At 38.5% G+C, this 72,089-nt stretch overlaps 2 protein-coding genes and 1 long non-coding RNA gene across 3 annotated transcripts; all 3 read left to right on the top strand.

The window, feature by feature from the left end:
* Positions 1-12,926: 12,926 nt before the first annotated feature.
* On the top strand, positions 12,927-19,040 carry LOC143884098 (F-box protein At2g32560-like). Its single transcript, XM_077387526.1, has 5 exons — positions 12,927-14,564; positions 14,777-14,856; positions 15,656-15,834; positions 16,076-16,150; positions 18,502-19,040. The coding sequence occupies exons 1-5, from the start codon at positions 13,899-13,901 to the stop codon at positions 18,687-18,689; spliced, it is 1,188 nt and encodes a 395-aa protein (XP_077243641.1). The 5' UTR covers positions 12,927-13,898; the 3' UTR covers positions 18,690-19,040.
* Positions 19,041-27,252: 8,212 nt separating this feature from the next.
* LOC143882717 (uncharacterized) lies at positions 27,253-28,173 on the top strand. Its single transcript, XR_013252303.1, has 3 exons — positions 27,253-27,327; positions 27,774-27,815; positions 27,929-28,173. It is a non-coding gene; the product is annotated as an uncharacterized LOC143882717 (long non-coding RNA).
* A 2,736-nt stretch (positions 28,174-30,909) lies between these two features.
* Positions 30,910-69,765, top strand: LOC143884035 (rhomboid-like protein 20). Its single transcript, XM_077387415.1, has 8 exons — positions 30,910-31,079; positions 31,199-31,299; positions 40,858-40,998; positions 64,980-65,046; positions 66,335-66,486; positions 66,580-66,681; positions 68,792-68,917; positions 69,205-69,765. Exons 1-8 carry the CDS (start codon positions 31,055-31,057, stop codon positions 69,376-69,378), a joined length of 888 nt encoding a protein of 295 aa, XP_077243530.1. The 5' UTR covers positions 30,910-31,054; the 3' UTR covers positions 69,379-69,765.
* Positions 69,766-72,089: the final 2,324 nt, after the last annotated feature.

The following is a 72,089-nucleotide window of genomic DNA, read 5'->3' as shown; positions in this document are numbered from 1 at the left end:
AAGGAGGGGGGGATTCTGATTTTCGTCTAAAAATTCCAGAGGCGAGGAGAGAGAGGGAGAGATCCGGCCCACCTCCGGCCATCTCCCTCATCTCTCCGGCCAGCTTCTCCGGCCATTCGAGCCACCATCTCCACCCTAACATCGCCACCTCCATCTCAAATCTGCAACATCCTCACCCTCAAACCCACTCCCACTACCTTCACCTTCACCACAAATCTCATTGAGAAATCAGAGGAGAAAAACCCCATTTGCAGAGGATTTTTCTCATGAAAATTAGAGAGAGGGAGGAAGAGAGATTAGGGGGTTTTCTTCTCCGACCTCGCTCCCCGGAGCTCCGGCCAACAGAGAAATCTCAGATCTCAGATCTGAGAAGAGAGAAAGAAAAACAGAGAAAAAAATGAAAGAAAGAGGAGGGAGGAGGATTTTCTGAAAAGCAGAGAGAGAGCGAGAGCAGAAGATGATTTGGTTTTTTTTCTTTTTTTCTCCCACCGATCGTTTTTCTTTGACCTTTTGCCAGAAATTCTACCTCTGATCCGAAGAAGTGAGAGGGAAAAGAGGATTTGCAAAGAGGCTTTGAGAGAGAGAGAGAGAGAGAGAGAGAGAGGGAGAGATTGAGAGAATAAGAAAGGGGATCTCACGTCCATCTTCTCCGGCGGATTTTCCGATCGGATCGTAGTCGCCAGCAAGCCCCATGGACTCCGGTGAGCTTACCTCATTTTTCCGATCACCAACACTAGCCATCGCCTCTACCGCTGTCTGGATCCAATTTTCCTCCACAAAATCCCTTTACTCTATCATCTTCCTCAGCCACCACTTCCTTTATCTTGGACTCCAAAAACCTACAGCTACAGCCCCTCAAATCAAACCCTATCTTCTCCTTCTCCGGTGATCATCACCATGTAATCCTTGGATTTCGGCCACCACTACCATCTCCCATCATCGGATCTATCCATTACTAGGTTTCATAACCCATTTCTGTTCATCTTCTCCGGCGGATTTGGCCGGATTCCGATCGTCAGATCTATGGATCCAATAATCGAAATCCTTATCTTCTCTGGTCCGATTCTGCAGCTAGAGAGAGATCTCAGATCATAGATCTTGGATCTGAGAGCAAGGATAAGGAGTAGAGGGCTTAGTAAGATGGAGAGAGCATCGGAAAGAAAGGAGAGCTCGCAGATTCAGCATCCTAGGATTTTTTTTTTTAAAAGGATGAAAGATAGAGGAAATGAGGAGTTATCAATCAAGCTCAGGTAATTTTTTTTTTATCCATTTTCAATGTTGATCTTTGCTACAATTTTTCTGAGATTGAATGGTGTTATTGTCTGAATTGGTTTCAATGAGGTTTATAAGTAGTATTGTGATAGTCGATTGTCTTCAGTCATGGCTGTGATTGTGCTTAGATATTCTGAGATTGCATAATGATTAATACTTGCAAATTTGTTTGCTTTAATTCTCTCAAAATATGACATTTGCTTCGTGGGTTTGAATGCTATTTTGATCTGTGAATGTAAGATGAAAATATAAGTTTCTGGAGTGAATGGAGGTGAAGTGATGTATGCCTAATTGATGTAGGAAATCAGATCATACAGGTATCGTCTGATTTCACAGGAGACCCATGTCGAGGGTTCAGCTGAATTGTTTTATGGGGTAATAGTATTGATTTGCTTTATTAGCTACAGGGGTTGAAATTTGTTACTACAGTGAGTCACATACCTGTCACTATGAAATTGGTTTTACATCTTTCTTTGTACATGTTCAGAATCACAGATAAGGATAGTAATGTTGATCATTTTGGTTTCACACTTGTCATTAAGTTTTTCTGAAATGCTATTATTCATGCAAAGTCGTCTGTTCTCAATATTTGTATGAGTTTGATTGATTAATTACATTAGACTGGTTTGTGGTATTGGAGCAAATGATAGTTGTACATGTACTATTTTGGGCTAAAGAATTGATAGTCATATAACCATGATTGAGTGAGACTTTCACTGTATGGTTTCCCACCCTTATGTTTGGTTCGGATCATTTTTGTATGCGTTATGGATCTCAGTTTCTTGTCCCCTCTGTTAGTTGGGGACCCTTTCGATCTGTTAGTAGTCTAACACTCTTGTTTGCATCCTTTGTGTGCATAGGAGGCATGCATTGCCTCATTTACAGAGTCCTTGATTAGGGGTGAGCCTAGTCTCATTTAGAGAGTTCCCATTTTAAAAGATTAGCTCAATCTCACACCCCCTTGTTTATCTTCCCTTTGATCTGAAAGACATGCTATGTCTTATTTGTTTTCCTTTATAGAGTGTTAGAGAGTTTTTGACTCTTTTTGTCCTTTTAAGGATTTTATTAGGGAGTCTTTGACTCGTTCGTCCCTCTTATAGTGTTATTAGAGAGTCTTTGACTCTTTTTGTCCTTTTAGCAGTTATATTAGGGAGTCTTCGGCTCATTTTTTAGTGTTGTTAGTAAGGAGTTTCTCCTTAGTCTTGTTGTCATTTCTTCTTCTTTGATTAGAGACTAACTCAGTCTTATTAGAGCTTTGCTTGTTTGAGATCTTAGATTCATTTTCTCTGTTCTTGGGACACTTCTTTGCGTGTTGTGGTTCGTCTCTTTGAGACGCTTGTTGTTTGTTCGGGGTTTCCCCTTTTGATTTAGGGCTTTGCCCTAGTTTGTGGTTATGCTTGCGTGTCCCCTTGAAGGGTGAAAACATTTAAAAATCCCAAAACATTAAATATTTTAAAACTCAAAAACATTCGAAAAACCTTTAAAAAGCCTAAGGTGTTGAGTGTCTTAGAAGTAGTAATTAGAAGAGTTCGATTCGAACTACGTTGGCTTGATCCTCTCACACGAGGTACGTAGTGCAGCTTGGGATTTATATCCTAAGTCCAGCCAAACTTTTATAAATAGCATTTTAAATCTTTTTGAATAAGCAAACCTTTAAAACCTCATTTTCAAAAGATCTTCCTCTAGAGTTAGGAGTTTCTCCTAGATAAAAAGTTTTAGAGTTAGGTTTTTCTTTTGATAGGTCGTTTGTTTGATTGTTTGTTGTGTGCTTGTTTTAGAGTTAGGGGTCTGTCCTAGAGTTATAGGACCGCCTCCGTCCAGTCAGTCGGCGATCCACATCGCCGAGTGATGACTAGAGTAGGATACGCTAGTCTACCCTTGGTTTTCCTTAGAAAATACAGCCTAGTTACACATAGGTTGTAGGAATCACCTGCATTAGCTTAGGGCTAATCTGCATTTAGTTAGGGCATATAGGGTGTCCTAAAATCCACCATTCACTGGAATTTAAATAATCGTACAAGAAATTTTAATAACTAGTCCGGTCTTTTAGATCGAGTCTAGGATAGAGGTCTAGGTGTCTTAGGCATCCTAGCTTAGAATAGGCGCGAAGAACTACGTTGCCTTGATTCTCGTGGAGGCGGGGATACGTAGGCTTCTTTGGATGAATACCAGACCATCGGAGGACTCGGGCTAATATTTTAGAGTCTTAGGATTTATTGTGTTGTTATTATATGTTTTGATGTATTTTCTTACTTTTTCGTACTGATCCTATACCTTTAGCTATAGCTTGCATGTGTTTGCACATCAGAACTTAGACACACATTAGGCATGTCACTCATAACCTAGCTATGCTTAGGTGACACATCTCATTTTATTTTATGTGTGCTTATTATCTTTATCCTCAGGAAATGCATGCTTAGGTAGACGACTCCTAAGGATTGTTCCCATTTCACATGATTTTTACCCAAACTTCTTTGGAGTTAGTAATAAATGGCATAAGAGACCAAGTGCTTGCACTCGGACGAATTGGGGGTGCTCTCAGACCTTCTCCATTCGTAACCAGGCACGAACCCATATATATTTCTGGTTATCCATTGCACAGAGGATTTGATTTTAGGGTTCCATGGCATATCCATGGATGGCGACCCTGAGTTTATTTCAGGTATGTCTGGGTTTCGAGCCTTGGCTCCTGATCAAGACATACCTCTTTCTTTTTATATCGCCACTCGTGCTATGCTATGAGGGTGGCATCCGTTTTGAGAGTTCCTTGGTAGAGCTCTCCATTCACGTTGTGGAGATCTAGGGGGTGTTAGGGACTCGTTCCCTTACGTCGTCTCAGGACCGGGGTCCACACCATTATATTGAGAAAATACTTTAAAAGTATAAGTATTTTGACTGTAAACATGTTTGTTCTCCTTTTGATCCAAGTATTAGATTGTATGTTAGTGATGGTGATAGTGTAAATAAAAAAGAGTATGCTAGTATCATTGGTAGTTTAAGATATGCTACAAATTGCACTAGACCAGATATTGCATATGTTGCTGGTTTGCTATGTAGATATTCTAGTTGTCCTAGTATAGAACATTGGAATGCTATATCACGTGTAATGAGATATCTTAAATGTATTGTTACTAATGGGATTCATTTTCAAAGATTTCCTACTGTCTTGGAAGGATTCAACAATGCGGATTGGAATACTTTGTCAGAAGATTCCAAAGCTATCACAGGTTATGTATTTACTATTGGTGGTGGTGCGGTCTCTTGGAGGTCCAAGAAACAAACTATAATCGCTCAATCTACTATGGAATCCGAACTAATTGCTCTAACCTCTGCTTGTGAAGAAGCTAGTTGGTTAAAGAATCTTTTATCTGACATACATGTTTGTGATAGACCTGTGTTTGCAGTTTTGATTCATTGTGACAGCATGGCAGCCATTTGAAGAGTACAGAACAAGTACTATAATGGAAAGTCGCGACAGATACGAAGAAAGCACAGTACTGTAAGAAAGTTGATATCCAATGGCGCATTTACCGTTGATTTTGTGAGATCAGGTGATAACTTAGCAGATCCCTTAACTAAAGCCTTATCAAGGAGAAAATCTGCACTACATCGAGGGGGATGGAACTTAAGCCCATTAATGAGTAATGGGTACCCAATCTAGGGATAGGAGATCCCAAGAACTAGATTTTCAATGGGAAAAATGAGTCATAGTGTAATTGGTGGACAATCATGCTAAATATGAGTTTATCTCGAAGTCCATCCATATGGTATAACCCAGCATGATATCTTGAACCTTTGTGAGGTTGAGTATTTTACTCTTAAGGAGATCTATAACTCATATGATTTGGGATGTCTAGGCTACAGGAGCATCTTTGATAGACTCACCTACGTGTTTGCTAAGAAGTGGGCCGGTTCCAAAGAGAATGTGGGCTTAATTCTCTTTTGCTTACATGGACAATGGGATTGGCACAGGTCCGTAATGTGCAAGCTTAGAAGAACCAATAGAACACTTTAGCTTCATGCGTGTGGTGTTTTTCTTTCTGTCCCCAAGGGTTGTAGTTCAAGACATAGTCACTTCAATTCCTGGCAGTTAGAATACACTTACACTAAGTAAAGGTTCAAGACATAGTCACTTTTATTATGCGTGTTGCTTCGCTGGTTGCCCAACACAAGTTATATTTTATGTTTAAACGTTTTCTATTAAAATAAGTGGGGGATTGTTGGTATTTTAATACAAAAATGGTCCTTGTTGGTATTTTACGAAGTTGTTTTGTTTACAAAAAGAAGCCACTTTGGTTTTGGAAAATGAGTTCGCTCACTTCCTTCACAAAATTTGCATAGATCTATAGCTCTTGGTTAAGTCTGAGATAAAGATACTAGCTAGGGTTTCTAATAAAATGGATCTAAGATCTAAAGAAGACAACTAAACTGGCATAAGAAGAGAGAAAATGTAGCTGGAGTTTTGGCCGGAATCCGATCACGACTCGTCGGAGAAGGAGGAAATGATCGGAGAAATAGGATTTTGAGTTAGGGTTTGAGATCAGAAAACTAATAAATCTAAGAGTTTCAAAGGTTATTGCTACAAAATTAAAAGGCTAAAGAACAAGTAAAGGATGAAGATATTTTGGCTAGAGTTAATGGTTGGAATTGCTGCCGGAGAAGATAATATTTGGTCGAAAACAGAGAACCAGGGTTAGGGTTTCAAAATTTTGGGAAATTCTCTTTTCTCTCTCAGCTCTCTCTGGAATTAAGAAAAGAAAAACCTAGATTCAAATGAAAAATGAGGATTAAGTTGGTATTTATAGGAATTTTGAGAATTGATATTGGCACTCCACTTTGATAAAGCGCGCGGTTGCACAGAAAAAAATTGATATGCGCACGGACAATCGTGTCCTATTCCAACCTGGTTCGACCCTCCCCAGGATAATTCACCCCCCTTTCTGGTTTACACTACGGTTCTCTCTCGGCTCGTTCGTTAAGCAAACTTATTCGGATTTCGACAAAATTTTGCGGGAACCTAGATAGGACCCTAAGCTACCATAAGGTGAAATTTGAGACCCTAACTCACTGATTTGATGGGGTTATTTACAAATATGGCAAATAGGAATTCGGTCAAAATGGAGTGTCTACAGATGCCCCTCTTTGACAGAGCGTGCTTGTCGCGCGAATGCCAAAGCTGAACAGACAACACATTTTGGGCCGACCCGAAAACAAAGCGAAACAAATTTTTGGGCTTTTGTTTTAAAATGGTATTCATAAGGGTAAAATAACAAAACAACTCTGTAAGAAGACTTACAAAATCCACAAACATTTAGAGATGGCCTCTCACCGACTCTGAACTCGGTAATCATGACATCTAAATAAGATAGCTTCTCTTTAACCCCTTAACTAGGACTTTTATTGAAAACAAATATGCACAAAACACTACTCCCCCTTTTTTTTTACTGGTAAATCAGACTTTTAGTAAAACACGAAACGAATCACTCAAAGGATAAAATCGTACTACAAACACACACTTGTATCGATGAATAAGGATTTTTGCTGACAATCAGACCAAATATCACTTGGTCCATTGCCAAAAATGATATCATTAAAAAGGATAAGCAAGTCTTAACGATCAGACCAAATATCGCTTGGTCAGTCATCAAAACTACCTCAAAATAAAAGGGCGATAACTATACAGACCATTGCTGAAAATCCATCTGTTTAGCCATCCAGATAATCCTAACTCCTCTCTTTCAAGGTAGCGGGTCATCTAAGATTGATATGGTCCTGTGCAAAGGGTTCCATATAAATCCGCGCAGATATACCTGACTCCTAACTCATTAGGTAACGGTACATTGCGGAGTAACAATTAAACAGGCCAAAATTTGGCATTTCACTGCTAAGTGTCACACACGAAGAAAAAAAGACCAAACTCCAAATATAATGAGCTCAATTTCACTGGTAGCTTCCTACTTCTAAAAACTCTTCATGATTAAAGAAAAGCCCAGACCCCAAACATGCGGAGCTGCTTCACTGGAAATTCCTTTAAAAAGAAATCATTTTCAAATGAGTTGAGAAAAGACTGGACTCCAAACTTGCGGAGCTGCCTCACCCGAAATACCTTTCTGAAAACTTTTCGAATGAATGAAGAAATAACCAGACTCCATGCACATGGAGCGACTGAACATTTATTCTTAAAATCTTTTCAAATGATGAGAGAAACTGCCAAACTCCAAACCACAGAGCCATTGGCGATTTCCTTTTGAAACCTTCTCTAATGGTGAGAGAAAATGACCAAACTCCAAATCATGGAGCCATTGGCGAAAATATTTTTTTTTAAACCTTTCAAATGGTGAAAGAAAAGACCAATCTCCAAATCACGGAGCCATTGGTGAAAATATTGTAAGCCCAATGGTTCCCACCTTGGCAATTCCCATCTTATTTTGATGATTCCAATACACAAGTGATTTAAGATCACTAATGTGTTTGATTGTCTAAGTTGTAGATCATAATTGTGCTAAGTTAAGATTGCTTGGATTGAGGCCAAGAAGCTCTCATTGGACCACATTCGGAAGGCCAAAAACATCGGAGATCCAAGACGAATGAAGACTTGAAGAATCGCAATTGAAGATCAAAGTCTTTTTAGAATGTATATGATCCAATCTTAGTTTAGATTTTAAGAGGCATAAATTAAGTTATTCTCACACACCCTAAATGTTTAAGTGATTGTCCTTGTGGTGTTCCAACACTTTGGAACCCTCATAACAATCCCAACTTTGTGTAAAGTTGGAAGCCCAGAAATAAGAATTGAAATCCTGCTTGACATAAGCTTCTCGGAGCTCCGAGATTTGGTCCAGTAGAATTTTTCCAACTTCTGTTTGTATTCCCGGAACTCCGAGATCAATTCTCTGAACTCTGAGAATTTCTCGGAACTCCGAGAACACTATAATGGGAAAAATTATATCCGTTGGTGTTTTTGCCAGAATTACCACTATGCCACCAAACGGTCATATTTAGATTTTTCTATATATATGGTTATTCCCAACTTCCCAATTATCAATCCTAACAGTCTAAAACTCTATTTGAATATCCCAAGAGTGAATCAAAGTTTGTTTATGCCTCTCATCCTCTAAGATTAGGATTTGGATCATTAGGCTCAAATTTGTACATCTTCTACAAATTGTAAACCCTTGTGAGGGATTTTTTGTTTCCTTCTTTCTTATTCAAGAACATTGTATTCGGGCGAGTGTTCGGAGAAGTGGAGCCCACTCTCCATGGTGAGGATTGCCACCAAGGTTAAAGCAATTGGAATTGTAATCGGCACCGATCTTCACCTAAGTTAAGAAGATCAAATAGTGAAGCCATCAACGGGTTTGGTTGGTGGAGTGGAGTAGGCCTCACGTTTTGAGGACCGAACCACTTTAAATCTCGGGTGCACTCTCTCTTAAACTCTTGCTCTTTATTTGCATTGCACTTAGGATTTAACTTGTGTGCATATTTTTCATTCTTGATCTCTTAATCTTCAAAATTGGGTTAGAAGTTTTCAAAAGATTAAAATTCGTTAGCAACCTAATTTTTACCTCCTCATAAGTTGTCGTACTAGGGACCACCCTTGGAATTTCAAATATTTTTTAAACTTTCCAAATGGTGAAAGAAAAAGACCAAACTCCAAATCACGGAGCCATTGGCGAAAATATTTTTTAAACCTTTCAAATGGTGAAAGAAAAGTCCAATCTCCAAATCACAGAGCCATTGGTGATTTTTTTTTAAACCTTTCAAATGGTGAAAGAAAAGTCCAATCTCCAAATCACGGAGCTATTGGCGAAAATTTTTACAAAATTAAAGGGAAATTCATTGAAATGATTAAAGAAACGACCAACTTTGATCGATTTCACAAGGTGAATAAGTCATCCCATGCCGAGAATGATTGAAAATGCATGATCTTTGCTAAAGATAAAACTCAAGAAACTTGAAGGTATTGACCCTTTTAAAACGATTGAAAAGCATTCTGCTGGGGGTTTGAAGATTGCAGGAGCAAATTCTAGACTCCGCTAGGGATAAGATTTTCTGAAACTTGACTCCAAAAGAATACTGACTCAAAGATTGTGCTCAAGCTTCTCTGGCTTCTATTTGCTGAGAATAGCTATCCCAGTTATCATTATGTTTGATATCTTTTATGACATAAGTCATAAAAAATGCCCCTAGTATGATGTACTTCCATGACAAAAGTCTTAAGAAAGCAAAACCAAGATGAGTAGGAAAATTTTAAATTTATATGAGTTATTTCTTTGGTATAGTGGTAAAACTATCTTCTCGAAGGCTGAATCTGGGAATTTTCTCTATCTTTACTATGTACTTGAGGCTTTTGATGTTTCAAGCAGGTCTGAATAAGAAGTTTCCTGCCCTTCTTTGATTCCTAAACCAGGATCTACTTCGGATTTTACTTTTCACTTTGGAAGGTGTACACCCATTCTTTTCAGTGCCAAACACTTTAGACTTCAAAAAGAGAACAAATATTGACAAGAAACAGACTCCTAAAGACTTTTTCAAATAAGACTTACGATATTCAAGGGACTTGACTCAATTTTGATTCACCTTTAGATCAAATGTGTCATTTTCTATGGTAAAGTTAGCCACCCTTGGAGTAATCTTGAAAACCATGTCAAGAGGTTCTAATTTCTTCCATCAGGATTTCCGTCATGGTTATTACCCCCTTCAGATTGCTCAGTTTTAATGCCCATAGTTTAGAAAGATGTCAAAGTAAGTCTCACTGACACTACTCGAATTTCAAGATCCTGCCCTGTTCGAAAATAATTTCTCCATCTCATCAACTTCTCTCTTTGCAAGAAGTGACAACTAATGCCTTCCATGTTTCTGGTCTAATAGACCACTCATCTCAACTTTCACCTCGAATAATCACAACTCAAAACTTTGAAATTCTTCATGACGGAGAACCTCCTTCTGTATCTTATCAACTCACTCTTTGTGGGAAATCTTTACCCCTGACTGGATTCCTTTCTCAGTTTTTTTTTCAATTTCATAAACCGCTACACTTGCCCTTGCATAAGCCAACACCTTTAGTTATTGACTTAACAAGTACATGTATCTATCTAGGCCGCCCTTTCGAGTTTTCAACCAAGTGGGTCTTCAGACTCTCGTTTTTCTCATTTCTTTCTATTTTTATTTTCATTTGCCTTGAACATTTGCTTGTTTCACCAAAAGGACTTTCTAAGTGGGCTTGGGTTCAAAATGGTTAGATATCCAAAGTTCTAAGGATTTGGACCGAATCTGGTCTAGCCAGATTACCTACGTACCCAAAAATGGAGGACCAGGTCTGCGTAGTTTGCTTTGGGGTTTATCAAAGAATAGTTTAGCTTTTAGCTTCAAATTTTGTATGGGAATAATTGACATTTATTCCAAAGGTTAACCGAACCTAAATAAATCAGGCTGCCTACGTATCCCAAAGAAACGAGAATCAGGTCATAGCGTAGTTCAAATTCATAAAAAAAATGCCCCTGGTTTATAATGTGGTTAAAAAAATGATTTGATTTAAATTTTTGGCCCAAAGGGTTTACAAATGGATTTTCAAACGTAAGGATTTTGGCTATAAAGGTCCAAATGTCCAAGGATGGCCTCCTTGTGTATTTGACATACAAGCTTTTTTTCTTATGGTTCAAAGACTTTGAATATTTTTGTCGAGGAGTCTGGCAGTTTTCTGGCAAGACTTCAACCACGGTGCTCCATTCTCTTCTCGAGATCTTGAATTTATGCTCAAAATTCTTCAACTTTCAGTTGTCTCCAAATAGTGAAGACGATTCTCATATGCGATCTATCTCATTGACTCTATCATCTGGGTCTTTGATATTCCAAAAGAATTGTCATAGGGACACATTCCCTTCTCTTTGTCTTTCTCTCATATTCTCTTTTCTTTCTAGACATTAAAAATGTCCTTATTCTTGAAATATTCTACCTCAGAATCATAATGAAAATACACTGCCCAATTGTTCTTTTAAGGCTCAAATCTATGACTTTATTTTGAGAAAGTCTTCTCTCATTTCTTCATCAACTCCACAGGATGTCTGATGTCCATCTCTCTTGAATTTTGCTCTTTGACCCGATGTCTCAAACAAATGGAGTCTTGCTTTAAACCATACCCTTGGCATTCACCCGGTTTATCCTTATAGGATCAAGCAAGACTACTATGAACTCCTCTAAATAGGTTTATCAATTCTTCGCGCTCCTCGGGAGATAAAGTTTTGCCAATCTATCTTTCCTGAATTTCGGATTTCGATACCACTATCAATAGCTTCGATTTCCTCTTTAAGTGGCTATGCTAAACGCTCTTTCTCTCGTTTGATCATTTTTCAGATCTCAAGAGAAATTTTGTCTGCATTCTCATCCGAGAAGGGTGTCTTTGTTTATTTAAACATTATATCTAAGAGTGAATCATAACAATACAGATAACGTTGTAATCAAGTATTTATTGAATTGGAAACTTCAAATACATTGATGACTTTAGACGCGCCTCAACGGGCTCTACATCAGATTTAACAGAAGGCTGGACATTGACTCGATAAGAAGACTGACAAACACTATATATTTTGAATTATTGATGACACGACTAGACTTACCAACTTTTACACAAGAATTTTTATAAACTCAACAAAAGACAAACTCTGAAAACTGGACACTTCTTCATGAGCAAGAGAGTGGCATTGAAAGTTCCTGGGCGATACACCCTCTTCCATGATAAAGGTATCTACTGAGTTCAATCCCGAAGTAGGAATCTCAGAAAGGGTAACCCTACAAGGCCAGGGTTAAGTGGGACAATAAAATGATATGTTGGCAATATAGGGGAAGTAATAAACTGCATTGATCAAATGTGTTTGAAAGTGGTTAGTCTTTTGGAAGGGTAATCATTTGTTGAACTCAGACTTTTGAATTTGAAGTACACACACTAGATTAATAGTCATGGGATAAAAAAATTATGAACAAACTGAGATAAAAGCCATCTTGAGCATATCCATTGATATTTTGAGTTGGAATGTCAAAAGGAGACTGTCTATGAAGGTAAAAAAAAAAAAAAAGATAGACAGTGATAATATGACCTACACCCACAGGGTCTCAAAGAATCCTTAATCCACTCATTTGGGTCTTCTTTAGATATGACCGCTCTCTTTTTTTGGTATGAAAGATTAGGAATGATAAACACCCATAATCGAAATAGGCTTTGATCTCAGCAATGGGAGTATTGCTAGGGTGCCCTTCCTTTTAGCATTCCTCCCTACGAGATAAAATAACCATTTTGCACCACTTCGTTCGAATAATAAGGACAAAAGTTACAAAACCAGTTATTTTCCCAAGTAATTAACCGCTATGTAAATTGAGAACTTATATGCTACCCCACCATGAAAACGTAAAGGATGGAGAGAGAGAACCATCTCTCCTTTGTTTTTTAATCCAAGAAAAAGCCCCGTGTTTTACTTTTCGGAACAAGGCAGCAGGTTTTGTCACCATCCACCATTTACATCTTCACGGTCGGGCACCGTATAATTTCTCATGTAAATTAATCACTTTGCATTTATGGTTACTGTGCGTTTCTTTTCAACAGCTCTCGTTGACTGTTGAGGTCATCCTTAATTTTTATTCTTTTCTTTACCTTTTTTTATTTTATCTGGTTGGGCGATTTTTCAGCGATCTGTTGTAGGAAGTTGGGTGGGAGTTAGGAAATGGCAGGTGGGTGTTTATTTATGGTTGGATTTGGACACCCAATTCCCCTCTCTATACCGTTCAAAATCTCCTAAAAGCCTCTCTTCTTTTTTTTTCTTATTTCTTGTTGGGCTTTTGATTTTTAAGAGGGAGAGAGATAGAAAGAGGGCAGTGGGAGGAGGATTTGAAGATTTGGATGAACTGAAGGGGGACCCACTTCACGTTTATCATTGTCTTCATCATCCTCTAAGTTTCCCACATCCCTCTTTCGATATCTTCATTTTTTTAATTGGATTTGTTTTATATAGGATTTGAGCACTTGGATGTTTGTTGCACCTAATTAAACCCGAATCCCATCTACGCACATCTGATTTTCTATTATCTTTCCAAGTTTTTTTTTTTTTTTGTTCTTCTATCTTTTCAGATTGCATATGTCAGAAGCCCACTACATATCTGGAATCTCCCACCCCTTTCTTCATTTGTTCACGTGATAAAGAAAAACCATTTTTTAAGTCTCTTAAATGGGATCTGTCATGTCTGTCTGTACTATACAGTATTGGCAAACAGGGATTCATTGTATCTGGTTGCCAAAGCCATGAGGTAAATTTTGTGTTGTTCTCGGTTTTTTATTTGTTTAATCTAACAGTTATCAGTCAAAAGCCAGAGTCTTTTTTGGGTTTCTACAGATTCCCATCTTTTGATAAGACTGGAGACAAGGCCCACAGGTAAGCTTGGTGGGCTTTGTCTCAGAAGCAACCTCACTTATTCGTAACATGTATTAGGTATTGTTTGGATCCACTATTTTTTGAGGGGATTTTGCTTTTTCTCAGCCTGTTGTTTTCACCATTGCTTTTTAGCAATTGGGTCTCTCATTTCTTCTCACAGCTTTATGTGAAAAGCAAATCAACCCATCTGAGAATCTCCCTTATCTGATGCTGTTATTCCTGATATCTTGTCTCTCCTTCTTCCTCCTCTCCAAGTCCCTTTCTCTACAACCTCTCCCATTATGGGTGAATGAGATGAGATTGTTGTCAGTTGGGTTCTGGCAAGAATTTGTGTGTTTGCTTGTGGAATTGTTTAGATATTTTAGGCTTACAAATAGTTGCTTTGGAAGTTCATCTGCCATGTCTGTGAAGAGTAAGAGTCTTCCAAAAGTAGAGAATGTGGAGGAGGCAGAGGTGTCATCTATATTAGATTTGCCTGAATTGGCTTTAGAATGCATTTTAGGGAGGCTTTCGCCAGCCGGGTTGTGTAACATGGGAGGAGTGTGTAGCTCTTTGAGGGATCGATGTAGGAGTAATCATATGTGGGAGAGGCATATGAAAGAGAAATGGGGTAGGGTGATAGGCAATGCTGCTTATAGAGAACGGCAATTGTATATTGTGTCGAGAAAGGATTTGGGTGTCTTTGATGATGGGAAGTCAAAAGGCTTGCTTGGCTCTCTGTCTTGTATGTGGCCCTTTTCATGGCTCAGATCTAAGGTCGATGGCAGTAGCAAGAAGCCCAATTGTTCTTTGCCTGTTGATTCAATCATGTCTTGGTACTTGTCTCTCGAGAGTGGCAAGTTCTGGATCCCTGCTCAGGTCTATAACCGCGAGGTATTGATGATACCGAATTTCTTCTGATTTTCTCTTCTTTTTTCCTTAAATTCGCCGAGTCAAGTACTATGTTGTTGTAATCTATTTTTTTTTAAATGTTCTTCCTTGATTTATCAGTTTCCATTAATTACTTTTTTAATGTTTAGATCTAATTTAAGTTACAGGTTAGCAAGTTGGGTTTATGCTTTTCTGAGTGAAATGCTTTTCTGCAGAATGGGCATGTTGGGTTTATGCTTTCATGTTATGATGCCGAGCTTAGTTACGATTGGCGTAAAGACACCTTTCTAGCAAGGTTCGTGGAAAATATCCTTCAAACATGAATACCAGTGGATTTTCATGGTTAATCTCAGTTACTCTTGTTTAATATATTTTTCCATTGACATGACTCTCCCATATCTTGTGATTTTTCAAAGCTATTTATTCATTAAATTACTATTTATTCATTTTAAGTAGAAGACAGAAATGCATAAGGATGCCTCTTGATGGCACAATATTTTCACAATTTTGCAATATCTGAACATTAGCTATAAAAAGGTCTTTATATTAAAAAGTTAATTGTTTTGCTTGTAATATAATATGACTAATTATTTCATTTAATTCTTCACCTTACAATGAAAAACCTTTCTGATATAAAATCACTCTGGCTCCCGCTTCCCCCTCTTCTCTCCTTCTCTAAGAAACAAGGACTTATAAAGAACTCTTGGCCAGATCTCTCCCATGAACAGGATTGTGGCATGGAGAGCCCTATTGGCAGCAAGATCTGCAGCAAGAAGATCTCTCTCAGAGACCACTCTGGTTATTTTCTCCCAAAAAAATCAATGTTTATTATTTTTTCTGTTAGCTTTGTCAAAAATTGGAGAACTGACTGTCTATTTGCAACTTTTTTGAAAACAGACTTAGTCGGATAACTCTATTGTTCTTGGAATTGAGAACTGATTGTCTCCTTGTAACTCTTTCATAAACAGGCTTCGTAGGATAACTCTTTTGGTTCTTGGTTTGTCACCTACTGGTAGAAATATCAGTGCCTTGGTGGTGTACTGATCAAATTGCGGGCCCTTGTTCACCTTTGGATATTTTTTTTTTGCTTATAGGTATCCACCTCATGGGCGCCGGACAGTAGTGATAGAGGAAGGGGTGCAATGGGAAAGACTAAGAGCACCACCTGTTGATACTCCTGCACACGACCTTCATATTTCAGATTGTTTAAGTGATTTACACCCTGGCGATCATATTGAGATCCAGTGGAGAAGAAACAAAGAATTTCCTTATGGTATGTACTTCAAGCATATCCTTCTTATGCTCCTGAAGTTACGGTATTGATCCTCGTTGTAATGCAGTAGCTAAAATGGGTTTCATTTTTTTCGAATTATTAGGCTTTGTTTATTCTGCTTCATGTCATTTACATTTATGTCATTGTTTGTTTTAACCTAGAATGCACATACAAAAGTTTGTGATACCTTTGAGTAGTCTTCATCTAGATTCCCGACTTGATAATATGGTATGTATTGCAGGCTGGTGGTATGGGGTTGTGGGTCACTTGGAATCTTGTGACAGGAATGAGCATCACTGCCGTTGTCATAATAGTGGTTAGAAAGATCTAATCATACCTTTTAGCTTTTCTTATCCATTTAATTTTAGCTTTTCTTAACCATTTAATTTCATCTAGACTAGTAACTTTTTAATTGTACTATCACATTGTTCAAGTTATATATAATTTTCATGTGGCTAAAATTTAAATGTTTGGTGAAGTGATTGAAATCATGTGGTTAAAATTTTTATTGTTTACGCCCAGAAATACACCAAAACAGGATACTTGCTCCCTGCACATGATTGTTGATACAATAAACAATTGAAAGTTTTACTTGCTCCTGGAAACTCATCTTCAGTTTGTTCACTGTTCCAAGAATCGCAAAACGGAATACCCAGAGGGTCCTTTGTTTGAACTTCATTTCCACTTCAAATGCATTAAAAAGAACAGGGCCTTTTTATTGGATATTTAGTTTATTGGACTGATATTTGCATGACCATCTTTTGATAATGGGATTAGCTTGATTTACACTTGTCTAAATTGGGTGTTGAGAGCTTTTTTTTTTTTTTAAGAAATGGTAGCAAAATTTGTTCACAAAACTGATTACAGAACTTTTGGGAGTGGTCCTCCTCGGCCCGCTCCCCTTTCTAATGAAATCATTCTGCCATTTCAAAAAAAAAACACTGATTACAGAAAGGAATGGGACAAGTTGTCCCCTTCCATTGAATACAGTTCTCCTTTCTACCCCTGTCAAAGGGTAAGACACAGCTATTCGAGAGCCATCCACTCATCAAATCTGCCTCCCACCGCCCCCAACACCCCACGCCACCCCCACCCTCATCAGACATCGTAACAGATGCTGAGGGCTGTTTTAAACAGCTGTCAAAAGTTATTACAATTCCCAAATCACCTTGTTTGACACTTCCCTAATTGGCTGCTGAGTGCTTTGTTTAGCCAGCTGTAAAAATCTATTACAATTCCCAAAAAACTCTCAGCAGCCAGATATTAATCCCCTTATTATATTGTTCTTAAAAAACTGCTCAGTGAACCATGTAACTCCAGGAAACCTCTGGTCTTGGTTTTGGCAATATTAGCCATATAACATCCTATTAACGTCAAAATCTGGTGAATGAATGTTTCTTGCGTACACTCAGCCATTATTAGGTGGAAATTCCTCAATTAAGGTTCCTCTGAGCCAGTGAAGTGTAATATTATATTTGAGGTAGCTTAATAATTCAATTAGCACACCATCTTTAAGTATTCATTTTAACAGAGCTAGAGTTTTTCTTACTGTAATTCACTTGGCAAGTGATATTTCATTGCATCTTATAGCATAACATGAAAAAATGACAATTACAGTTAGGGGTGTAAACGAGCCGAGCCGAGCCGAGCTTGGCCAGGCTCGGCTCGGCTCATTAAGCTCAAAAGCTCGGCTCGGGCTCGAATCAGGCTCGGCTCGGTTAGGCTCGGCCAGGCTCGCGAGCCTTACCGAGCTTTTTTTCACACCCCTCATCTTCCCTGGACAGCCCTATATAGTGTAATTTCACTACTTTTTTTACACTATGGGGGTGGTCCAAGTAACAAATGGGGTTCCTAAAATGAAGTGACATATTTTGCCTCCCCCTTTTACTCCCTAGACAACCCTTTTAGTGTATATATTAATATATAATATATATATTTAAATATATTAAATTCTAACGAGCCGAGCCGAGCCTAAATCGGGCTCGGCTCGTTAAGCTTAACGAGCCTGGAGAGCCGGCTCGGCTCGGCTCGTTAAGGATTCGAGCCGAGCTCGAGCTGAGCTTTTTTCGAGCCGAGCTCGAGCGAGCTTCCGAGCCCGAGCCAAAATTGACACCCTTAATTACAGTGGAACTGTTCACATTTATAAAAGCAACTTACAAGGAGTATATCTAACCAAACACGAGGACCTTTGCATGAGTACAGATACAACTGTGAGTGTCAGAATCCGACAGGGTACTGTTCTCGGTGTCGGATTCAGCTGACCTCAAGAAAAAAGGATTTGTAGATTCAGATATTATGGTTCTAATAAGTAGCATATTGAGAATTTTATTCTGTTAATTGAGTATAATGTTTTATTTCCATATAAAAAACATACTATTAAACTATAGATAACACTCAAAACATGTGATACTTGTAAATTTGTTGTAATAAAAAAAACATGAAAGAGATCTATAATTTTCTCCGTGAATCCTAAAGTACTGAAATCCTACACATGTCCAACACGGGCACGTAGCCCATTCAAAAGAATCCATGTAACATAGATGAGGACACACCTAGAACTCTATTTAGAATGTTTTCTTCTTTCTATCAAAATGTTTCATGCATTTTCTTTTGTGACTTATTATAGAATTCAGCTTTTCACATAATTATATATAACCACACTTGCAGATACTGTGATTCTGGAGTTCAACCAATACATGCCTGGATCACGGTGGCGGCGAGCAGCTGTAAATAGGAAGAATCATCGGGAAGATGGAAATGAAGCAGATGGTTTCTATGGAGGAATTAGGAAACTACACAGCAAGGAGGAAATCTCAATGTGGAAGCAACTGTGGCCAAAAGAAATCTTGGAATAGGTTATGATGAACTCAAACAATGGAGCTTTCCGCTCACAATTGCTCTGTATATGAGCCCACTTGTCTGAAGTTTCTACTCCACGCCAATGAGCTGTGTATTAGCATTTAATGATAGAATGATTTAGGAGCTTAACACAGCCTTCAATTTTAGCTTGGGTCCACATTTAGAGGTCATGTTTTTTTTACAGCAAGTGAGAATCGCAGCAGCTGTTTCATAGGACCCTGATTCATGCAAAATCCCTTCCTCTAGATTAGAACAAATGAAAATCCGATGTACCATATTTAACAGACTATACTTTTCAATTTTAAATTCCGGATATATCAATCACCCAATTAGGGTTTATTGTGTTTGATTGTGAAGATGTTCATAAATGCAATTAGATCAAACAATAAAGGGTGGTCCAATGCATGAGGCTCCCACCATTGCGGGGTCAGGCGAGGGCTAGATGTACGCAGCCTCACCCCTGCTTTGCAGAGAGGCTGTTTCCGTGACACCCTCCAAATTAGATCAAACAATATACTCTCCAAATTAGTTTGCTGACTCTGTTCCTACAGGAAACTCAAATACCAAAGTTCTCCCGACTATTTTCATAATCAAGCAAATTCCATGAATGTTCAGAGTCGTCAAATGTTTACCATTTTTCTTGCGGGGTTATGTGTCATTGGCAGGACTGACTAGAAAATGGGGTTGTTTCATCTCCATCTCCCAGAAATCAGCCTTTCACCTTTTTTTTCTATGAATGGCTGAGATCAGTCTCCCTAAAAAATATTCTCTTCTAATATAGCAGGATGGGGTTTCACTGTTCAAGTCCACCTGGACAGTCCCCCCATCCCGCTTGAGATCTACGTGGCACCTATAGGCAATAAACGAAACGTAAATATGCTTTGTACTACAAAACCGAAACTCCATAAAATTAGCATAAAATCAGCATAAAATCAGCAATTACAACAAAAATTTAGGACTCTTTTCTTTTTGCTCTGGATTCTTAAAACGTATCCTTTCCAAAAGATTCACTCCTAAATGGAGATTTTCTCCTTCTATAACTTTTCAACCCTTACGTTTCTTCAACTTCCTAAAACGGATGCTAACCGCCAATTGGATGCATATCCAAGCGTTTGAAGAGAATACGACGCTTACTATTCTAATCTTTTCCTAGATTTTCGCCTCAGTCATTGGGATTTTCATGCGGATTCGTAGCTCCTTCCTTCTTTCTGCTCTAAAATCCAGCCCCTTCTCCCTTCCTAAAAAATCATCGAGATTTTCTCTCCATCCAAATAGGTAATCTTTTGTTGTTCTTCTTCTTTTGTGAAATTTTCTTTTCCTTCTGTTTTAAGTTCCTCCCTTTGCTCGACAGTGGAGCTTGGAGATCAAAGCCGGAGAAATTCCTTTTCATGGGTGCTCCTTGCATGTTCAACTTGGGTGTATATCCAAATGCATCCATAGTGAACCTGTGAGATTCTTTTGGCCATGACAGAATAAGAATCAATGGAGTTGTTGGCTTTAGAAGCACGTAGCACAAGCTACTTCGCAAAGATCATAGTTACTGGAAGAAGAGAGGTAGGCCATAATTTCTCTTCCCAAAGTTTTCCATAGAAATCCTTGTGAAGGGGTTATACACCCTAAAATTTAACTAGGCAACCTGTAGGGAATTAGGTATAATAAAAACTTTTGTTGTTTTGAAAACTTTTTTTTAACAAGACCCCTTTTTAAATCTTTTTACTAATTATTTTAACCCTTGTTACCTTGAGGATGTAAAGAGTAGAGTTAAAGATATTACCAATAAAGAGAACATTTAATGACTATGATTCTTCTTCTTTCAAAACTCTAAGATTTAGGCCATTGGATCAGTGAACCTATTTTCAAGGGTGGGGATCAACGACCCATCAATGATCAACCCTGGATCTTAGTTTTAATCACTCTTTTCCCTTTAATTTGTTTTGATCCATAGATCTTAGAATCTAGGGCTACTGAAGGTTATAACTAAATTCCCAAAATGAGAGAAGAAAATAAGTCTTGTTGTAAAAATAATTTACACGGAAAATATCACTTAAAAACGTGGAAAGTCAAAAAAAAAAATAATAAGATAAAAAGTTATGGGAAGAAACCCACGTTTTTCCTTGTATGGGAAAACATGCATATGGTGTGGGCCCAACCTCAATAAATTATATATATATAGTATGATGATAGTTAATTTAAAGATGCCTTTGTAGGATTACTAATTATAAGTAATTATTTAGGGAAATATATGTGATTTCTTTTAATTAGCAATTAATGATACAGTGTGATGATAGTAAATTTAAAGATGCATTTTTAGATTTACTAATTATAAGTAATCTTAAAAGGAAATTCCTAGATTTTGGATATCTTAGTTTCTTTAATTAAAAATCCAAAAACTCTTAACAATAGTGGGAACTTTATATTAATAGAAGTAGTGGGATTACTTGGAGATTAAGTAAACTTATGGATGATGTAAAGTGAGAAACTTTAGGGATATAATATTATCATTAATAGTAGATTATCCAAAATAACAAATCAAAACAAAAATTTGGGAATATATGTAATCCTCTCTTTTGGTTGTTTTCCTTTTCTTTAAAATTTAAAACCCATAAAAAGTGGCTATCATGCCTTATAAATAAGACCAAGGTGTTGGGTTTTTGGTAACTTACTATAGCTCTCTTATGACTCATCTTAATTTACAAATCATAAAACAAGGAAAATAGAATTAAAAATAAATAAAATATATATATATATATATATAGTGACGTACACCTCTCCCATTCTCGCCCAAAATTTTTAGAGAAAGAGAGAGAGAGGAAGAAAGAAAGAAAGAAAAGAAGAGAAGAAGAAGATTGAAGCTCTTATCAAACCCTAACTCCATCCAAGTAAGTTTTGTGATTTTCTTGGTTCTAATTAATCTTATTCATTCTCTAAGCAAAAACCTAAATAGTTAAGTATTATAAAACAAGGAAAAGAGAAAACAAATAAATATAAATGTGATTTAAATAGAGAAGATATCAAGCGTTCTTGATAAACCCTCTTTGTAGTAGATTTTACGAATGAAATAAGAGTTTCATGATTGTAATATTTTTATTTCACATGACTCAAACATCATAAATACAGAGATCTTAAACCATCATTTTATTCATAAAAACACATATGTACATACATGTATATGTGTGCGTGTAAATGTTCAATGGATGAATAGATGTTGGTTTAATTCTTACATTCTAAAATCTTGTGAATCCATATATATATATGAAATCCAACAGTTGTATGTGTATTAGGTTACAAAATAATGAAACCTTACTATGGTTTTCGACTCCAACTGTCGTGTGGGTATAAGTTGAGAAAAATGAAATTTTGCATGTCTTTTTATCTCAGCGATTCTATGAACATTACTACCTTGCGAAATGATTTATTTTTATTTTTGGTTTTGTGCCCATTTTGGGAGCATGAAACAGTCCAAATATTTATCTTATTGTGTGCCCCACCTGGGAACACAATCTATCCAGATTTTTGGGCCAATAGTATGTGGTTTTTAGAGTACACAGGCCCAAATTTTAGTACTGTTTTTGTACCTTAATCGAGAACACCAAATCTGTCCAGATTTATGTCCTATATATATATATATATATATATATATATATATATATATATATATATATGTGGGTATTTAGGTCCAAATTGGACCAGATTTACACCCTGATGGTCTAAGATTTTTAGGACAAAAAATGGACCAGGTTGTATTTGAAAATGAGAGTATCTTATGTCCCCGAAAACATGGCAAATTTATAATATGTAAGCATGTATTTTCTAGTCCACAATGGACCAGATTTTTGGGTAGTATGTACTTGTATTCTCAAGCCCAAAATAGACCAGATGTATGAGTTATAGGGGTGTGTGTGTGTGTGTGTGTGTGTGTGTGTGTGTGTGTGTGTGTGTGTGTGTTTTGTTGTCCAAATCAGATCAAATTTATGAGCTGAGTGTTTTCCATCATAACTGTATATAAACGCATAAGGTTTTAAACTAATTTTGAGTAGGTCCTATCTTATCAGTGCATGCTCATAAGAGTATAAGACAAATTTTTGGGGACACATTTCTAAACTAGCAGTGTATGCACAAAGAGTTCCCTAAAATGATTTCTGTGACTACTTCGATCGCATCAAGGCTATACATGTAATAGCTCTAAAAAAAATGATTCTTTTTATCTAAACAGATCTTATAAAGAAGTATTTTTGAAAGCCTCGTTTATATATTAGATATATATAGGCAGATCTCAAATCTTATGTACGAAGCCAAATAAATCAATTTTCATATAAGTTAGATCATTTCTTCGATCAATGTCCTTGTACGAGTCAGGTAATTTACAATCCCCTTGTTATTCTCTTAATCTTATATCAAACGTAAATGGTTGGGTATGATTCTTATCTTCAGGATTATTTCCCTCGGACTCTCACTTGGAGGCTGTCTCGATATTTACATCCGAGGTTTTACAAGGCAGGTGACAACTAGACCTTGTGTTGTAATGGTTTCAATATAACTTGTTTCATGCAAAGTAATCTTACGTATACTATTTTCTTTGTGATAACTGTATAGCTCATTATACTTGTTTACTTGAAATGAAATAAATAATAAACTGTTTCTAACATTTATGTGAAAGGATGCAGGAAAAGAAAGCAAAGGTAACATACCTTAAAATCCCTAATTGCATATCCTACATGGGGGAGAGTGAAGGGAAAATTAAGGGTGTGGTGGTAACATCCTGGGACCTAAGGTCCAAAGGCTAACGCGAGAAGCGTGTACAGCCTTTCGTTGGTAAACCATCCAAAGGGATAGTATCCCCGAAACGGCTCGGCATTAAATGCGAGACCGAAATCCGAGTCCATAACGCCACTACCATTGGACAGGAGTAGTGGGTAGTCGTGCGGCAAGGACACCGGCAAAAAGGAGACAGTCAGAAAAGAACTGACAGAAAAGTAAACTGGGGAAAAGCCGGATGTACCTGGGGAAAGTGTTGTCTCATTTTATATATTCGATGCACACATAACATATCATTCATTATTGTCATTCATTCCTATTTATACTGATATAGATGGCGTAGTTTTATTCTCCAGTTATTTATTATTGCTTCTAGATGATTGCTAAGGATCTGAATTATTATTGCATGCCATTTTATATTGTTCATTTTACTCCGCTCGGTCTCTGGAGGTCCCTGCTCTAACGTTGTTTCGTCCACCACAGGGGTTGAGGCGTTAGATGGCGGAGCGTTTGCAAATGAAGAAACCAAGGGATAAGGGATCGTGTGATCGGAGAGTTCGCTTCATGGATTATTGCGCTATGACGTCTTGCTTCATTTTCTATTTTTATTTTGTCAGGACTTTCTTTAGTTTGAACTTTAGTGATTAAAACTTTACTTTTCATTTGGAGTATGAGTATTGAAAAGACCTCTTGTTATGGTAGACTTATTTAATTTGGAATAAGATTTTTGTCGTGGTTGTTGATTATATAAAATAAATAAATAAATTTTCATGATTTTTGCGTTGTTCTTTTGCTCGTAGCGACTTGACTGAATCGGGTCGTTACAGAAGCAATGAGAGATATAGCAAGAGCCACACCACAATGAACACCAAGATGTATAGTGGTTCGGTCTTCTCGAAAGACCTACTCTACTCTTCCAAGTTTGTCGTCCTTGGGCTTCTTCACTATTCTGTACACCGCACCATGGCCGGGTCTGAAGCCTCCTTACAAACAACGAGTCTTTAAACTCTCCAAGGGTTACAACCCTTCTCTTACAATGATAGGAAAATATAAAAGCTCACTTGCCTTTCTTTTAGGCTAATACAAAGATAGAAGATTACAAAGCAACTCTTGTCATATTCAATACACAAACCCCTAATGAATCTCTCTTGAAGAATGAAAATAATGGCACTAGAGAGTAGTAAATATAGATTCTCTTTCAATCAATAGGCAAAGATAGTGTAGGTAGGAGTTAAGGCTTAACAATCGAGGCTAAAAAATGCAAGAGTTATCTTTTAGGGTTTTTAATGGTATATATATATATATATATATATATATGAGTGTCATAAAAGAAACCCTAATTTTTTGTCTTAACGGGTGTCGCGGACGAAGTCCGGACATCTGGCAAATAGTGCCGTTTGAAATTCAAAAGCGCGCCCAGTTCCGTCACGGACATCCGCCGGTTTCCCAGACGTCCCACATTTGCTCGGTTAATTTTTATTTTCAAGACAGTTCTCAGACGAACGTCCACCAATTTCCCAGACGTCCGTAATTCCCTCGGTTATCTGAAACTAATTGTTCAGGTTTCAGACGGAAGTCCACCAATATCCCGGACGTCCGTAATTTCCCTGGAAACTTTAACTTTTATTTCTAAGGGGAATTTTCAACGGACTTTTAACCTACTTTAGGGAGTGTTTTTCCTAGACATATTCAAGGTTAATTAGGGGCTCCTTAAGTGCCAACCATTCAAACCTATCAAGAGAGATTTTACATGAAATAATCTAGTTTGCCTTGAGTGATCTCCACTTCTTCTTTTCTTGAATCTTGATAAATCTTCGGACTTCATTCCATGCCAATCGTATTGTGCCAAGTCTCAGTGGATATCTTACAATGTCCGGGTCGTTTTGCTTGAATGAGATGTGTTATATCTGATAACTTCATAGGCAAGCAACATTAGGTGTAATAGATCAATAAAGGTGGGTTTGATTCCAATCAAAACTTGGTGATCGATAGCCGTCCGGCTTACACACCCTTTTTCTTAATTGTTTCTGACTGAAACCAAAAGAGCCCGACAAACAGTATGTAAATACCAAAAATATCCCATTTAAAATTTTCGTCCCCCCTTCTAAAGGAGGGGCGTTTTTGTCCGTTTGTATTTGACTCCGATTAGGGCTTCCTAAGAAAGCCTATAAATTCATCGCTTTGTGGCTTAAACAAACCCTAAACGTTTTGTTCAGCCCTAAAGACAGAAATCAGAGAAAGAGAAGAAGAAGACTGAGGAGATCGCGATTTCGAAGTCAAAGCCGTGAACCAAGGTAAGATTTATGAACTATGAATGATTTGAAATAATAGAAAACAAGGGAAATAAGAAGAAATAAGTTTTGCGTTTATTATGGGTTTGAAATAAGAATCTTTGGATTGACCTTGAGTTCTTGGACCTAATATTATTTTACGGTTCAAATGAACTCAAAGTTGATTGGTAAGAATCTGAATTCAGAAATTTGAGTTTTTGAGATTCGAATAAGAATCTTTAGCGATTTTTCTTAATCGTACGTTTGAATTCGGAGCGTGAAATCGGGTTCGGTGGATTTCTCTCGTCGATACGAATCCATCGGATCCGACTTCGTGCAATTTGGAGTCCGAACGAAAAAGATATGATGTGTATAAGTTTGTGAAAATCGGGTAAAACTTGGAGAAATCCAGTTTTACCAGGGGGAGTCGACTGGTTCAGGTCATCCAAAACTGTGTTTTATATTGAAACAGTAATAGAGAGGCAGTCGACTGGTCTGGCTCGCCAAAACTGTGTTTTAAGACTGAAACAGTAGTTGAGGGCCAGACGACTGGTGAGACTAGTCGACTGAGAGCACCTTTGACATCCGAACCTCCTGAATTTGGGAATCTGTTTTGAATTTTTGGATTCCGATCCTTTGGCTTTTGGTTAACCTTTTTGGGCCCTTATTTGTTATCTATGTTCTGTTCAGATCAAGATATTGAAACATAATCAGAATTAAGAAAGGAATCGAACATCTTTGAGGTACGTAATAACGTACTACTTTGGGTATTCGTAAACCCACTTCACTTTGAATCACTATTGACTTTGGAAACCTGTATTGATGCCTTTGAATCCCGAATTAGCTTTGAAGCCTAACATGCCAATTGTTTCATCCATTGCTACTTTAGGACTTTTGAAATAACTATTATGAATATATGTTTTGAACTTTGAACCTTTGAAACTACTGTTTTGAACTTTGAACTATTGGAACCATTTGAATACTTTGAACTATTTGAATATGAACCTTGGACACCATTTGAACACTTCTGTGGAGGCTTGGATAATTTTTGAAACCCTGCCATATGGCGGTCATATAATTGGCAAATTCTGAAACCCACCGTGGGGGTAGTATACTTGAACTTCTGGCTCGTCAGTGGGATAAAACGCTGGCCCTATCGACTTATATCTGAACTTTGAGGAACTAGTTCCAACACCGTGGACTGTCGGTGTATAAGCAATAGCATGTCTTCTGTACCATGCCGATGACTATGAAGTGTATATGAATTCTAAAACCTTTGATTTTGATCAAAACTTAGACATTGAATTGTTTTATTGCACCTTTTATTCAGAACCTTGTTTGGCATATACTATATTTACTTTGTGACTACTGTTCAGTTGAGAATTCAGTATTCAGTTTTGACTTTGTTATCTGACCCTATTGAACCCTGTTATATACTTAGATTGTACTTAGAGTAGTGCTTTATTATGTACTGAGCTTTTCAGCTGACTGTGGTTATATAGTATTTTTCAGGTCTTGACCTTCGTGAGGTTAACGAGGAACGGGACGCTTAGCTTTGGATTTGGACTTTGGCTCAAAGATTAGTTTAGTTATTTCAGTTTATTAGGAAGTGAGTACTTTGAATAAGATGTAAAGACTTTACTATTTTAATTTTGCTTTGACTCTGGGGAGAGATGAGATTTGATTTGACTTTGATGGGTCCGCATCAATTGAACTTTGGTATATTTTAGTTATATGAAATGTCAGGTTATTTTTGTTATTGCTTTGTAGCCTAGTACATTTGTGAGATTCATCTTGCAGGTGTACGGCGCTGTCATGTCCTACACCTAAGGTGAGGTTTGGGGCGTGACACAGTACGTATGGAAACATGATTTTCTTGGCTAACTATTTGATAGAATTCTTCATAGAAGTAGTGTTATTTTGAAATAGCTCAAGTGTGATTTTTTTGGAAAGCATTCTTAGTTTATTTGGGAACATATATCATAAACTAGGCTTGCCTTTTTTTTACTTGATTTTAGTAAATCTACCTTTTTCACAAAGGTGTATGTGTGGCAGATGAGAATGGATTCAAGTGAGGTGAAGAGCCCAAACCACGAGGTATAACTCTTGCTCTAATCATTATGTTTCCCTAAGATTTTATATCTTGATTTTCCTGTATTAGTTGATGGATGTGGCTCTTCTAACTGCTAATTTTGGCTTACTTTAATTAGGCTCAAGGACTCTCTTTAGTGCTGCCCCATCACTACCATCAATGTTAAAGGCTACGGACAACCTCTCGCAGGGTGCTGAACTTTCATATTTTGATAAAAATGTCTATATGGATGCATAATTTGTCTTCCCAAAAGAACTTGGAACAAAACATTCAGAAGTTGCTAGATTTCTTAGGTTCCTTTCAAAACTCATTCAGGTCTGATGTTTCAATCCTCATATAAATCTGAATTTATGTTTTTATTGATGGGTTTTTGTTGTCCTGTCTAGTTTATGGGCCATTTTTGAGGGAGTTACAAGAATTACTCGAGTTTCTATGGAAGTTATGAGCTTATTGATTGAAAATTCAAATAGTTGAATGATGACATCTTTGTGTCATTTTATTGGCATTTTTTATTTGAAGCTTCTGTCTCATAAATGTGAATTTTGATGTTCCTAAAAGTATATATAGAGTTCTTTGATTCTTGCATGTAAATATTATGGTCTTCAATAATAGGTGTTTCAAAGGGTATATTCTAATTTTTTTTTTAAAGGAATATTCTATTCAAGGCTTTTGTCTCTGAACATGGGTTTTGTAGTTCAGAAAAGTATATAGAGAGTTCTTTGCTGTGGGAGATGATCCTTGAATGTAATTTTTATGGTCTTTAATAGACCACCTTCCGGGCAAATCGTGGATCTTTGGTTATGTAGGAAAGAAAAGTGCACGCATTTTTATTTTGCCCTTTGTTTTTTTTTCGATGGTATTATTTGGCCCTTTGTTGTAATTCTTAGAAATAAAAAAAGGTATTTTCTTTTCTTTCTATCATTGAACTCTTTCGTAGCTATAGAGACACATTGAAGAATTTGTAGAAGGCACTTCCAACACAATTGAAATAAAAATTCCAAAAAAAAAAAAAAAAACTTATGGCCATACTTATCATAGAAACATTTCACTTGAGGAAAATAATTCAAAACTTATGGGGATAACTTAATTTTCACTCCTACCGTTCAACAAAAAAATAAAAAATAAAAAAATTTGCACCTTGCAACTTTTTTGAATGCATTTTGTTTTACCTTTTAAACCTATTTGTCGCATCTTTCTGTGAATCATTTACTCGCGTTTTCTTTTCCTGCAACATTTTTGCTACATTTTTAATGAATCATTTACTTAACGCAAATTGAGATAGACACTTTAACACGTCAATTCACGTTAAAGGGGGTACGAATTATCCTACACAGGTGCGTATTTATCGTCGCCTAACTTTTGGGTGACGCACTTAGTCACACTTAATTCCTAAGGAGGTGAAACAATCTCCACCTAGAATAGGTAGATGTCATATATTTATATTGAGTTAATTTGCAGCAAAGCTAAGGGGAACAAGTTCACCAAAGATTATAGGATATTACGATTTGATCAGTCATGGTTGACCAAATTAACCAGTGACAGTCTGCGTGGACTAAGTCAATGGAATTATGTGCCACGGTGGCACTTAATGGACATATAGGAGAACATGCATGAATCGGAAACGAAAGAGGTAGACAATTATTGAAGGTTCTATTAGAGCACATTCATCTTCAGAGAGACAATCAGACAAATGGGACCTAGTTATCACGATGGTGCCTGTTTGTGATGATTTAAGGATGTTGCATGGTTGTTGCTAATCGTGGGAAGGTGGATGGTAACTGCTTGGATTATGGAGGACGTGAGAATAAGGTAACCCATCATGGGTAGTTACAAAAAAGTTTCCCTCCAAGAGGAAAGTGGGGTAATGAGGAGCGGTTACCTGAATAAGACTATAGGAGGCGTCTGTCTCCAAGGAAGAGGTCTCATAACCAAATCCAAACATGTATCAGCAATTGATCTTTACTTTTCCACAACTTGTACCTTTTTATTTTTTGTAGTTGTAGATTGTACCCGGATTAATGAAGCAATGAATTCATCTGAGTCTGTCGCTTTAGCTCATTTCATCACTCGCACTGGTGCTTGGTTTGCGCTTATTTTGTTGTGTGGTTCGAGTCTGACTCTCTGTCGACCATGTGTGTCATCCATGCCCCGAGCGCGCAGGCACCCTTGTTTTTTCCTTACTTTTAATGTCGCGTCTTACACCTAAAATGTCCTTTCCATTTGTACAAAGGTAGAGGAACCCAAGGAAGAAGTGTCATTCCCCTATTCTTCTCAATCGTCTGTAATCCAATCCTAGTGGATGAAAAAGTATTGGTCTTCGACCCCCTTGAATTGAATTTGCAATTTCTTGCCTTGAGAGAGGCTAGCACGCCCGCACGTACACAAATACACACACACACACACACACACACATCAATACTTACACACCCATCGCTTCTTGGATTGAAAGAGGTCGGACACTCGTTTTGGCACGCCCGTTGGGACACCGTGAGTTGTGTGAAGTTTAATGGCTCATAATACACGAAAAATAACTACATGGTCCCGTGCTTCTAGAAATGCTAGTGAATCTAACGCTTATAAGAGCACTGTGTTAGGTCAAGCAAGGTTGCTTGAAGCATTACACCCTAGGTATCTACTTTGGAATACCTAGTTTGTTACCTCCAGCCCTTATATATAGAGATACACTAGGGTTATTGACTGGTTTGGATTCTAGCCCATGTAGGCCCACTATTCATTATCTTATTGAGCTTATATTAGAACATAATAGGGTTATACTGTATACCCAACATACTAGATCAAATGATAAAATTACTTCTAATCTAGAAAATCTTTTGCCAGAGGAAAATCTAAATATTGCTCCATCCCGTATAGAATCTTGGACGAACCATGGGCAGAGGAGAGAGAGAAAGAGACGTGGTAAAGGTCGTGTTGACTAAAAAAAAACCGTGTTTAGCATGGCTCGTACTGGTCTATAAGATCAACGGTCTAAGATTACACATCCACTTTTCCTTTTGTGACTCAAACTTTGATTGTACATAGATATTTAATCTTACGGTAGCTGGACCTTTCTTTACCCTTTATAAGATCGAGGATGGAGACCAGAAACGGGGATTTTCTTTCCTAGAACTAAAAAAGACCTCTCTCTCTCTCTCTCAAAACCATTTACTTTCCGCGTATCCTCTCTCTGTCTGTCTCTCTCTCTTGGGAGGAGAAGGAGGTCGTTGTTGCTTCCTTCACCTCGAAGATGAACGGAGGGCCATCCGGTTTTCGTAAGTATTCCTACCTCAAAAGGGGAAACAAAATTCATAAATTTAGATAGTTTTATTTTGCCCTCTCACCCAATTGATTTTGCATTCTTTATTGAAAACTCCATTTTATTTTCCTCTAGACAATGCTCCTGTCACACGGACCATCGTTATTGCGTGTGCCCTTCTCACGATCTTGGTTGGGATTCAAGGCCGTTCTTCAACGCTTGGATTATCTTACCAGGTACCTGTTTTCTTTGGCCCTCTTGCTTTTTCTTGCAAATTCATCCTTTTTTAAGTGGTTATTGTCAATGATCATCGATCGATTCGCATATATTGTCTTTAATTGGGAATGAGATTTAGTTTATTGTTGTGGGTATTGATTGGAACCCAGGTTGGAATTACATGACCATTTTGAACTTCACTTTTAGCTTTTTTGCATGTGAATTTCTGCTACATCTGAGTAATTTAATGTGGATAAGTTTTATGCTTTCTGTTCTTTGATGCATAATACTGAGTGGGTTTGTGTTAAATTGCGTAGGTGTTGATGGGGAATGTAAGTCATGTGCCTTTTTTTCTTTTTACCGTTTAGCTCTTGATTTTTTCTTTTCTCTGTTTTTTTCTTCTCAATTTTGATGATAGTTTCATTTCCTTGCTGTGATCGTGTGGAAATAAAACTTTGTTACTCATTTTTTCTTAAAGTGGTGTAAAAATTTATTAGAAGCAAAAGAAACAATTGCAAACTATGAACGGGTTGAATTAAGTGTTCAGATTAAAGAAGGCCATATTCGGGGTTGAAGCAGTATATTCGGGGTTGAAATAGTATCCCCGAGCAATGTTACCGGGATCGCCCTCCCACCCTCCGACCTGAGATCTCGGGTCGCGACCCCAAACGTGGGTCGTTTCCGACGCGGATCGCTAAAAATGGCGGCCGAGCGACCTGCAAGAAAGAGAGAGATGCATATAGAGAAGGAAAAGGGGAAAGAGAACAAAAAACAACTCTCCTTCCCAGCTTTATTTTAATCATACCTCAATGGAGGTGGAAAAAAAAGAAGAAATTGAGAAGAGGTAAAGAGACTAACCTGAAACAGATTTTGTTCCGACAAAAACGTCCTTTCCTGCTTACTTGCTTTTGCATGGAGAGAGGAGGTTTGTAAATGGCATCAGAGAAGAGGGAAAAGGAAAACCGTGGAAGGCGCACATCCACTTAAAAACCCTAAACAAAAAATCCGACCACAAGCCTACTGATATTGGAACTACAAGTTTTAACCTCTTTTTTAATAGTTGTCAAATGTTATTGCCTTTCCCAAAAACTGATATTGGCACTACATGTTTTAATCTCTTTTTTAAATAGCTGACAAATGTAATTACCTTTCCCAAAAACCGTCAGCAGCCACCAATTGATATGCTTGACCGTCATATTTAAGATAAGGCCTAACAATGCTTAGCATCTCTTGGCATAACATTAAACTAGGGAGAGAGAGAGAGAGTGATATCTTTCAAAAAAAAAAAGAGAGTGAGAGAGAGCACCAGAATGACTCGGATTAGCGCTCCAAACCGACCTGCGACCCCATATAGCGAACCAACTTATCCTACCCTCATCGTACCGTGTACCAGGCTACCATCGTACCCCGTACCCGTTCCCGTACCGTGTACCGGAACGAACTGCGTTCCAGGTAACCTTGTCCCCGAGCATGGTTTGAGCGATTAAGTTTGGCGGTGAAGAAATTTTGGTATTCATAACCATACCCTGTTTATTAAGAGGAGGGGTCCTCTAATCATGGCCTTAGTTTATGTAGATGATATTGTGGTGGATGGACATAATTCCTCTAAAATTTTGTCAGTTGGCTTAGTTGTAAATATCGTTCCGGTACCATTTTGTTTTGGTCACCGAGACGGAATGTTTCTGTCATTCTGGTCATGTCGTCCAGATTTCGTTCTGGTACCATTTCGTTTTGGGTCACCGGGACGAAATATTTCTGTCATTCTGGTCATGTTGCCGAGATTTTGTTCGAAACTTCTTGGTCCGAAAAAAATAGTTAAAAAATATGCAAAAAATTCTAAATTTGTTAGAAAGATATAAGAAACAATTAAATGAACCAAATTTGAGGGGGGGGGGGTATTCCCTTATTTACGTGTAAATCTTAAGTAAAAGGACAATAAAAATAGTAAAGACATTTACTTTAATGACTTTACATGAAAAATAGAAAAAATAGGGAATTCCGGACGGAATGGACTGGAATTCTGACCTGAATGGACCGAAATTCCACCCGGAATGAAATTTATGGCCATTCCATTCCGGATTCCTAACCGGAACCCGAATTTAGGTCCATTCCGGCCGAACGGAACGAAATTTATAACTAGGGTTGATGGCCATTTAAGGAGCTAGGTGAACTCAAGTACTTTCTTGGAATTGAAGTGGCAAGATCCAAGAAGGGTATTTTTATTTCTTAGAGAAAACTTACCCAGGGATGTGGAAAGTTGGGGTCTCCAACCAACAGAGACACCTATTATTATTATTATTTTTTGAATGGTTAACTGAGACACCTATTGATCCAAGACACAAGTTAAGTGACTTAGATGGGAATGTAAGTGTCCGATATTGGCATGTATCAGAGGTTGGTCAGCCGGCTACTGTATTTATATCTCTCTTGCCATGATATTTCATACACGATGAGTGTGGTGAGTCAGTATATCAGTACATGTGTTGAGAGAATCTTTTGCTATTTGAAGTCTTGCCAAGGGAAAGGATTATTAATTACGAACCATGGCTACTTGAAGATTGAAGCATTTTCTGACAATGATTGGGCAGATTCAGTTGATGATACTAGATCTACCAGTGGTTATTGTACCTTTGTAGGTGGCAACCTCATTACATGAAACAACAAGAAGCAGGCAGTGTTTGGTTGCTAGATCGAGCGTAGAGACAGTATACAGAGCTATGGTTCATGGATTGACAAAAAATGCTTTGGTTGACACACCTTTTGAAGGAGTTACATGTGTCTATACTATGCGGCTGTACTGAGACCAAGGTTTTAAATTTCGGTTTTGGTTTCAATCGCCACAAAAACAGAAATGTTTTGATTTCGGTTGGAAATTTTGGTAGAAATCTTGTAAAACCATGGAAATCTATGGACACATGCAAATGATCGAATTTAAAGATGAAACTTCAGAAAATTCTAGAATAAGCACAAATACACACTTAGAAACCATCACATAAGCAAGACAAATCAAATAAGCACAAATCCTCAACGTGGACAGACACTTTATTCGTGAACATGTTCTGTCTACGGATATTTGTCTTCTCTTTGTTCTTACTCATCATCAACTTGTTGATGCCTCAACAAAAGGAGTTGTGAAGTCTCATTTTAACTTTATTCTGTCCAAGTTGGGGATGATTGACATCTGTGCTCAACTTCATGCACAGTGTGGGAAAATATGGTTATTTCTTGTATGGGAATTAAATTATATTTGGGGGATATTTATGTCTTTTCCTAGTCTTGTAGGATTTTATCATTAATACACAGGAATAACCTACAGAATGAAGTATTCCATTCACTCCATTTCCTTTTGATCTCCTTCTTTCTTCTCTTCCTCTACCAGTCTAACAGAGAATGAAGTATTCCATTCACTCCATCTTTTTTTCTCTATTTGTCTCTTATCTCTTCTTTCCCTCTACTACTCTAACCTTCAACAATTCCAACTTGAAGAATAATAATAGAGATGAAAATTGATTTAATCTAATGGGCTGGATTCAATAAGGTGATGTCTCCTCTACCAACCTAAGGAATACTAAGGAGATGGAGGACCATTATTTGGGAGAGGATAAGATTAGTTCCACAACCGAATTGGTTACCAGCACCTAAGAGTGGATAATGCTAAATTTTGATGGATGCTCCCAAGGAAAACCGGTCATGCTGTAATGGGAGGCGTATTTTGAGATTACCAAGGTAATTTATTAGATGCATGCTTTGGGCTCGCCAGTGAATGTGATTCAAATGAATTGGAAGTAGAAGCTCTACTTTGCTGACCACTGTCTGGTAATTTACTGTTAGAAGGTGATTCTACAGATGTGCTCTCATGGGCATAGAGCCTCACTTGGTCCATGGAAGCTAACGAGAATTATAATGGAATTTCTTGATCTATGTGGTAGAATCTACCCATCATTTGAGCACAGACATAGATTGGCAAATGAGATGGCTAACAAGTTGGCAAAGGAAGGGGTGGGCCGTGTAGAATTATTAGCATTTGATCCATTTTTGCTCTAGTGTGATTGCTTTTTTGGGAAAAGGTTGGCCCAAAGATATCTATGCGAGGGAGTTTTTTCTTGTCTTCGACTGGGGGTTCTTTAGCAAATTTTTGGGTTGCTGTAATTTGCAGGGATAACTCGTCACTTTCTTACTTTGTAAATTTTTTGTTGTAAATAAAGCTTTACTGTTGTTAATGCTATAAAAAGAATTCGTGTGAAGTATGACTATTTGCCTCTAGTTCTTTCCATGCGATGGATATTTCTGTTGTGATGGTCATAGTGGGTTCTACTAGCTCTGGGCTATGAAGGGAACGTGGGTCCCATAATTGTAGTGGAAAAATAAAGGGAACTCGGTTCATTGGGAAATTGCGAATTAATTGTGGGTGGAGATACATTTTGGAGAGCCCAAATGTAATGCTTGAGGGATTTCAGCATGATTCTCTTTAGAGAATGTTGGTAGAGGATTGAAAATGATATCTTTTTGTTTTGGCAGGTATTGCAAAGGATAACTTGGAACTCTTGTTCAAGATTCTTTTTTTAATGGTAACCATATTGTAGAGGATTGAAAATGATATCTTTTTGTTTTGTCAGGTATTGCAAATGATAACTTGGAACTCTTGTTCAAGGTTCTTTTTTTTAATGGTAACTATATTTATTAAAAGAGAAAATAAATGAAAACTATAGAAAAAGATGGTCGAGGAAAAATAGCTAAAAATACAGGAAAACAACTAGAGAGGAATATGATCTCCACTAGAAAATGGCACCCCCTTTTTTTTTTTTTTTTTTAAAAAGTAACAATTTTATTGAAAAGGAAGAAACCCTACAACGAGGGGACAAGAGGTCCCCCAGAAGATAAAAACAGGAACAAGGGATAATTGATTACATCCCTTCACCGACATGAGAACCCATGGAGATGAGGGTAGATGGAATGTAACCCCCCCTTTCGCCAGCTCATCTGCACTTGAGTTTGTCGATCTTCTCGAACCAAATCCCAAATTCGATCAAGAGTCGAATGGATTCACCAAGGTCCACTGCATCGGCTTTAAGGCCCAAGCGACAGTGTTTGCCAATAAAGCACGGATACGGGTACGGGGTGTGGCTACGACACGATACGGGTACGTGGATACGTGATTTTTAAAGAAATAGGATACGGGTACGTTGGGGATACATTGAATATAATATATTTTATTATATATTTATAAAAAATAAAAAAATTAAATATTTTATTAAAGAATTCAAACAATTTAATTGGAGAACAATCAAATAACAATAACATCAGCAAAATCTAATATTACTTCAGCAAAATCTAATATTACTTCTAAGTTGTTTGATTGGTACCCGGTACGCACCCGAAAAGTACCCAAGAGCACCGGCACCCGATACGCACCCGACACGGGTACGTGGGCCTCTAGAGAGTACTCGTGCTTCTTAGATGTTTGCCGAATCACCTTCAACAATTAACGGGCCAAGGTTGTTCTTCTCATACCACCGCAAGCCAAATAATAACGCCTTAGCCTCGGCCTCATTTGTATCGCAGATTCCCACTAGACCCGAGAAGGTCATTATGGTACGACCCTTAGCATCCCCAATAATTCCACCAATACCCGCCCTACCCGGATTACCTATTGAACTTGAATTTGAACCATCCCTTCGGTGGAGGGTCCCACCTTTGTGAAATGGTTTGGACATTAACGACAGTATGCCAATGCCGTAATATAGACCCTACAGAATAATGAATACCCCCTTTTCTTCTGACCCACGAGATAATACTAATTTTGATGTCCAATAAGATATGCTGCCATGACCTGGATTTGTTCTGGAATATTCTACTGTTGTGTTCCGTCCACACATGCCATATAGTACGTTTCTAGCCATCGTTAAGCCTCGGAGCATCACTCTAACCTCTAATCCCAATAGGGCTTGAGAAGGGTATTCTCACCCTGCCTTAGTGATCTCTAACCAGTGCACTGATGCCGACGGATCCCGTATTAGGAAGGGACGATCACCAAAGTAAGCTTTATTGTCCCCTTGACAGGAGCAGATCTCTAAGCTATCCTCTTTAGTGTTTCCTCATAGATCTGGATAAATAGTCAATGGGGAGGAGACAAGAATTGGATTTACCTGAAACATACCTTGTAAAGTGGTGTTTGGTTGCATGTATTCTACTTGTAGATTGTAGAAAAAGAAGGAAATCACCTTTTCTGTAAAAACAAAGATCCCTAGTTTGGTAAAAATTGGTTTCGAAAGACTACCAGTTTTGTAAAAAACCAGTTTTTATTGCTTTCTGAAAACCAAAAATCGTAACCATTTTTCACTGGTTTGTAAACATAGAAACTAGTTTTGTAAAAATCCGGCTTTTTCACTTGTTTGTAAAATTAGAAACCAGTTTTGTAAAGAAATCAGTTTTTACTGGTTCCTAAAAACCGGAAACCAGTTTTGAATGCTTTCTAAAATACCAGTTCTAAAAAATTAAAACCCCCCAATATTGAAACCATTGTTCATTGGTCTTTGGAAACCAGAGAAAATTGTAAAATCTGCTTGTAAACCAGAGGAAATCGTAAAATATGTTTGTGAACCACATAAAATCGTAAAATCTGTATACCGAGAGAAAATCACAAAATTTGTAAACCGAGAAAAAATAGAAACCAGAGAAAATCGTAACAAGAAGACAAATCGTAAACTCCATGTTGTAAATCGGAAAAACCAGCCAAGGTATACCAGTCAAACAACTTGTAAATAGGTTAAAAAGCAGTGAAAATAGAGAGAGAATCCCGGGGTTTTACCCGCAAAAATCCCTCGAAACCGAGGTGTGAAGCTTGGCTTTTGGCGGGGTGACTGGCGCCCGACATCCTAGTTAGTCTTTATGGGTTTAATGCTTTTTGACATCAATTCACGTTAGAGGGGTGCAAATTTATCATCGCCCTAAAAGTAATACTTAACAAAAAAGGATAAAATGGGTGTTAGCAGACACCGTAATCAAGTCATACAGAAATGCAGATACAAATATTCTGATAAGAGAGACAAGATAGATGTTGATGAACCAGAAGTTTTCTGAGCCAAATACAAATTGAAAATTGAATAGATACATCAATAAAGGAACTGGCGTGCAGTGTCAACCTCTGTATGAGCTAAGGTATAGCCGTATAAGTGTGTAAACCACCTCATGAGCTGGACTAAAAGTTTGTCGTGTCACGTGTGATAATCTGATGATGAACAAATGCATGAAATTGAGCAGACTGTTTTGAGATGAAGAATTTTCGTGTGGATGTGCCCTGGAGAAGTTATCAGAGCTTCCATCTATCTATAAACTCAAAGAATTTTTTTTGAAAATAAATAAACTCAAAGAATATTGGACTAAGTAACCACAAGATAATTGGGCTGTGATTGCATTAGTCACCATTCAAAACAATAGAGACGAAAATCATCAAAACAAATACGCGGAGGAGGACATAGTCTCCCATTTTTCTATTACAAATGGATGCAAGTATCAGGTTTGAAACAAGTGCCTGAGATTTTAGAGCAACTTTACTTGCCATCAGCTCAAGATTTGGGTTTTCGTTTGGCAACCAAACAAAGCATTGCTTACGTGGCACTCCAAAACCGGATAAAATACATGGTAACTCCTGGGTTTTGAGCTACCAAACATAGCCTTAGTCTTCTTGCTAGAATTATTTCTCGAAAGAATTTTTTGAAATCATTCCTTGGAAATCTGCCAAAATCTTCCTGTCTTGTTGCCCACTAAAATCTTGTTCAAGATTTCAGCTTTTGCAACTAGGAGGTAGAAAAATGCTAGTTCAGCCATGGAATTATTGGGCCTGGAGATGATCATGCTATAATTTGACTTAGGCTTAGGGTTTAGGGTTGGTAACAAGAGCAAGAGCCCTTTCATTTCCAACGGTCTCCAAGATGGTGTTGACTTTCAGGGGAGGGTCCTTGAGTGTTTGCAGTTTTCACATGTTAACATCTCTAAATCTCTCCTAGACAAGCCCTCTACATATAGGGGTGGAAATTACTTGGTCTCCAGAGTGTCGACAATTCCTGATTATGCTATGGAATAATCGGAGCTTGCTAGATTGTGTTTGCTAGCCTTATACTTGGTTTAAGTTTTAGGGTTAGTATTGATCCCAAAGAACTTTGTGTGGGTTGGGATATGTGATGAAAGTGAGGTCTACTAGGTTAGGAAGCTTGGTAATGGACAGCATGTATTAGATGGGGTGCAACAAAATCGAGGGATACTGATGGCGTTGGTTTTGAAGAGGTTGAAATTGAGGCAGTTAAGAGTAGGCTGAAACAAGGGTGGTTGTCTTGGAAGTGGCCAAAATATGGGACTGGGTTATGGCTGAGAATTGGAATGTAAAGGTGGTTTTTTTTTTTTATTGGTAGTGTAAAGGTGGTTTTGTGATGGAGAAAGTGTAGCTCCCAAGTAATGAAAGAAAGGTATTTGAAGGTTGTTTGCACCTAAACTAGGGGCATTCAGTGAGGCTAAAGATGGGGAATTTTCGATGCTGAAGGGGCAGCTAAGGCAAGGCAGTTTGAAGGTTTCTTGGGTGGCTTTTGCAAGGTAAGGGACCGGTTTTGGAGGAATGCTTATTCAGCAAAATATGGGATGATCATTGGCTTAGGAGGTGGCTGAGAAAACAAGGCGGTCGGCTGAGAAAGAAAAAGGGGAAGGTGAGGTGGTTCAAAGGGCTGGAATGAGATGGCAATGGCTTTATAAATAACTTATAGTCAACTCCATGGTTGCTATTTCTGCATCTTCAAACGAAATCCAAGGCATTCTTTATTTCAGCAACTTTTGCCCACATCACCATTTTAGCAACAAGAATTAGAAGAAGGATTTGGGTCTCTCTTACACGTATCAGCAATGCCTTGCCACTTCTCTAAGTTTCTTATTATTTTGACAAGTAACTCCACACGTGGAAACACTTGCCCAAAGTAATTAAAATGCTTATTTTCAAATGCAAATATGGTACTTTCTACTCATGGGTCATATTGACTTGGACGAATTGAGGCCCTTCTTTGATGAGTTAAGATGGATGGTGATGATAATAGCTTAGAACATGTTCCAGATTTTCTGTATGCTGTTTTATTGTTCCTTCTTCTTTATGAACAAAGTATGCATTTCACTTGCTAATAAGAAATTTCGTCTTATACATCGAACAAACTTTTTCTCAATCTACTTATTTGAAATTTCTGAGTGGACATCTTATATGCACTATCAATGGTAGAATTTCATACTTTTATATTGTGATACCGTTGTATTAGAATTCCTGCTTAATCTGTCATTTTACAATGAGCTCATAAAAGGCGTGGGATCATTTTAGCATAAATTATATTGTAGAATTTCATACTTTTATACTGAGATACCGTTGTATTAGAATTCCTGCTTAATCTGTCATTTTACAATGAGCTCATAAAAGGTGTGGGACCATTTTAGCATAAATTATAGTTGGATATATTTCCACACTATATCGAGACATGTCCCATTATATTCTTTCAAAATCTTAATGACTAATATAGTTAAACTTGCTCAATTGATATTTGTTATGGCAGGACCTCTTCAGAAAGCATCAACTTTGGAGGTTGTTTGTTTCTGCATTTGCCTTTTCGTCTACGCCAGAACTGATGTTTGGACTGTATCTACTTTATTACTTCAGGGTATTTGAGAGGCAGATAGGCTCCAATAAATACTCAGTAAGTAACTATGCAACATAAGCTTTTCCCAGAGACCATAGGAAAAATAAAAATTTGGAGCATTTTACATTTATACTAATTATATATTTCATATTCCTGAAATTGCTGTTATGAAACACAATGTAACCAAGAAAAACATCAAGAATAAAATGTAACCAAGAATAATTGATATTTTTCTTGGTTACAAAAGGTATTCCTCAGCTTAGAATGCATTTTCATTTTAGTTTATGTTTCTCGAAGAATAGGAGCAACCAAATGGAAAAGAAAAAGAGCAAAATACTTCATTAACAGGCCTAAGTTCATATCTGATAGAATGCTGCTGTGTTGGCTGTCCCAACCTACGAGGCCCAAGGAAGGCATATATCTCCAAGATCCTTTCAAGAACCACAACCAAATGGACCTGTTTAATACCCGCAAACTCTCTTAAAAGAGTCTTTGTAGATACTGAATACTCTGACTATAAATCCTTTACAAAATGTCTTCCGGCTCGGTTGAATATAGAAACTGGATTCTTTCCACTCTTGAGGCAGGGCCATCATCTAACTCAAGTGATATATTTCTAATTTGGTATCGGGAGCTTGACCATCCCATCAGTTAATTTTTTTTTGAACCTGTTGACAGAGGTACATGGGAATGATTGGCTACTAAATGCATTATGTATTTGATCATGGTCTCTAGTCTCGTCACAAGTTAATTATAAATGTTAAAACCTAATTTGTTGCCTATTTTTTCCTGTTATGAAACACCATAGGCTGTGGATTTCTTGTATGATTTTTAGACAAAATGTCATTTAATCAAGAGAGAAACAGCAAATATTAGTCTAATCAAATTTCCTAGAAGTTTATTAATTTATTTATAAAATTGCCATTTTCTACAGGCGAAATACCATAAAAATGCATTTTTCTAATCAAATTTTCTTAATTCATTATTCTGCCACTTTACTTGGTACTTTAACCAGATTTCTCTGATGCTTTTCTAATTTCTTAGGATGACTGACTTACCTAGAACTGCCCATGAAGTTTGACTTTTAGATTAGAACCCCAACCATAGTTTCTGAATATGGAATTAAAATCAATATGCACCGGAGTTGGTGGTTAATTGGTTATGTGATTGATAATTTGATTATATACAATATATCATTCTATTGTATACTGTAGTAATAAAATTATCAATGTTTTAGTATGTTATGCTAAAGGAATACTATTGATACTAGTGAAATAAAGCAAGAAGGCAAAAGTGTCACCCCAAGGCCCACAGATTTTAATATGTTATTCTAAAGGAATAACTTGTGAAAGAAAGCAAGGAAGCAAAAGTGACACCCCAGTTAAGGCCCACTGATTTCATTATAAGTTTTCATTGTTACAAAAGATAGGATAAATGCCATTGCACCTGTAATTAGAAATAGACTGATAGTTGTACCGTCAATCATTGAGTATGACCAGACTTCCTTTTTTTTAGAATGGTATGACCAGACTTCCTGGTCTGTTCATAAGAAATAATGAGAAGTTTGCACCCATTTTTGGGTTTAATCGGTCATAGATGACCGAAATACCAACTAGCAGTCCACGTGGACTAAGCCAACTAAGTTATATGCCACCTGGCACCTAATGGACGTGTTGGAGAATGTGCATACATTAGACCTGAAAGGGATGGGCAGTTATTGAAGATCTTATCAGGGCACACTCACCTTTAATGAAGACAATCAGTCGAATGGGACCGAATTATCAAGTGACCATTTTGTTTGGGCTGATTCAAGGACTTGGCACTAGGGGTGCAACTCGAGTCGGGTTAGGGTTCGGGTTGAGTTTTCCCAGCCCAGGTTGAGTTCGGTCTGGTTCAGGTTGAAAGCTTGGGCAACCCGACTTGAGTGAAACCCGACAATTTGAATCATTATTATTTTTACTATGAAAAGAAACTCGGGTTGGGTTGAACTTGGGTCCGGTCGGGTTCGGGTTGGGAAAAGAGGTTCCTCGGGTCGGGTTGAACCTTGTCTGGTTGGAACTCGGGTCGTCGGGTCTGGTTCGGGTGTTACTCAGGTTGGCCTCAACCCGACCCAACCCCGACCCGAGTTGCACCCCTATTGCCCTGTTTGGTTGCGGGAGCTTGGGTGTGATGGGAGAAGACAAGAAGTCAAATGGCATTTCCAAAGCCCGGCAGTCAAGGGAGATGTTCGGAACTTCGTCCAAGGGTTGTTTGGTTACAAGGCTCTGGTCAGGCATTTGGGCGGCATATGATCCACTTTGGACGTTTGGTTGCCGGAATTTGTTCGGAACATGTGTAGGAAAAACTCTCGGGAAGATGAGTAGCACGTCTCCGTCATTTCTACATGCTAGGGATCTTGATATTCCAGCAAAAAAACTTCAAATATGTGGATTGCCATTTGGCTTTGGTTGGGCGTCCACGTGGGCAGACAAGCACCCGACAAACCTGGTGGTCAAACATGCCAATGATATGCAAATGGCAACCAAACGGGGTTCGGCATTTCAAAATTCCAGACATATTCCCGGGAATATCCAAATGCCCGCAACCAAACTGACCATATGTGGCACAACTGTTGCTAGTCGTGGGAAGGTGGATGATAATCAGCTGGACTATGGAGGACATGAGAAAAAGGGAGCCGTTTTCTGGTAGTTACCAAAAAGTTTCGCTCCAAGAAGAACGTGGGGTAATGAGGAACAATTACCCGAATAAAGCTATATAAGGAGGTGTCTGTCTCCAAGGAAGAAGTCCCATAACCAAATCCAAACATGTATTAGTATTTTCTCTTTACTTTTCTACCTTTTACTTCCCGTAGTTGTAGCTATACCCGGATTAAGGAAGCAATGAAGTCATCTTCTCAGGTGAGTCTGTCTCTTTGATTCGTTTATCTTTTGCACTGGCGTTTGGTCTCTGTCTTTCTGTCGTGTAGCTCGAGTTGGACGGTCTGTCGACCTTGAGTGTTGCTCACGCCCCGCGCGAGTCGGCACCCCCTCATGTTTAGCATTGCGCTCTGCACCTAAAAAGTCTTGTTCTATCTGTGCAAAGGCAGAGGAGCCAAAGGAAGAAGTGTCTTTCCCCTCTTCTTCTCAATTGCCCTAAATCCAATTCCGGGGGACGGAAATGTTTTGGTCTTCGAAAGCCCCTCGAATTGAGTTTCTGGTTTCTTGTCCCAAGAGAGGGTGGCACGTACACACCCACACGCACACCCACACATGTGCCTCTGACCAAAGACCCCCAGGAGACCAACAGATGGCTGATTTGACGTCATGTTGTGAAAGACTTATTATCTGAGTACAATGCATTGACATATGTTTTCATGTAAGTCATTGAGCATTAGTTTGATCCTTTATGGAAAGAAGTATCATGTCATGCTTGAGAAAACGTATTGATCAGCCCATGTGGAGGCACCTAAATTTTCTCCATGATCAACGCGAAAGGGAGAATGGTAGGGGAGAAGAATGGACCAAAGTTAGCACATGATATTCCCTTCATTTGTCTAGCCTCATGATGATATGTAATGTTAGTTGGTCTAACTGATTTCCTTTTTATTTTTGATAAAAAAGAGTGATTTACCAAATGCAAAATTTGTCGGAGGTGTTTAGAGGGGTTTCCGTACGATAACTTTTCCTACTAGCATTCTTATGTTAAAATAAAGAAAGCTAATGCCTACTGGCATTCATATGGTTCTTAGTGGAATGCCCTTACTTTAGTATCATTGTGACCTCAAAATTTGATCTACTTTCTCTGATGGGTAGAGATGTTAGCATAATGTGCCCTCAGAAGCCGTTCTAGTCTAAACTTTGTACTTTTTCATATAATTTGATATGACATAGTTTTATTGCATTGAATATCTTATTTTATTATGGGTATACATATTTTAATATCACATATATGTGATTACTAGGATTTCTTTGGTAACATTTTTGGAACTCTGTTGAAGATTTGCTGATCCAAGGCAGGAGATATAGACATGTAGTATTCCAATTCCTTGTACACCTAAAAAGGTTCAAAGTTGGGAATGAGACTCAACATCTTATCATGGTAAAACTGTCACATGTTGAGCATCTACATTGTAGGGTGACTTATCTTAGTCACTGGTGTGGAGACCTTTAGCAGGCGCATGTGTGAAATAAGTTCGCACTTCGAACAAGATCTTAGGGTTTTTTTTTTTTTTTTTTTGAATGGCTTGAACAAGGTCTTAGTTAGTTATTTGACATGGGGATATCAAAGTCAGAATTATTCTAATGGCATGATACCTTACATCCTTACACTTGAGGGGCCAATATTTTCTTGTGAGCTCACTCTGTAGCTCACGAGTATTTTGGGTTGGCACACTAGACCCGCGAGATTTATAGATGTTCAATAGGGAATCCACCACCCCAATAGGGGTGAAATTTTAGGTTGCCCCCACCAGTATTTGGAATTGACAAATCTGGTGCTAGTGCCTTTGTAAAATTATTTTATCCAAGGGTTTCAATCTATATACTATATATAATTATTTTCCAAAAGAATTTTTGATAAAGAGCTGCTGGGAAGTACAAAAACCAAATGTGGGCCATAGTGAAATTTATTGGATCTACAGGAGAGATGCATTCAATCTCCTACAATGCTCCAAACATAAATATTGGTTGGTGGAAGTATTAAATTGTAAACATGTTAGAAAGGTTTACATGTAATTTCTTTACTATGGGAACTTATTTAGGAATTATATAGATGGACGCTAATTATACTTGTGGAAGTTTAATATTAGCAACTAATTTTTTTATTCGATGGTAACTAATATTCTTTTAATAGAAATGAAATATTGATGGGCAGGTGTTGCCTAGTTAGAAACTTAGAATTAAGGCTAGTTTTATTTGTATGTTACCCACAACTCTTGTTGAGTTATGCGCTTCTCTCTTCCAAGGGGTATTTATGTCTTTCCAGTTTATTCACTTATATATATATATATGAGGAAACTGTTGGTGCGCTTAAGCGCCCAATCACTTGGGGGCCCACTTTGTTAGGATGATCCAAAGCATTCATTTGAAACGCCCTTACATAGATGGAGGGGGGGGGGGGGGGTGGGTGTGTGTGTTTGTGTGTGTGTGTGTGTGTGTACCAAAAATCAGCTCCATAGAATCATCCTAACCCATCCATTTGTGGAGGTCAAAATGGACAGACATTGTTTATCCACAAATCTGCCCATTTTTGTCCTCCACAAATGGAGGGGTTAAGATGACCCTATGGAGCTGATTTTTGGTACACCCCCTATCTACGATAGGGCCTTGCAAATGAATGGTTTGGATCACCACAGAAAATGTGGGACCCATGTGATTGGGCGTTTAAGCGCACCAACAGTTTCCTCTATATATATATATATATATATATATATATATATATATATATATATATATTTGTGCGTGTGTGGGGTTCTCTCTTGAACTCTCTCATTCACACATTATTTCAGTTCTTCTCTTCTCTTCAATGTAGATTAACATGGTATCAGAGCTTTGATCGCGTTGAAGCTTGAAGAAGATTGAAGATTGTGATCAAGGTACCAAAACCCTAACCCTCAACCAACCTACAAACCCTAACCTTCACTGCTTAACCCTAACCCTATTTTTTTTCTCCTTTTGTTGGGTTTTCAACCCTAACCCTAACTATCCATTCAAACCTTTGCCTCTCTTGTGCCCCCCTCTACATTTTCGCCCCACCTTTCTTCCCCCCCCGTTTTTTTTTCTTCTGTTGGGTTTTTAACCCTAAGCCTCCCAAACCCTTGAAAAACCCTACTTCACCCTCCCTTGGACCTCATAAATATTTTTGCCCGCACCTAAGCCCCCGTAGCCCCCTCTTGTTTGTTCCCAAACCCTAATTAATTTCTTTCTCCAAATCAGTCCAAAATACACCTCTTTCTTAATACTTCTCATGTTCTAAACAACTAATCGTGACTCTTTTTCATTCTGTGGACGGTTCCGGGTGTTTGGGATTTATTTATTGTTGTATCGGTGTTCGTGGTTCGTCCTATCCCGGGACCATATGGTGTTCTATGTAACTACATCTCTAGATGCCGTTGTTGGTGATTACTTTGACAGTGGTGATCTGTAGTTCCGGTTAGTTATTACGAGATTGTGTGCATCGTGATGATTGTTGGTGATCTCCGTGCCTAGGTTGTTGTTTGTTGTGCACGGATTGGTTGATGTTTCTGTGTAGGTTCTTATTGGTGGTTGTGGAATATTGAGCGTTGTTGTCTCTTTGTTCATTACTGTTGGTGGTTGTTTGTTGTGGTCCTATAGCATACTCACAGATTCAGATTATTGCAATTCTCTTCGGGGTTCGATATGGCTGTGTTCCACATCTTCTACTACATCTAGTTCTTTTCCTGTGACTTCTATGACGTCCATCAAGCTTGATGGTTCAAACTATCCTTCCTGGAGCCGTTTTGTTCAGCTATATCTCCGTGGGCAGGGCAAGTTAAGGTTTATTATGTCGAAACCCCCCCCTCCCCCCAAATCCGAAGGATGCCTCTTACGACAAGTGGAGTCAGGAGGATGCCCAGCTCCAGCCCATATTATGTCAGAGCATGGATCCGAAGATTGCTAGGCATATGTTATTCCTGAATACCTCACTCACAATTTGGTAACTTGTAGAGACTTCCTATTCGGGGACTAACAATCTGACTCGGATCTGTGATGTTTACAGTAACTTCTTCAGTGTTAAGCGGGGTGATAGATCTGTGTCTGAGTATTATTCTGATTTTGTTAGCTTACGTGAGCAGATTGGTGTCTATCATCCTCCTTCCACTGACTTCGCTGAGTTAGAAAATCAGAAAAATGAGATACGAGTGGTTCGATTTTTGGATGGACTTTGTCGAGATTTTATGCCTATTTGTCAGTAGATCCTAGGTCTTGGCACTCTACCAGACATTATTGAGGTCTTCTCTCGAGTTCAGCAAGCATTGCGGGTTGATCCTCAAAGTGATATGATTGGTGAGGAGTCGGCTCTTGCCATTCAGTCTGGTTACAATCGCAGCACTCGAGGTCATGGTCGTGGTTGTTGCCGCCGAGGTTCTGGTTAGGGCTTTGAACGTGATTCAGGAGGAGGCCATACCATTGGTGGTCGTGGATCCCGTTATTGTTCCCTTTGTGATATGAGGAGTCATACTATTGATTTCTGTTATGATTTACATCTGGAGTTACGCCCCTCTAGAGCCGCACATCGCGTTTCAAGGACTTCTACAGAGACTGCCATTGCTATATCTACTGACTCTTCATACAGCCTCGTGATATCACGCACTAAGTACGAGTCTCATCGACGTCTACAGGAGAGAGGAAAACAACCAACTTCCACTCTTGCTATGGAAGGTAGTACCCCATCCCGCTCTCTCAATCATTCTAGTTCATGGATCATTGACTCTGGAGCCTCACATCACATGACTGGTAACAATAGCCTCCTTAGTACCTTTAAACCTAACTCTTCTTCTATATTAGTTACTTTAGCTAATGGGGCAAAGTGTCCCATTTCTGGTCAGGGGATACTTCTGTTAGTTCTCATTTATCTCTTTCTTCTGTTTTGTGTGTACTTAGTTTTCCCTGTAATCTTCTTTCGGTTAGTTAACTCACTCGCCGTCTTAATTGTTTAGTGACATTCTTTCCTTGTTCTTTTCAGGATCTGGTGTAACGATATGGATTTGGGAATTTTTAGACATAATTTTTTTCCAAATCCCAAAATCTGAATCGCTACCTCGAAAAGGGAAACAAGCTGACACACTATAAGGGAACAAGATAAAACTCACCATATTAATTCTATGAGGTTGAAAAAAATCCATAACTACAATTCTTGAAAATCGTCTTTCCCAACACTAACTCAAACTCTACGATTCCGCTTCCCAATTCCGTGATGTTGTTCTAGATTTGTTCATCTTCAAAGGCTCCTTCCTCGCTTTCCTTGAAACCTGTAGAGGTATTGGGGTCAGTAAACGCCGAACAAAATCATTTAGTGGCTCGCATAGTAAGAGTCCACCAAAAATACAAGTTGCATTATAACAGTTTTTTTATGATTAGTCATTGCAACAACAATAATATAAAAAGTGAAACTAAATAAGAAACAGGCTAAATAGTTATTCCAATGCTCAACAACCCCAAGACCATACGGCATTCCACAACCCCATTCTTTTTTAGTTTCTTTTTCTTGGGACTTTATACTAGCTGTTGGTTCCTGACCATTAAGGACCCTCCACCCACATATGGGTGTGCTCCTTTCTAGGATTTCCTTTGGGTTACCCTATACGGGTCCACCCGAAATTGCATCACCAGCCCGAGGTCGTATGCTCTCAGTTGGGGTGGCTTTTGGCTCTATGCCCAAGGTTGGCTCTGAGGGGGTCTTCCTTTTTGGGCCTCCCTCCCACAATTACCATGCACGCAATCATGCTTTTTATACGTACTTCTCTCACTTTTTGGTGAGAGTTTTTATCTCATTTGCCCGCATGATTAGTCTTTAACAATATCTATTATTTTCTTCAACCATATTAAAAGAGAGTATGCTAACAATTCTCTAGTCAATAGAAAATATAAAAGCAAAAGATAAATCATATGAAATACAATCATAATTACAACTCTACTCTTGGAAGCCATTAGTATGAAAGTCACTATCACTTGCCTTATAGTTTGAGTGTAGAATGAGACATGAGGCTCTATGTATCAATCAGAAAGGAACCTGTAAGAATTACATGTCAAAGTGTAAATTGATTACTCTAAGTGTACAATTTCTTTGCTAACTTAATTTATTTCTTTTCAATCCTATTCATTCTCCATTTTTATAATTTATCTTAAGTTATTTCTATGTATAAACCTGAGTAATACCCTTTACCCTAAAAACCACCTTCATATTTATATCGTATTTATTATGTATATCTCTTTTATTATAAAGCCCATCAAAACATAGAAATATAATTACTTTCGTATAAGTTCTCAAAAGACTCTAGTTGAAAAATAAAACTTCACTTATGAAAATCTATTTTTACATAAAATAATTGGTGTAGCACATAGTTACATTACTATGAATCTTGTTCCTTTTAAAAACAAATTTAAAACGAATTTCCAGCCCTTTATTGGTGCTGATTTTGATTGAAAACATAGCTAAAACGCATATATATATATATATATATATATATATATATATATATATATATATTTCATGTAGGATTCGTATATTGTTTTATTTTCAAAAAAAATATCTTTCATGTAGGATTTATATATCCTTTTTATAACATGTGCCTAAAAAATATCACAAAACAGTCCCTTATACCCCTGTTTTGTGTGCTGATTTTTGGAAATTATGCCCTCTAAATCGAACATAACCTTTTACTATATCATATCCTTCATACACAACAATATGCCCACACAATATGTGAATTAGGCACCAAAATCTTGGAAAAACGGTCCTTAATACCAGCTGATTTCAATTAAAAACAGTGACAGATCCCTTATAAAATCACACTCATAGGCTAGATTGATAAAAAACCAAGCCCCTTAACACTTTGGGTTATTTCTAGTGGAGTTTTATATAAAGAAAAATATATTATAAATAGATTTAAGGCACAAAACTTCAAAAAGAAAATCAATACAGTGTTCTTGGTTAGAAAGAAGATATTAAAAATCAAGAAACCTGGTTAAAAACCCTACTTTAGCCAAATCAAGATCAAAGGAGAATAATTATACCTAAATCGAATGAAAAATATAAAAACTAAATTTTTAGGGCACTTACTCAGAAGAAAATCAATTCGATGTAAAACCTAGCCTTTCTTTCTTCTTTCTTTCCTTTATTTCTTTCTCTCTCTCTCTCTCTCGGTTTTGGGATGGCGTGCGCAAGGGGAGAAATCCCACAATTTGGGTTTTTTTTCATAAAACCCACCTTTGTGGTGTTTTAGGTTGTTCCTAATTATGACTCCTAATTCTAGTCTATTTCCTATTCTAATCCATCCATAAAAAGTAAGTCCATTTTAATTTAGGTCTCTTTAATTCTTATCTTTTATTTAAGTGGGAAAAGAAAATTTTGTTTTCGGTATATATGGCCTACTTACTATTTATAGTAAAAAATGGGATTTACTATTTATAGTAAAAACGGATTTACTATTTATAGTAAGTTTCGACTTACTATTATAGAAAAACGGACTAACTATTTATAGTAAGTTGTGACTTACTATTTATAGTAAGTGCGAATCTGGTGGTCCGAAAAGCTCAAATCGAAGATCTAAACCATTGATCTTCGATCAGGGGATCGACAACCAAGATTTAGATAAAATCATAAACTTTTCCAACCCTTGGTGGGTCCGGGTGTTTCGTCTGGCATCTGGGAGGAGGATTGGGGTCGTGAAGTGGATGACCTCTACTACCTTGACGGTGATACTGCTCCTACTGCGCTTAGTGTTTCGGTTGATTCTTTCATGTGGCACTGCCGTCTTGGTCACCCTCTAGCTGATTGTATGAAGTATTCTTCAGTTTTGTCTGGTCCAGTTAGTCGCTTTTAGTGTGTCTTGTCAGTATGGGAAACACCATCATGTTTCCTATCAGTCACGTTCACTTAGTCGTGTCTTACGTACTTTTGAGCTGGTTCATTCTGATGTTTGGGGTCCATGTAGGACTCCTTTATTAGGGTATCAGTATTTTATTATCTTTGTGGACGATTATCCACAGATGATGTGGTTATATGTAATAAAAGATCATTCTGAAGTTTTTAATATATTTCTTTCTTTTTATGCCGAGATCTCTAATCAGTATTCATGTTCTATTAAATGTTTGCGCACAAATAATGCACGTGAATATTTCTTTGTTTCTGATGGCTTTCAGGAATTTTTTTTTCTTCACGTGGTATTATTCATTGGTCGTCGTGTTCCCATATCCCTCAGCAAAATGGGGTTGCAGAGATGAAAATTCAATATCTTATGTACACAGCTAGGACCCTTCTCTATCAGATGCGTGTTCTTAAACACTATTGGGTCGAAGCAGTTCTTAAATCTTGTTTTCTGGCAAACCTTCTTCCATCATCTGTTCTCGAGAATTGATCGCCTTTCTCTGTCTTACATCCATCTGGTAACCCATTTTCCTTACTTCCACGAGTGTTTGGGTATTTGTGTTTTCATATTCTTACCCCTGGATTAGATAAATTGGAACCTCGATCCAATAAGTGTATTTTTCTGGGCTATTCTCGCACTCAAAAGGGCTATCGGTGTTATAGTCCTCAGATTCGTCGTTCTTATGTGTCTGCTGATGTTTCTTTTTTCGAGGATAAGCCTTACTATGCTGGATCTATTTCTACCCAGATTCCAGACCCTGACGTCCCATTACCTGTTCCCGTTCCTTTCTTCGTACCGAGTTCCTCCCCTCTCGTTCTACCCAAACCTCTACAAGTTTATTCTCGTCGTCCTAAGCAACTGCAGGTTCAGATGACAGTTCATACCCTCCAGATCCCTCACAGTTCGTTGGACAACCCACCACTCCAGAGGTAAGTGATTCTCCTGTTGATTTCCTGGTTGCATCTCGTACCCGATCTCGTGCCACTCATCATCCTACATCTGATGTTGTTTCTTATGCTTATGTGTCACCTTATAATTCCTTTTTGTCATCCCTATCTTCTGTTTCTATTCCTCTGTTGTCGAGGTTTTGGCTAATCCAGGTTGGAGAGCAGCTATGGATATAGAAATGGGGGCTATGAAGGAGAATCACACATGGCAGTTGGTCCCTCTTCCACCAGGCGCACATGTGGTTGGTTGTAAGCAAAGTTTTAAATTTTGACCGAAATCCGAAATTTCGGTCGGGTTTCGGTTGATAACGAAATCGAAATCGACTATACCGGAAAGTGTAGTTTATTTCGGCCAAAATTTTGAAATTTCGGTCGGAATTTTGTTTATCCCAAGGATTTCACCTAAAAATCTGACTTTTTGATAATTATTTAATATTATCCCGAAATTTCAGCCGAAATTACCGAAATTTCAGAAATTTCGATCGGAATAAAGCTGGAGAGAAAATAGCCATTCGTCAAATTTTGACCGAAATTTCAATTTCGGTGAGGACCGAAACGCATTACGAAACCGAAATTTGAAACCTTGTTTGTAAGTGGGTGTTCACAGTGAAATACCTCACAGATGGGACCGTAGAATGACTCAAGGCTCGATTGGTTGCAAAGGGATGGACACAAACATATTGCATTGTTTACACATACACATTCTTTCCTGTGCTAAAGATTTCTTCCATCAGAGTTTTGATATCCCTTGTCGTCAATAGATCGTGGCCTTTCTATCAGTTGGATGTCAAGAATGCCTTCTTGCATTGTGATCTACAGGAAGAGGTCTATATGGAGCAACCTCCTAGTTTCGTTGCTGGGGGAGATGAAGAATGTTGTTTGCAGGTTACGAAAGGCGATATATGGTTTGAAGCAATCTCCTCGTGCTTGGTTTGGCAGATTTAGTGATGCAGTGACACGTTTTGGGATGAGACAGTGTGATGTAGGTCATTCACTGTTCAGCTCTCATGGCAAAGATGGTAGGATCTTTCTGATTGTGTATGTCGATGAAATCATCATTACAGGGAGTGATAGTGTAGGGATACAAAGACTGAAGGACTTCCTCTAGAAAGAATTATGCACCAAAGATCTTGGCCGTCTGAGATACTTTCTAGGGATAGAGGTAACATATTCTCGTAAAGGACTATCCCTATCACAGAGGAAATACGCACTGGATATATTGGAGGAGACTAGTCTTCTGGGAGCTAAGCCAGCTGAAACTCCCATGGACCCTAATATCAAGCTTTCGCCTGATCAGGGAGAGTTACTAGAGGATTCAGGTAGATACAAATGTTTAGTTGGGAGGGTGATTTACCTCACGGTCACACATCCGGATATCGCTTATTTAGTTGGTGGAGTTAGTCAGTATATGAGTGCACCACGGACATCTCACTGGTTGACTGTTATTCAGATAATGAAATACCTGAATAAAGCCCCTGGTAAAGGACTTCTCTTTAGAAAACATAACCACATAAGGATTGGGGGATATTCAGATGTAGACTGGGCAGGATCTCTTGCAGACAGGAGATTCACAAATGGCTATTGTATTGAAATCCCAATAGGCAACCAAAGAGGGGGGGGGGGGGGTTGAATTGCGTAGTTAAAAATTTCCACACTAAATTTAATAGAAATTTTGAAAGCATTAAAAGTTGAAATCTAACCTTTGTTCAATTGAGCATAACATAAAGGAAGGTTAGATGTTACCACATCCAAAGGAGGCAAGAGAGAGAGTAAGGAGACCACACAAAGATTTAGAGTGGTTCGGTCACAAACGGACCTACTCCACTACCCAAGTACTTGGTCTTTCCTTGGGTTTTTCCTTCATTATGTTGGACCTCCACTAATGCCGAGTCCCAAGCTTTACAAAGTACACCCCCTCGAAGGGAACAAACCCTCTTTGCGAACCCCCTCCAAGAAGATCAATCCTCGTCACACACCGCCTCCAAAGAAATTACTCCTCTTTGCACCGGATTCACCTTTATTGTTGGGCCGAATCGTAGACCCCGATTACAGTGAAAAGGAAGAAGATGGAATCTCACTCAATGCCTCTTGATAGGCAAATGTTACAATGAAAAATGCTCACAATCTCTTCAAAAGATTACACCAATAAAGCCCTATGGATATCTTCTTATTGAATGTCGATACACAAATCAAAGCATTGAAGAGGATAAATTAAAAAACCTTAAAGTTTAAATGTGTAAGCTCGAAAAGATGTAAATCAATCTTGCAAAATGTTATTTAGTTGGTAAAGAATGAGGTATAAATAGCCCAAGAAGTGATATGACTGTTGAGGGGGGCAAAATCGTAATAAACTGGGTTAGAACAGATTGGCCGTTCAGGCCTCAACGGCTAGTTTTCCTCGCAGGTGCGGTCGACTGAGGGGTCTCGGTCGCGCTTGCCCTTTGGGCGCACAATTATTTTTATTTTGAATTCTAAACAGCCGCAGTCGACCGAGGTGCCGCAGTCGCCCGCTTTGACCCTTCTGAACTTTTTATTTAAAAGCCAGAACCTCATTCGCGGTTGCCCAACCCCTCCATGCTAGATGGCCTCTGGAATTTCCAGGAGCTCATCCGCGGTCGACCCGGGTATCGCAGTCGACTGGCTCTCTAATGCTGCGTAGGTGCTGGAATTCCAGCACCTTCCCGCGGTCGACCAGCGCTGTCTTTAAAAACTTGGTTTTAAATTTGATTTTCTTAGGGCTTTGGGCCATGGTCTTTGGGCTTTTGTTCAAAGTTTTCAAACACATTTTAAGGTGTCTGTAGGTGGTTGTCAAAGTTGTCAAGTTTGTTTTGAAAACCATTTGAAGGTGCAAAAACATTTAACAAGAGGACTCCAATAAAATCTATGAAATGAACCTTGATGCTCTTGAATTGTCTTGGCTCCTTGGCACTTTCTTGGACATCTTCAACTTGTGAGTGAACTCTTCAACTTGCTTTGGACCTTGTGACTTTCTCCATTCTTTGAACATCTCAATGATGCATGAGAAGGTCACCAATGCTTGTTCATCTCCAAGCTTCCCTTGACACTTTGCTAGGCATGCTTGTGGGATCTTTGATTTGAGCTCTTGAATTGAACATCTTCCAAGGATGATGTCTCCAATGTATGTACAAGCTCGTTTGGTTCATTGTGCATGTTGATCCGCAAGCCATGTGTTGAGTTGTATTGTGATAGATGTGCTAACTTTGGATTGACCAGTAGATTTCTTGTCTAAAGCACAATACAACAAAAGCAACACATTAGTCCATAAAGGCTAATCCATTTGGGTTTGTTAGCATCAAAACAAGAAGGTAAAGGTGATTAGTTGAACCCATGGGAAACCTTGGGCTAACAATCTCCCCCTTTTTTATGATGGCAAACCAAATTGATTAGGAGGCACGAGATATGAAAATAATAGACCGATAAGCATCAAATAATATAGAAACAATGAAGTATTACTCCCCCTTACTATATGCACAAGTATAATATGACAATAAAAGGCAAGAGATGCATATAACAATAACAACAACAATAATATGATTTTAACAATAACAATAACAATAACATGATTTTAACTGTCTTTTTTAAAATTAACTGTATGATTTTAAATGTCTTTACAATAACAATAACATGATTTTAACTGTCTTTAACAATAACATGATTTTTTAGGCGATTTTGGAGCTCCCTCCCTAGGTCGATGGAAACCTTAGAGAGGGAGCGTTTTCTTCCCTATTTCGTTTCTCTCTCCCGTCTCTCACACTCTCTCTCTTCCCTATTTCGTCTCTCTCTCGTCTCTTCCGTCTCTCCCTCTCCTTTTTCTCCCCCATTTCTCGTTGATCTTTCTCTCTTCGATCGATCTCCTTGTCTCCTTTCCTGACATATCTTTCTCCTCCTATCTTCTTTTCTTTCACTTTTCTGATCTCTTCTTGTTCTCTCTTTCTGCTTTTTCTACTCCCCCTCTTTCTTCCTCTCCGGTCTCTCTTTCTCCTAGATCTATCTTTCATTTTATTTGATCTTTCCCTTTCTCTCCCTTGACGGGCAAGGGAGGTGTTAGTGGCCGGATGATACCCGGTGTTGGGCAGATCTCGCAGGGGATGCAACAATGGTGGCTGGAGGTGCGAAATGGCCGGATTTATTGGGGAAAGGATCGGATCTGCTTTGGGTGGATGGAGAAAGTGGGCTGATGAGTTGTTGGAAGTGGTGGACGTGGCAGGAGTGTGAAAAAGGGTGGCCGGATTCGGGGGAAAAAGGAAGAGGTTGAATGTGGAGGGTAAAGATGGGGTTTGATTGAGGTGCAACGTTGGGGCTAGAAGGGTAGGTTTAGGGTGAACAATGGTGGGCTCTAGGATTAGGTGAAAATAAGGGTAGGATTAAGATTTTAGGTTCTGGTGAGGCTGAAGGGGAATAAGTTAGGGTAAAAAATCGTGGCCTCTAGGGTTAGATTAGGGTTTTTGGCTTGGTGGTTTAATGGGGATCTCCCGGAACGGGCGGTGGCGCAAGGTGGAGGCCGCCGATGATCGGATTCGATGGATTGGCTATCGTGCACTGTTAGAGGCGCACAATAGCTTTAGGCCTTTGAGCGGGATTTTTAAAATTTGAATTAGCCGGCTAGAAAGTGGTGGAGCAGTCTAAGTGACGTGGCATGTCACAACTATGATTTGATGGGGTCCACAAATATCGCACTTTCAAATGAGACCATTTTGCAATGTAAAGGAAAGGAAGGGGGAATGGTGAAGGCATTTTCAGCTGCGGTAGTAGATGAAGAATTCAAAAGGGAAGTGAAATAGGTCTTCGGCAGGGTGGCAGCGCATGGAAGTGTAGAACTCGTTGTAGTGGTTGACCTAGAAGATCATTTTTTGGCTGTTTACTGGTCTAGGAGCATGCTCCTAGCCACCCTTAATTGATTCTATGTAATGCAAGTAGGGACCCCTGGTCCCCAATGTAATCTTCATAGTATCAATGAAATTGTCAATTTTCAGAAAAAACAAAAAAAAAATTAACTGCATGATTTTAACTGTCTTTTTAAAAATTAACTGTCTTTTTTAAAATAGCTTTAACTGTCTTTTTTAAAATAGCTATTTGTCAGTTGAAGTATGACACTTGACCGTATGTACTCATTGACCATATGGACGGTGGATGATCTCCTCTTGGGTTATTGACTTGAAGGCTCCCATGCTATCCCTAACCTTCAACCGAGTCAGATCTGTCAAATGACCAATTACTCCAAAAGCCTAAGCTGTTGGAGATGGCGTCATATAATCTTTTATACTTTAACACTCCCCCTTACGTGTGGCCCCACTTTTTTAGGGCTGGTGCACACGTGGCACATGTGGCCCCTCTTTCGGGTTGGCCAGTACATGTGGATTTTTAATATCAATGAGGTTTAACTCAGGACCTTTGCTCTAAAAGATGTGAAACGACCCATTACTCCAAAAGCTTAAGCTGTAGGAGATGGAGTTATTTAATCTTTTATACTTAAACAAGATCGAATCTTACCGAGTCACAAACCTCCTTTGATGATTGATTCCTAGGTGTGCTTTTGCTCACCTTTTGTCTTTGGTTGCTCTTCTTGAATAAACTGCACCAGAAAAGTTCCCTTTAATTTGTAGTCGTAATGAGATCAATCTCGGGCGATCTCTGTCAGATCAGTATGCATATTCTTCTTGCCTTATTCCTGATCCAAAAAGCACGATTCATCTACCTCTCAGGGGTGCAACTTGGGTCGGGCTCAGCCCAAACCCATCGGGTTGAACCTGAATTTTTCTCAGGTCGGGTTGGCATTTGGTCGGGCCGGGTTAGGGTTGGAAAAACTCAACCTGAATCTATTTCGGGTTGGGTTCGGCTTGAGGCATTGGTAACATGAACCGAGATGAAAACCCGATTTCCTTCAACTTTTTGTGTCTTTCAGCAAACTTTCTAACACATCCTTTTTCCTGTAAGAAATTTCTTAATGCATCCTCTTAAGTGAGCATATTCCAAACCCGTCTTCTCTTTCTAGTTCTAGGCTATCACATCCCTGCATCCCTTCATCTCGTATAACTCAAAAACCCTAAAATTCTAAAACCCAAACCCTTTCTCAGCTCTCATTTCAGGGATGGGTGGGGCTAAGAGTGGTAAGCGCGGCGACTTTACTGGCAACCCACGCCCTGGATCTGTTCTATCCAACCCAACTCTGCCGGCAACTAAGGTTTGAGACAAAACCCAACTTCCCTCTGTATCTATTCTCAACTTCCATACATTTCTCTGGATCTTTGTCTCTTCCATGTCAACTTGTTTCTTCCCTTATTAACTGGTTTTCATCTCCGGGAACTGGTAGTGGATTTCTTCAGAAGTTTTTTGTGAAAAAATGTTTATTTATTATTATTTTTCTCTTCTCAGGTTGGGGCTCAGGTCAAGTCGGGTTGGGCTTGGGTTAGGGTTCGGGTTGGGGCTCAGGTCGGGTTGGTTCGGTTGGCCTCATCCCAACCCAACCGAACCCAACCTGGCCCAAGTTGCACACCTACTACCTCTGTAATCGTCCCATTCCTTTCACTAATGAAACAGAATGTCTCAATGTTCCATGTGTGGAGGTGTTACGTGCATACATGGAAGATATATGACGTGGCAATAGTTATTTATTATAATTATTTAAGTAAATAAAAATTGTTATTCAGTTTTAACAGTTATTGTCATGTTCTGTAATAGTTAGTTATTGTCTGTTGTTGTTGACTGTATTGTGTGTGGTTGAGAGGAATCCACACAAGCAGCAGTTATTGTAAGTTATTGTAATCAGTTATTGCTGTACTGATGGTATTTGTGTGGAAGTCAGTCTCTGGGAAGATTATCTCAGAGAAGTTAAATCTAATGAAACTTAAGGAGGCATGGTTATCCTCGAAATTAACCTACTCATTATCCTCAATTACCCCTTTTACTAGTTGCATGTAATAATTGGTATCAGAGCCTCACGATTCCACGATGGGCCGAGTCAATGACATTGCTCTGCAAGTTGAAGAAATTCAGAAGCAACAAGAAGATACTCGGAATGAGGTTTCTGGAATGAGACAATCATTTGATGATCCACTTCAAAGATTTACCGCAATACTTGATTCTGAAAGAGATCCTCAAACTGAACAACATTACCATGAAGAAATTGAAACGGAAGAGGACCATTCTGTCCCTGTCCGAACAGATGCAAAAACCAATGAATGGGGCGGCCTACAAACACGTTCTACACGTATAGACTTTCCAAAGTTTGATGGTACTGATCCGTCCAATTGGCTATATCGTGTTGAGCAGTTCTTCGCCTACAATAACACCCCGATGCATCAACGTGTTATGATAGCCTCATTTCATTTGGAAGGAAAGGCTCTTCAATGGTTTCGTTGGATGGAAAAATCAGGCTCTATAACAAACTGGAGGGATTTCACAATTGCATTAGAGGTACGATTTGGATCAACGGCGTACGATGACCCATCAGCAGTATTCTCCAAATTGCCCCAAACATCTACTCTGGAAGAATTTCATTCTCAATTCGAGGCCCTTCTTAATCGAATAGATCAACTTCCAGAATCGTTCCTAGTTAGTTGTTTTGTTGGAGGATTGAAAGATGATCTGACTTTCAGTACAGATGTTACGACCTGCCACCTTAACCTCAACCATTGGATTGGCACGTCTACAGGAAGAGAAGATAGCAATACGCCGCCGCCAAAGTCGTGTAGAATTTTCCAAACCTGCAACTTCACAATCTGCTAGCACGTCTCGGCAAGCTGCTCCAATCATAAAAAAGTTATCCTACAACGAAATGCAAGAGCGCCGAGACAAGGGATTATGTTATAATTACAATGAGAAATTCTCCCCTGGGTATTGTTGTAAAATACAGAAACTCTATCTCTTAGATGCCTCATGTATGGTTGATGAGATGGAAGACATGAGTGAACATGTTACTCTAATTGACAATATAGGAGGGACGGATGCAGAAGACCATACTCCTGAAATATCTCTACACGCCATGGCTGGAGCGATGTCCCCTCAAACAATGCAAGTTACTGGAACGATCGTGACTCACAATTTTGCAATCTTAATTGATTCTGGAAGTACTCACATCTTCCTTGATCCAAAGGTTGCTAAGAAACTAGACTCCAAATTGTGAATAGTGGAAAGTTTGCAGTCATGGTGGCGAATGGAGAACGCTTATCAAGTGAAGGACGTTGTTTGGGAATACAACTTAATGTTCAAGGGTTATCTACTGCAACAGATTTTTATTTACTCTCTTTAGGGGGGTGTGATGTGGTTCTTGGGGCACATTGGTTACAAACCCTTGGACCAATTTTATGGGATTTTAAGAATTTATGGATGCAGTTCATTCAAGATGGGAAACCTTGTCATATTAAAGGTATCTCATCTAATGATATGGCATTTTCTCAGGAAGAAAATATTCAGAAATTAGTTCTCAAGGAGAAAGATTGTGATATTGTTACAATTGTTTTCGTTGGTTACAACGGCTCCACCTTCAAATAAGAATCCCCGGTTGCAACCATTGTTGGATGAATACCAAGATATATTCTCTGAACCTACAGAATTGCCCCCTCAACGCATCCAAGACCATCGAATTCCATTGCAATCTGGTTCTCAACCCGTCACGGTGCGTCCCTACAGATATCCACATTATAAAAAAGGTGAGATCGAACGTATTGTACGAGAGATGCTCCAAACTGACATTATCCGTCCTTCACAGAGTCCATTTTCTTTCCCTGTTTTATTGGTCAAGAAGCAAGATGGAAGTTGGAGATTTTGTGTGGATTACCGTGCCCTGAACCATGCTACAATCAAGACAATCAAGGACAAATATCCAATTCCAGTAGTGGATGAATTATTAGATGAACTTTTTGGTGCTTCTATCTTTTCCAAGCTTGATCTATGATCGGGCTACCATCAAATCAGGGTCCATCCAGAAGATATACCGAAGACGGCATTTCGAACCCATGAAGGCCATTATGAATTTTTAGTGATGCCTTTTGGTCTCACTAATGCTCCATCGACCTTTCAAGGATTGATGAATGATCTCTTCCGTCCATACTTGCGTTAGTTTATTCTTGTATTCTTCGATGATATTTTGATTTACAGTAGGACAGTTGATGATCACATGCACCATTTGCGTCTTACACTGGAGGTTTTACGTACTAACAAGCTCTATGCAAAGGCATCCAAATATGAATTTGGCAGTGACAAAATTGAGTATCTTGGACACCTCATAACTAAAGATGGTGTGGCAGCCGACCCTGGTAAAATAGCTTGTATGACTGATTGGCCGAACCCAACTTCTCTCAAAAGTCTTAGAGGATTTTTAGGACTTACGGGTTATTACCGTAAGTTTATCAAGGACTATTGGAAAATTGCAGGCCCATTATATTCTTTGCTTGAGAAGGATAATTTCAAATGGACTTCTGAATCCCAATCAACTTTCCTCCTCCTCAAGCAAGCAATGTGCACACCGCCAGTTTTGGCGCTTCCAGATTTCAGCCAACGCTTCATGATCGAGTGTGATGCTTCAGGTAATGGGATTGGTGCAGTCCTTATGCAACGTAATCGTCCTCTAGCATTTTTCTTAGTCAGACTTTACATGGAAAAAATTTATATCTATCTACATATGAAAAGGAATTGTTGGCCTTAATACTCGCAGTCCAAAAATGGAGACCATATATTCTTGGCCGTCGATTCGTTGTGCGTACCGATCAACAGAGTCTCAAGCATCTATTAGAGCAACGAGTGGGAACACCAATGCAGCAACGTTGGATCACCAAGGTGCTAGGGTATGATTTTTCAGTTGAGTATAAAAAAGGAAAAGAAAATAGAGTTGCAGACGCATTATCTAGATGGGGAGATGATCCACTCTGTGCTATATCTTCGGCAGTTGCTGCATGGATGGAGGAAATTAAGGCGGAATATCTACATGTGAAGACTTACGAAACAAAAGGGAACAGTTTGACAAGGGGTCTCTTGCCAACTCGCACTATAAGTGTAAAGATGGAATTCTGTTTTATAAAGACCGAATATATCTCAGCCCAACTTCTGAAGTTATCCCTAAAATATTGCAACAGTTTCATGACAGCCCATTGGGAGGCCATTCTGGGTATCATTCAACGCTACACAATGTTTAGAAAGATTTTTATTGGCAAGGAATGCGATCTTGCATCCGATCCTATGTTTGGGAGTGTGACACTTGTCAACGTAATCGAGCGGAAAATATACCTCCCGGTCTTCTTCAGCCTCTTCCAATCCCTGAGCGCATTTGGACTGATCTCTCTATGGATTTTATTGAGGGTCTACCCCCATCTGACAATAAAGACATTATCATGGTAGTTGTCGACCACTTATCTAAGTAATACCCATTTCATTCCACTTTCTCATCCGTTTACGGCACGCACTGTGGCAAGGGTTTTTCTTGATCATATATTTAAATTACATGGAAGGCCGGAAACAATTGTTAGCGATCGAGACAAGGTGTTTATATGCTCTTTTTGGCATGAATTATTTCGATTGCAAGGCACAAAGTTACTTCTTAGTTCGGCTTATCATCCTCAAACTGATGGCCAAACAGAAGTAGTTAACCGTACACTTGAGCACTACCTAAGGTGTTATGCGGCGTCTCGTCCTAAAGGGTGGTCCACATGGCTGTCATTGGCTGAATATTGGTACAATAGCAAAAGGTCCAAAACCCATACATTCACACATATCTCGCCTCATGAAGCAGTATATGGAGTGGCACCACCCAGATTACTATCTTGTGTACGTGAAACGACAAAAGTTCAAGCACTTGATCATCTTTTACGTACACGAGAAGAAATCATGTCACTTCTCAAGGAACATTTGGTTATTGCTCAAGAGCGTATGAAACATTTTGCAGATAAGCATCGTACAGATCGAGAATTTGCAATAGGTGATTGGGTATTCCTTAGGCTGCAACCTTACCGACAAGTCAGTATTGCAATCCGAAAGTCTATGAAGCTTTCCCCTAAGTTTTATGGGCCATTCAAAGTCGTGGAAAGAATTGGACAGGTGGCATATCGTCTGGATTTGCCTCCCTCCTCAAGAATTCACCCTGTATTTCATGTCTCCTGTCTTAAAAAGAAGATCGGAGAGCACAAAGTGTTGCAAATGCAATTACCACCTGTTACGGATGAAGGAATTATCCAACCACTTCCAGTGAGCATTCTGGATCGTTGGGTCATTCGTCGAGGCAACTGCCCAATCGCAGAAGTTCTCATCCAATGGCAGGGTTCTGATCGTGATAATGCAACTTGGGAGCCTTATCACCGTTTGATGGATCGCTTTCCAGGTGTCAACCTTGAGGACAAGGTTGTTTGATCAGGAGGAGATTGTTATGTGCATACATGGAAGATGTATGACGTGGCAATAGTTATTTATTATAATTATTTAAGTAAATAAAAATTGTTATTCAGTTTTAACAGTTATTGTCATGTGCTGTAATAGTAGTTATTGTCTGTTGTTGTTGATTGTATTGTGTGTGGTTGAGAGGAATCCACACAAGCAGCAGTTATTGTAAGTTATTGTAATCAGTTATTGCTGTACTGATGGTATTTGTATGGAAGTCAGTCTCTGGGAAGAGTATCTCAGAGAAGTTAAATCTAATGAAACTTAAGGAGTCATGGTTATCCTCGAAATTAACCTACTCATTATCCTCAATTACCCCTTTTACTAGTTGCATGTAATAGGAGGGGAACACCAGCAATAGTAAACCAGTTCGACGAGGGTGCTAGTGACCTATTAGGGCACCATACCAATAGAGAAACAAAAAGGGCTCGTAGTTCTGAATCCTGGATTATTTCTAAGGTCTCAGTGACTCCGATGGTGGAGAAGGTATGATCCATGAGAGTTTGATGAGTTCCAGGAGGCTAAGGTCCCTCCATTGTTGAGGGGATTCTTTCAACAGCGGAGTACGATTTGTTGAATGAATTCTGGTAGGGTATTTCCTTGGTGTGTGGCCGATGCCATTGAGGAGGCTTTAGATTTACTGTCTGACCATCACGTGACTTATAGTCATCTGTGGAGGGATCCCAACTCTGACGCAGATTCGTTTGCGCGTGGTGGTGTTAATCAGAATTTGTGATTGGGGATCAGCATTTGTGACTGGGGTTCGCTTCCTGCTTGAAGATTGGTTTTTTTCTTTTTTCCGCTGTTTATTTTGTATTTCCTGTTTTGTGCCATTGAATAGCTGAGTCACATGAAGATGATGTTTTGTTCTTAATACATTATTTTGCTACTGTTAAGGAAAATATATGCCTTTTCATTTTGCAGTTCAAAGGGGCTATGTATATTCATTTATTACCACATGTTAATCGTTTACTACTGCATTAATTTTTGTCCATGATTTTTGGAGACAAAATGAAGGTTTACTGCTTATTTTTTTGATGAATTGGTCTCAACATTGAGTAGTCATTCTAGTTCAATCTAGGTTATTGGGCTTATTGTTGAATGACCTGATTATGCAGGTTTTTATCATGTTCTCTATGGTAGTTACATCACTGTTTGAGATCCTTCCTTTGCAATTACTTAAAGGTATTCTTTACTTATTAAATTGCAAGCTGATGACATTTTAATTTAGCATGATGTAACCATTTTTTGTGAGAATCATTGTAGTAGGTAGGTCAGTCTTGTAAATAGCAACTGCTTTTCCGCCTCTTATTCTAATAATCTAGTCATTTTAGAATGTCCTACCCGTACAATTCCCCTTCTGTTGCTTACATTGCTTCTCCAACTCCACTGTATCTGTTCATTTTTTCTTGTTTTTACCCTTTTTCCAGGGATGAAATTTGAACCCCTGACCTCATTGCTACATACTTGATGGCATCAATGCTAGGGCAAGGGCTCAACTTCCACTCTGGTGTATCTCGTGTGTTCTTTCTTTTTTCATTTGGTGTCATTCTGCCTTTTGAACATTTCCTTTCTCAGACTTTGCTAGGGAGGAACTTCTGGTTTATTGCAGCTCTTCATGTTCGTATTTCCTTTTTCATTGTCTTGGATAAAAGTTTTCAACTCCCTAGGAAGGGTGTAAAAATATATTGTCCTCTGATTTTCAATTTTTTTTTCATCAATAACTTTGCTTCAAAATTTGGCATCATTGAGTCGACATTTGTCAGCTTTTGGATTTCTTTGGGAACTACCAATCGAGGTTTCTCAACGTTAATAGTGATACCCTTTTCTTTTACCTTTTTTTTTTTTTTTCATATTAGGGCAGATGAAAAGTCAGCAACTCATTAGGGAAAGTAACTAAAGGTCATGGTTTATTGACTAGGCAATAAGAGGTGATTGCCTACCTTTGATGGGTTAGCAATTGCCCATATTGTTTTCCTTTTATTTCTTTTCATCATATTTAATTTGGTACAATGGTTGTTTTTGTGAACTAAAGGTTTGGGATGGGATGCCTGAATTGTAAGGGTGTGTATTATCCTTTTCCTGGGCTGTTCTTTTAACCGTTCTTTTATCCTCTTGTAATGGTATGTGTGTTTTTTTTTTCTTTTTCTGGTTCTTTTATCTGTTCTTGTATCCTCTTTTCGTTTTTTATAGATTTTCCAAGTTTGAGAAAAAGTGTTACGGCCGGTATTAACCTAGGCAGCATGTCACATACCATCCTTTAAAAGGGTGCGAATTATCCTACAGGGGGTGCGAATTTATCATCGCCCTATTTTTAAACCTAGTACTGTATGAAGTTTGAAAGTTTTGATGCTGTCATGATGGTATGGTGAGAGAATCATATTGGTGGAAAATAATTCCATCATTCTGTGTTTAAGTTGGTTTTTCATTTTTGACGTCAAGGAAGCTTCTTTCTGTGTTTTATCTTCTGCAGAACCCACCTTAAGCAGACTAGCATCGAGACCCTATGGTCTTATCTTTTCATCCTTCGTGCCTTTTTACTTCGACATTCCAGTTACGACAAGGTTTCGCATATTTGGTTTTCGCTTCTCAGACAAATCATTTATATATTTAGCTGGCCTTCAGGTAAAAACTTATTCTAAACCACTTAATGTTATCATAGTGAACCCTGCTCTTTTGCGAACTTATGCTGATCTAATTAAAGTTTTATTCTTTCAGCTTCTTTTGTCGTCCTGGAAAAGATCTCTCCTGCCGGGCATATGTGGTGTTCTTGCTGGTTTCATATATCACCTCAATGTATTTGGCGTCCGCAGGATAAAGGTGACTTCAATTGATGCCTATAAGTAGTATTAAAATGCCTTCCCAGTCTTCTTTGGTCTGATTAGATCTTGCAAAGTTTGTTTTATCCTTTTTTTTTCCTGGGTACCACAACTTAGGAACATTTTTATTACTGGTCAATCATTTCTGATGACAAGGCAACCTCAAAAGGAGGGTATGTGGCAGACTTCAATGCTTTTTGACGTCAATTCACGTTAGAGGGGTGCAAATTTATCTTCGCCCTAAAAATAATACTTAACAAAAAATGATAAAATGGCTGTTATCAGACACCGTGATCAAGTCATACTGAAATGTAGATACAGATAATGCTTTAAAGATGAGATACTATTTAGCTGGCCTTTGCAAAAGGAGGGTATGTGATAGACTTTCTATTTAGCTGGCCTTCTGCAAAAGTAACTCCTACTTCTATTGAAAGTCCCCATTCCTGATACACCAGTCCTTTTCAAAAGTAAATAGAAAACCTCCTGTTAGACTCTATAGCAATATCAATCTTCCAATGAAAAAGGCTGCTGTAACACAGTCTAAAACTGCCCATTAATTTTTCTTATTCCTCTACAATCTTTCCTAATTTACAACCCCAACCTTATTGATAATTATTCCTGTCCATATTTTTTTTTCACTTCCACTTGCTTAGAAAGCCTCCAAAATTGCAACCAAAGCAATAGTCCAGTTCTTATTTCCGAGAGAAGTTGTAAGTCATCTGTACCAAAAACAGCCCCTATTTGTTAATTTAGTGCAAAATAGCATTATGTGGCACCACACGATATAAGTTTACAGATAGTCCCCCCTTAACCCAAGCCCACCCCCCCCCCCCCCCCACACACACACACCAACCTCCCATTTTCTTTTCATGGTCCTTTGGCAACTCTTCAGTGATGGCTTGGGGCTGACTTTAGTATTATTTTGCTTCAAAAGTTGGACTGCATCAGTCCCTCCTGGTTTGGAAGTAACTTGTCCCAGAGTTGGATTGTTGATTTTGTCATCTATTCTTCCAGAGCTTTTTCATTTCATCTTCAATTTTCCACTAGACTAGATCAGATTTGAATCATTTGGAGTGATATGGCTGTCTCTGATATTTTCTTCAACATCATCACACTTCTTTACTTGATCTTTAGTCCACAACTTGAGATTTTATTTCTTGCTGTTGCTATTACAATGACAGTTGTAGATTAGATACACTAAGAGTTGGCTATATGTGAAGCCGTTCTGGGAATTCATCTTTGTACTTGTTATTGTTGATATTCTTTATGATCGGGCATGCATCAATCGACTTCATTTTATTTTATGTTTGTGAAGTGAACATTTTTCTATAAATATAACATAAAAAACCAACAAATTCAATCACCTTGGTTCTTCGGTATAAATTTGCATCTTCTCAGTTCTTAGCATTGGATTCTTCCAAATTTCTTCATGTAGACCAATCTTTCCTACAGCCATTGCGTAGGCATTATCACTAACCTTCTCCAAATTTGATGTTGGAGCCAAATTTGAAGTTTGATTTGGTGTTCTTCAATAGACAATTTCAAATAGAGTTTTGTCGGCTAGTCTATTATCCGAGTTGTATTATGCAAATTCAGCATGTGAAAGAACAATATTGCATTGTTTCGACTTGTCACCTAGGGCTGCTTAGAAGATTCCCCAAACTCTGGTTGACAACCTTCATTTGTCCGTTAGCTTGTGGATGGTTGGTAGTTCCCAGCCTACCTACCAAAAAACTAGGCATGAGACACTGCTTTGAAAGTCTTCTTTTTTGTGAGTTATAAAATTTTTCAATTTTATATGCTGTGATACTATTTAATTTCTGTACCAATGGCTCTTCAGAAAATTTTGATTTATGTAAAAGCAAACTGTCTGTGCTGTTGTGTATATGGGGAAAGTGTTTGCCGGTGGCCTCGGGTTTTGAGGGTTTTGATTTGTATATTTTCCTGTTTACAAGAAGAATGTATTCTGGGAAGTTGACGAAAATTGTTCCATTTTTCTTCGATAAAGTGTAGATGCAACAAATCTATGTATTGCTAGATCTGATTGTCTTATTGCTTACGGTGCACTATTGCTTACAGTGCATGATTATATAAATTTGGAATTTTAACAGTTCCCAGGATTTGTAACGTCATTTTTCTCGCGGCTATCATGGCCTTCCTCGGGACGGTCACCATCCAGAGCATCAAGAGGGAATATTGTAGGAAGTGTACCATCTATTCCAGGTCGCCAACGAGAGGCAAGTTTTTTGTTAAATGTTTCACTTTGAGTTCATTGAATATTCTATTCTATTCTATTCAGATTTTCAATTGTGTCCCAATTATTTATGGCTGCTAATATCGGACATTATGTCACGGGCCTAAGTACTTCAGGGTGTGACGCATTCCTTTTGTTTTCTGCTTGATAAGGAACTTGCAAATAAATTACTTCAACTTTGTGTTCTTGATCCTTATGAACCATCAATTCCCCTTCCGGCTCTTGTACTTAGTTACAGCTCTTAACCTGCTTATCCTGGTTTGTGTTCAGGGGAACTATCCGCCCTCCGCGCCCCTTGTTTCTGTAGTGGAGCCACCTGAGAACTCAATTGGTACATTAGTGGCGATGGGCTTCGACAGGAACTCAGCAAGACAGGCACTTGTGCAGGCCAGAAACGACATTAATGTGGCCACGAACATACTCCTCGAAACACAGTCCCATTAATTCAGACACTGATTTTGCTTTGGAACTAAAGTTGGCGGATTGGATTTCCTGATATTGAATTGATCTACCCACATCGATTAACAAATAGAGAGGGACCCATGTGGTAAGACTAGCTAGATATGATTTAAGAACACTCACAGCAGTCCATATAACAGATTTGTTCTCTTCTTTCTCTATTTCCTGTTTGAGTTTGAAAATTCACTTCGGAAGATGAATGGCTGCAAATATGTCGAGGTAATCTTAATAGAATCAGGAGAGCCTGTAAATTTTCTGTGTATTGAACAGATGGAATATAAAACGTATAAAACTCACACATCTTTTCATCTGAAGATCACCAGACTCTGTAGTTAATGAGGTATGAAACATGCAGTATGACTTGTTTTTTAATATTGTATTGCTGAACTCATTAGTGCAGGAACATATCGAAACTCATTGGCGGATATGGTTGCTGTGTTGGGGATCTTTCATTTCATCTCCGATTTGCTTCTTATGGGGGTGTTCTTGAATACGGTTTGGAATTTTTTGCTGCAGTCTGGTAAGTATATGCTCTAATCTTGTTATTATTTGTAGGATATTATTGGCTTTTGTTGTGAAAACCCTCTCTTTAAGCAACCTGTAATTTTAATGGTGAACCAAAACTAAGCAAACAAAGACGAGCGATTGCACAAAGACACAGATTTACGCGATTCGGCAAAGTCTACATCCAGGCTAGAGGCGACGGGAAAATCCGCTATAAGAAAAAGAGATCACGAGAGGATTAGAATCTCTCACCAAACCCATGTGAAAACCCTAGCACACCCTTTTTCGCCCTTTGAGCTCCCATCCCTCTTCTAAAAGACAAGACGACGAAAAGAAGCCCTAAAACCCCTTTATATAAAGCGGGCCAATGCTTACTCCAATCGGGCTGAAAAACACTTAAAACGAGCTGGGCCGATTTGGACCCCAACCGGGTTTAATTCAAGACACCCGACTCTCTTTTTTTACACGTATCTTTACAGATGTTTAGGGCTAGACCTGGCAAAAAGTGACCCGGACCTCGCGTTCACCCAGCCCGCTCGTAATTTATGGGTCCGGGTCACCAGTTTGAAATTTGACCCGGCTCGTACTGGTCACATGAAAACTGGGCCGGGCCGGGTGGACCTCCGGGTGCCCGTAAAAACCCAAATGATTTAGATTTTATATACAGTATAAGCCTTTATAGTACTGTATTTTTTAGAAAGTACTGTACAGACCACATCATAGGATGATCTAAGCCATCCATGTGATGGAACACAACTTAAATCGGTTGTGCCCCAAAAATCATTTCCACAGGATGATCCTAGTCCTCCAATCTATAGAGGTTTCCATGAATACTAATATGCAATTCCTCCATAGATAAGAGGGCTAGGATCATCCTATGGAAATGATTTTTTGGGCACAACCTATTTATGTTATGCCCCATCACATGGACGGTTTGGATCATCCTATTATAGTGTGGGAATAAAAACAGCAAAAAAACAGAAAAAAAAACTGGGTGACCCACGGGTCTACCCGGTCCGTACGGGTGGGGTCTGGGATAACCAAAGGCCCATAAGACCCGGACCCATACGGGTTGGGTGAAACGCGGCCCTGCCAACCCGTTTGCCAGATCTATTTAGGGCAGCTAAAAGTTACTGATATCCTCTCAGAGAATTACTTAAATGTGACGAGTGCCATTATAAATTATAAATTCAAGGCAGTGAAAATATCATAGCCCTACTTGAGACTTGCAATTTAATAATTACTTTATAAAATATAAAAGTAGAAAATTGACACTGATCTCCTAACGCCAACAATAAGCCTAATGGCCATTAAGGGTTTAATAGTATTCTAATCAGTTCCCTAATGATGTTGTTTGTTTTAATTATAAACCTAATGACCATTGATGGTCTAATAATTCTCTAATCAATTCCTTAATGATATTGTTTAAGTAGACCAATTATATGAATTCGCTAGGAGGTGGCTGTTCTCACCTGAAAAAGTGACAATGCCAAATAAATTGCCTACCTTGTTTATTTTGAGGAAAATGATTGTGAGCTTGAAGCTCATATAGCTTATATGAGCTTGAGGGCCCAAACACATGTGGGCTCATATTGTTAGGATGGTCCAAAGCATTCATTTGAAAGGCTCTTACATAGATAGGATGTGTACAAAAAATCAGCTCCATAGGATCATCCTAACCCATCCAAAAGTGTAGGGCAAAATGGACAGACACCGTTGGCCACAAATTTGCCCATTTTTTCCCTCCGCTTTTGGAGGGGTTATGATGATCCAATGGAGCTGATTTTTGGTACACACCCTATCTATGATGGGGCCTTGCAAATGAATGGTTTGGATCACCACGAAAAATGTGGGACCATGTGTTTGGGCCCTCAAGCTCATATAAGCTTTATGAGCTTCAAGCTCACAATCATTTTCCTCGTTTATTTTATGGTGTAATTTTAGAGCGTGTTCCTATCATCTGCCATTTGTATTAGATTATGAAAGGTAGCTTTCTGTGCTCTCTATTGTTAATATACGTAGTGTAATTTCTCATAATCTGACCGTTGATTGTAAGTGTGGCAAATTAGGTAGTTAGGTTAGGTTAGGTAACTTGGATTAGGATATTCAATATCTCTTCCTATGTTTATCTGTGTAAGTGCTTCATATAATTAAATGTTACAGTCAATGGAAATCAAGGAAGATTAATGAAA

This window comes from Tasmannia lanceolata, unplaced genomic scaffold (assembly GCF_043159265.1).
Source record: "Tasmannia lanceolata isolate RefF3 unplaced genomic scaffold, GAP_Taslan_0.1 ptg000002l, whole genome shotgun sequence".
Taxonomy (NCBI): domain Eukaryota; kingdom Viridiplantae; phylum Streptophyta; class Magnoliopsida; order Canellales; family Winteraceae; genus Tasmannia; species Tasmannia lanceolata.
This window is presented reverse-complemented; position numbering and strand designations above follow the sequence as displayed.

Coding starts and splice junctions, on each gene's coding strand:
- LOC143884035 (XM_077387415.1), top strand. CDS start 31,055: ATGAACGGAGGGCCATCCGGTTTTC. Junction 31,300..40,857: donor CGCTTGGATTATCTTACCAG/GTACCTGTTTTC, acceptor TTGTTATGGCAG/GACCTCTTCAGAAAGCATCA. Junction 40,999..64,979: donor TAGGCTCCAATAAATACTCA/GTAAGTAACTAT, acceptor CTGATTATGCAG/GTTTTTATCATGTTCTCTAT.
- LOC143884098 (XM_077387526.1), top strand. CDS start 13,899: ATGCTGTTATTCCTGATATCTTGTCTCTCCTTCTTCCTCCTCTCCAAG. Junction 15,835..16,075: donor AAACAAAGAATTTCCTTATG/GTATGTACTTCA, acceptor TATGTATTGCAG/GCTGGTGGTATGGGGTTGTG. Junction 16,151..18,501: donor CTGCCGTTGTCATAATAGTG/GTTAGAAAGATC, acceptor CCACACTTGCAG/ATACTGTGATTCTGGAGTTC.